Raw genomic sequence first — 72,089 nt, 5'->3', positions numbered from 1 at the left:
AGTAATAGCGTTCACCTCTCTCTCTCTCTCTTTATTACACGCGCGCTTGAAAACGCGTTTGAAAACACATGGGTCGTAGGTGGTTATAGCAGTTTCAGCCCTCCGGGACGGTCGCACTGGAGGACGCCGGTGGTGCGAGCAGCCCAGACGAGTTTTCGTAAGCGTTTGTCATATTTGTGTTTTTTTTTTTCTTTCTGTGGAAACCAACAGTATTCAACATTGCATGCTGATTTCGGCAAACGCTTTTGTTTTTTGTGTCATACATAATCGACGGCTTTCACTTACCAAAACAACACGAGGAACGCGGTGCGAACATTTACTACCCTGGGTTCGTTAACGTACACCCGTATCCATGGATACCAGCGCTCATGCATCATTGCGACCCTGTCTGTGCGCAGCGGCCGCGGCCAGTCATCGAGCCCACCACTTTCGTGCTTAGCAGCAGAACGCCGTAATTACGCAGGCACTACAGAGCGTTCTTCCTTTTTTTTTAGGATTTAAAGCGAATAGCTTTTCTTTTTTTTTTTGGCAATCAGGCCAGTTTGTTGGTTATGCGGCTGCCCGGTTTTCCGCCTGAGAGTGAGAGTAGCGCCGGAGGTCGGAGGAGGAGAGACCGCTCCTCGTGCTATGGCACGAGAGCTATCTAACCGATGATTGGCGCGTGAGCTTTTCGTCGCAGAACGCCGACTGGCTCTTTTCGGCGTGCGACTGTTTTAAATGCTGTGTTCGGTAGTGGTGGCGGCTGTATCGCTTTTCTCCGTCGCTTCGTCTGGCGTTTGCGAGGACGCTTTCCTCGCCGAACACCGCGCTGCGCGCCTCTGGTTGAGCCGCTCCACTTCGTCTTGTCGGCCCGGCCTCGTTCGACCGACTCGCCTCAGTGCGTGGGACCTGTGCGATACCAACGAGAGCGATCGGACGAGTATGTGTGACCTCTCTGGAGTGAAGGAGCGGAGAGGGAAAACGCAGGTGGCGCAGCCGTTGTCACTTCGTCGTCGTTCCCGCTGTGTGGTCACTGCCGCCGTCGCCGCGCGGTCACGCTGTCGTGATTCCCTTGTCGCCGTGCGGTCTTCGCCGCGCTGCGGCTGTCGTTGCGGCGTCATCGTCTCCACGTCGTCGTGCCGTCATCGTCCCACCGTTGCCGTAGTGCCGCCGTCATCGCGCTGTCCACCAACAGGTGCGCACAATACTTTGTGCCACCATAATCAAACGCCTTTATCGACGTCAGCAGAATACTTGACAAATATTGCTAGTCCGTCCATCCTATTTTCACGCTCCAACGTAGCTGATCGCTTGCTTTGACGAGCACCTTCGTTGGCGTGCGCACCATTTTTCTTTTCTCGGAAGGCTAATGCATAGATACGCGCTCACAAGATATTCCCTCTTCTTCCAGGTCAGCGGCTGTGACTTCCGACCAGAAGCTCAGGATGGAAATGGCCGAGTGAGTGCAACTTTCAGAACGCTACGCGGGTAGAAAATGAACTTCGCTATCGCTAGTATTGTGAACCAGTCGGCTTTGAATTGTGCTGGACGCCTGCGAAAGCGCGAGAAGGCGAGGGGCAAATCTGCAGCGCGGTTTTGTTTGATTAAAATAGATTCGCGCGACGGGAAGGTTTGCTGATTCAGTCTGCGAGCGTGCGTGACGTCACATGCTGCCGCCCATTCACGGCGCGCCTACCAGTGCTGGTAACATTTCCCCATGTCGCGTCCCAAAACATGCCATTTATATAGCGAAAACTTGCTAATCGATGATGCTAAATGATAATGACGACGACTTCATCGGAATTGTCTTATGTTTTCATTGTTCCTAGGCGTCCTTCGTATTGTTTTTACAACTATAACTTTAAATTAGACTATCTCCCGCGGTGGTACGTGAATCAACAGTTGTTATGTGAAAAGGGAACACAAAGCTCGATATTTTAAGACCGTTACGTCAACATTTTGCTTTGTCTAGAAAAGCATCATTGCATGATGACACTTAGGTCGCTGACTAATAAGCTCTTCAGTACTTATATTTAGAAGTATACTGACAGATGGACGCACGTACATTTTCTTTGCAAAATTTGTGAAATTTATGAAAATTTGTAAAAGAAATATAATAACAGGCACGACGCGCTGAACTTAGCTAAAATCCCTTGAGAAATTTTACCAGAATAATCTACTGACTACATATACGTGACTAGAAGGTCACTAATATGGTAGGACTCCCAAAAAAGGCGTCGTTGCCGTTACGGCGAGTAAAACCTCGCTAAATTTAGCGACTTTCTCGCTGAGTCAACAAAACTGCCGGCACAGAGGGACGCCTTCAACGAAGTGCTAGCACTGCGATTCTTTGAACCTCACCCGAGTCACGCTAGCCTGCTGACTGAATGAGCGATCCGATGTCGTTTGCATCCTGATTTATGCGTGGATCGGGTCATAGAGAAATCACCATTTAGCTGGGACCTGGGAAAGACATGCATGCACGCCATATTTGAATTAATGTCCCGGCCCACGTATCAATGCTAGGGCCACGAATGACTTAAGCATACATTTCTTTAGCGAATTGCACTTCAATAAGAGAGCCGGAAAAAAGCGTTCCACCCAACCGTCCGCTTCGTTTTTTGCACAGTATTTTTTTTTCGTTTAGTGTAGCGTCAAAAGCTTTGACTCGGAACAAAGTGCTAGATTCTGAGCTTTCTGTTTCTTCTTTTGGCTAAGGAAGGCATTATGTTCTTTCTTGACATTAATTTCAGGCACCAATTAATTGTACATCTTTAGAATAATTAAAAGCGTGCCGCCGTGGAACGGATTAAGCATTTTCAATTCTTCAGCGACTTTTCTCAACGTTACAGAATGTGGACTCCACACGAGAATAGCGCGAAGTGTGACACGGACGTGACAGACCACGCAGGTGGTACTCGCCCACGTTTTACTTTGCGTTATTCTTAAGCACGAATCACGGACCAACTAGCCCAGCAGCACGCGTTCGTCCATTCGATATCTGTCTTCTGGAACGTCAGAAACGAGAACGTAAACCACTTCATGTCTAGCGTACTTGTATCGGACCTATCCGACCACTTGCAACAATATGCCTGATATGAGACATGGCCAAAAATATTCGCACTTTCACCCGAAGGCTGAGCATACAAAGCCAGTAGCAAGGTTTATCCTTGCGTCTAAGGCGTCTCGGAAAGCTAGCGTGATTAGAAGCACCGCCAACAGCGTGCAGGCGTCGATGGTGCACGAGGCAAGAGCGAACGAAAACCATCGGCGTTTGTAAGCACCCTGAGAAAAGATTGGATGCATTCACCTTGACGTTTACTATCCGCTGTCCGTTCCCGCTCATACAAGTGTATGCGTCGCAGTCTACTTGCGCACAGCAGTTCATCGCCATCGCCATCATCATCATCATCATCATCATCATCATCATCATCATCATCATCATCATCATCATCATTCTATTTTTATGTCCATTGCCAGGACAAAGGCCTCCCATAGCGACCTCCAATTACCCCTGTATAGCGCTAGCTTAGACCAATTTGCACCTTCAAATTTCCTATTTCTGCACCTCACCTGCTAAGGTGGCACGCTAATGTGCGTTCGCACAAAGTTCCTGCCTGCAAAGGAACCCCGAATACTGAACCGGCCCCGCTAGAGTCCAGTGAGCGCAGTGTGGCGGTGCGGTCACTTGGCTTCGTCGCTTTTGCAGCCAAACGCACCGCCCGTCCCCTGAAGACCTTCTGACGCTCCACGCGTGGGCCGCGCTTGCGCGCCGATCTCTACTGTGACAGCGCGACAACGCTGACGTCGGAGACGCAAACGCGCATCGAGCATCCGTGTAATTGCGATATCGCAATGGAAACGGTCGTCGTCGCACCCGCTGCGTGACGCCATACTGTGACACCCAGAGCAAACACCCAGCCCTCAACTGTCCAACTTCCAACTCGATTTACTAAAACACTTTGCACGTATCGTTCACACTTGCTAGTTCAATCATAAACGTTTCGAGATGTAACATGTGACGTGTTTCAAGTACCGCAGTTTTCGTCAGTACATGCTTTTGCTTTTGATGCACTACCTTGGAGTGTTCATTTGTGCACGTAGTGCCAGAATAGGCTAAAGGATGAACTGCGAGAACTACACACCCTTGCGGTAATGTTAGGGGTGCGTGCGGAAGTCCGGATTTAGGTGCTAAACCGATTTTTTCTTGTTTCCCTCTGCAGGAAATACAGAGTAATGCGTCTGTAAGTAAACAGTGTTAATTTTCTACCTAGATGATGAGTGTATAGCCGAATGGCAACGCTTCTGTCTTTGTCACATTTACTAAGAAACTCGTTAGGTTTACGCTTACGTGTGCTATGTGCTCTTGTTTTCACCAGTTCACCCGACAACACGTGGTTAAGCATGCCTGTGTATCCCGCGTCAACCGTTCCTCTGTATTTACACTGTGTTTTTACGGTGCAAAAATTATCACAGATTAAAAGAAAAACAACTTATAGAACCAGTTCGAGAACTTGTGAACAGACATGTAAAAAATGACATATTAGAATAAGCTTAGTGAAGACGAGTGCTGTAGATTGGTACAATGGGGGCTCCCTTGCCCACTGCTTAAAAAAAGAAAAAGAAAAAGATGAACGTTTTATAAGTTAGCTTCAAAGAGCCCGCTGCCGCCATTAGATTGTCTCAAGTGATTTCACTTTCTGTCGGCTTATCCAAAAGCAATAATCGTTCTTCCTGGACTGCAGGAAAAGGATGTCAAGAGAACCCGACGCTGTTTTGAAAGAGTGAGTACGTTTTAAGCGCTCCTAAAAGGTCACGCATCTCGTTACAGAATACTTACTTCGGTAAAAGCGCGCTTTTCTGGGGCGTCTATGAGCAACTAGCCGCTCCATTAAAGTTAAAGCGCGGATACGTTTGAATAATGTTTTTGTTTAAGCAACTAAGTCAGCGTAATGCAACACTTATTCCAGTGCTAAAAAAAAAAAGTTGCTCGAAAAAAACAGGGCAGTCAAGAAAAACGCTGCAGGCAGTTTTTTTTTCTTTTTTCATTCTCTCTTCTTTCTTTTGTTAGCTTCTTTTACATCCAGAAAACATTGCGCATTATGCGGTATAACAAACAGCCCACGTACCTGTCAGCTTTAAGCAAGACAGAATATTAACAATTTATTTGTTGCTTCTGAGCCCAGTATCAATCTCTGGAGATGTTCCTGTGGGTGGGCAGCGCAACCCGGACGAAGGACGAGAGGAAGTACACAACACGAGCTCAGACACATGTGATCAATTCAAGGCTGCGACTGGGTTACTATCGTTAGCAAGCAGTCAATGTAAAACAGTGCGACTTTGTCTCATATAGAAAGCAAAAAGAAATAATAAAACTGGATTTTTTTTTTTACATTTCGTATCCGTGAGTACCAATCCGGGGGATTATTTTCTTTGTGAGAAAAGCAGCACAGCAAAGGGAAAGATGAAAGACGAAACAACACAGGTGTGCAGCGGAGTTAACACTCTTGGCAGATTCGTGTAACGCTTCTGGTAAGTCCTGGCCTTTTTCTTGTTGTAATGTTCATACTCTTCTTGCTACGCACTTTTGTAGATTATACTCCTCTCACTATTCGGTGTGTGAACTAAGAACAACAATTCTCAGTACCGCGGGCACACCCCTTCCTGTGTTTTCGCCACAAGACTATTAAAACAAAATTGTCAATTTTCGAACCGTCATTTACTCAAAATATGCCAATGCGGGTCGAAGGTTGCTCTCGCACCAGTTATCATAGCTTCTGTTGTCACGCTCTCAAGGCGAACTTGAATTAATTAAATTATGGGGTTTTACGTGCCAAAACCACTTTCTGATTATGAGGCACGCCGTAGTGGAGGACTCCGGAAATTTCGACCACCTGGGGTTCTTTAACGTGCACCTAAATCTAAGTACACGGATGTTTTCGCATTTCGCCCCCATCGATAAGCGGCCGCCGTGGCCGGGATTCGATCCCGCGACCTCGTGCTCAGCAGCCTAACACCATAGCCACTGAGCAACCACGGCGGGTGCGAACTTGAATGAACCCCTAACAACAAGCGCATGTCATTATCAAAATACTGGCATATTTTTTTCAAAACACCATACAGATGGGTAAAGTAGAGATCGATTTATATTTTTATGCAAATATTTATTCCCACCTTCTTAAAGGACCGGCACCCTAGACTTTTTCATTGCATTAAGAAATTTAGCGGAATCACTGAACAGGTTAGAGATGTATGCTCGTATAGAAAGTATGCCCATCCGCATATTCTCTTGGCACGATTTCGAACAGCAGGGGACTACGTTGGGCTAGTTGGTGTTTGAGTTAGTTGTGTTAGGTTATCTAACGCAACGAGAACACCCAATTGCGAAGAAAACAATAAACGGTTGGCGCAGTTTGTCTCAATACGATCCTGAATAACGGAAAGCGGCCCAGTATCCCGTCCACGCGATGTCATGATGCGTGTGCCAACACCGCCAAGCGTCAGATGGCTAAGTATTGTCTCCTGCGCTGGCGGTTTCCCCCTGCTTACCGCGGTAGTACAGAGCAGACGACAAAACACACGCGAAACGTAGAAGTCGATGCAGCATCCGTTCTGTCGTATGCTCCTTGCGTCACGTTTTCGAGGTGGCAGTTGAAGGAGTGAAATAAATTTTAAAAACTTCGTTAACGTGACGTTTGTCGGGGTATTCGAGTTGTAGCTGACTTTCTTTCTTTCTTTCCTTCTTTCTTTCTTTCTTTCTTTCCTTCCTTCCTGCGCGCGCAGCATCAGCCCCACTATGATGCAGTCTCCGCTGTCCACGAGCGAGACGCAGCCGACCAGCGTTCCCAGAGACAGGTCCTCCTCCATGCAGCCCGGTTTTCAGCCGGGCCCGGCTCCTGCGGTAATGCAGTTTAGCCAAGCCAAGCCGACGGCCGCGAGACCGTTTGCACTGCGAGCGCACAGCGACGAGCTGGCGCCCGAGTTCCGATAGACGCCCCACCGCCGAACATAAACGCGGCGTCGTTTCTCAATAACCGCCGCGTAGGCTTCTCTCTGTTTACTTTCTTACCGCGCAACTTTACTATTTGTTCTCGATATTTCACGTTCAATTTCGGTTAGTATTAATTGTGTGGTCTTTTCCGGAATTCTCGCTTTTCTTTCGTAGAGACCCGTGACGCCTCTGACTGACTTAAGTGAAGTTACTTTGCTAAAAATGACCGTGTGAGCTACCTCTTCCTTTTTTTCTTCTAATAAAGAGTGTTTTGCCGTACGTATTCAGTCTTGTGTATTTTCTGGTATATCCGACGTTCTCTGTCAACAGAGTTTCCACAAAAATAAAAGTAAATGGATTTATGTGCACGGTGAGGCGCAAGAAAGAATTTGTGAAGTGAAGGTTGTCCATTGTATACTGTTTGTCCATATATTGTGGAAAAGCATACATGTCCAAACGGGCCGGGGTGAACACAAGACTTTTGGAACACAAAAGGTCACTGGGGGAAACATTCATTCCCACATTAAAGGACATTGCTCACAACATGGATGCTAGCCGCTTTAGAATGACACTACAGTTCTACCGCACCATAACCAGCTGACCAGGAAAATAGTGGAAGCTTTTCACATTTACTAGGGAAGAAGGGGTTGTATCAGTCAACCGTCTGTTATTCTGAGCCGTCGTGAAGTCGTCTTTTTTGCGGACACACAAAAAAACTTGTTATAAGAATTTGTTAGGGGTGCAACAAATCGGATAGGATTGCACACCGTGAAACGTTGCCTATATTTTACGCGCAAGTATGCGCGTGGAAGTGAATTTGAAGGTGCTTTTAATATTATCTTGCTTATATTTGACGTCTGAGGGCGCGCAGACACGTAAATACGAAGTGTTTGTTTTGAAACAAACTATTTGCAAGCGCAGAGACTGTCTTGTATTCTTGTGTCTCTCCGCTCTGTCCTGGTCGGTGCTCACTGCTTCACGAACACGGTATGATGATTTTCATCCGTTGTTCCGTGAATGTTTCACGAATAAACTTCATTAGCATTTCAGTTTGCCTGTGGTGCAAATCATTCTCGCTGCGACTTCAAGGAGTACTGACATCACGTTTTTCTACTTTATTGACTATTATTTTGTTCTTTTTTAGGTTAAACGAATGCCTCTGACCTCGACACACTAAATAACTTACTAAATAGATTTTATAGAAACCTCTATCGCTTCGTTGTAAACTCTATCACTTCCCCTTTCCTTATGTGTCGTGACATTACGACAATGAAGGTGGTCGCGTGGGAGCAAGGCATCACAAGGTGTTTGAAACAAAACAGTTTCTTCGAACATCTGTTGTAGTAAATTCCTAAGGCGCTCGACGGGTGCCAGAAGCTTCATTCAACGCAAAATCTAGAAAATGTCACACCGGTCCTTCAAAGCAGCGTGTCTATTCACAGCGTTGCTACAGAACAAGCTCTGAATATTTTTAAACAGCCAACATATTTATTATTATAGGAATCATTCGTATCTTTTTCATTCAAGCTTTACTATTTTTCGGCTTCGACCGGACTATTTTTCAACTGCTAAGGTTGCCAGGTTGGGAATGTGTGGCACATTAGGAACCGAATCCACAGAGCTTTTCATTCATTAGTGCTTTTTCTTTTCTTTTTTTTTTTTGCCATTGGCTGGTTGCCTTCGCTAATAATACGTATGTCCCACATTACGGTCGGCTGACATTTTCTCTTAGGAAGAACTACAGCGTATTATCGTTCTTTTTTTTTTTTTGGTGTGTGTGTGTGAATACAGGCCTAGACTTCTGCGATGAGCAAACTGGACGGCGGCTGGCTGAGCGTATACAACGATCGCTATCAGCCGTGGACCGGAACTCCGCATTTGCATCATCCTCCGAGATTCGAGTGTGGGGGGGGGGGGAGGATCTTCGCGAAACGGACCCGCCATTAAATGCGAAGCCATGCACGTTGCCTCCTCCTTCCCCGGCGCGGCGGCCCGCTCGGCATTCTAAAGGAGGGCCACGATTCGGCGAAGGCGGTGTGTGTTTGCGTGTGTGCTCTTTTCGGGTGCGCATGCCGTGATTGCCTTCCTCCGCCGAACGGGGAGCGGCACTTGGAGGAACTGTGGTGGCAGCAGCAAGTGCGACGCGACGCGACGTGAAGCGCGCGCGCGGCGTACACACTGCAGGGTGACTAGAACGGGGAGCTCTGAGTCAACACAAACAGCTATGCGGGATAGTGCGCGGCAAGCACAAACTTGATGCGCAAACAGGCGCCGAATCCGGCTCGGACAGAATGGAGCCCCCGTTTAGGTCCCAGGACATTCGCGAAATAGCGAAGGAGGAGTAGGGGGGGGGGGGGGGGGGGTTAAGTGCGCCTGCCTTTGAGGATTGCCGGCGCTCGACGCTGTTTGTCCCTTGTTGCCGCCGAAAATGATCTCGGTGACGATCCAAAACCTCTGCGAATCCGCTTACTGGCGTGTGTGTAGACTTGGCATGTCGACCTCCGATTGCAATATTTATTTGTATTCTTAATAACTGCATAGAGCTAGCAGACACTTTGAGAGTCCAAGTATGGGGTGAACGCGCTAAAGCAAAAGAAAATATTTGTACAAGTCTATATACGTTGAAGATATATATTCCAGAACTTTGATAAGTTGCACTGTGTTGCAGTCTTCGATTTAGGAAGGCCCTACGTTTCGCCAGTTCGACGAAAACACGATGTCAGCAACGGCGTCTTTTTATTTTTTTAGGTTTCGGCCATGTCTATAGTCGTTGTAGAGACAAATATTATTCAGAATTAATCGGTAGTGTGATGCTGCGAAATAGGGAACGGAAGAACTCAAACTTTCGTTTGTCCGCATTTTGCGAGGGGCTCAGTTCCATCAGGTCCGATTAGTTGGTCATACAGAATAATATTTATGCGTGAAGTTTTGAAATATATCTAATCTTGATCAGTTCTGAAACGCATCATCTAGTCTTTCCCAGAACTTTAATTTCCTGCATAATTCCGGAGCTTTTAGATCTTAAAAGATCCGTAGATGGCGCAACGGTCGGGCGTGCTGTGCGACACCATTTGGAGAATAGAACCTGCTGTGGCTCCATTCGTGAATGAGGATTTCTCAGTTGATTGTTCTGTGCGGGACACTTGTTATGCCGCCCGGCGGTCCGTGAAGCATTTCTTTTTTTGTCATTAAACCAAGTTCGTGAAATCTTTCTGAAATTTTGTACATTTAGTTTTCGAGCCAGCGGGCGCGCACAAGTGCAAAGAGCTTCAGTTGCGTGCAAAGGAAAGGCGCGTTGACATCGCGACCTTGGTTTCTCTGTCGCTATATAACGTTTTCGTTAACTATAGCGGCGGCTTCAGTGTATTAGTTCTCGCGGGTATCAATGTAGACCGTGTAAACGGTCGTGGGCTCCTACGCCTAAGGCAGACACGTGCAGACACCGCAGTGCGCGATTGTCATGGCGCACGAGAACGCTTTTCCTCTTCAAGGGAACCCCTTCGCCCTCTCTTTCGAAGAGCAGACGGCAGCAGAAACCACGAAGTGGAGGCCGTATTTAGCTGGAAGAAGAGTTTCGGACTTCGTTGCGTTCAGAAACAAACAAAAAGGAGAAACGAGCGAGACATGGCGCGCGCGATGCGAATTCACGACAATGCCGAAGGAGCTCGACAAGCGGGAATTTCCGGCAGAAAACGGAAACAAACGGCGGCAGGAGCGGCGTGAGCTCGGGGCTCGAGCCCGACAAAGCTTCGCCCGAACGAATAACCGAGAGAGAACGGAAGAGTGCTGGAGACGGTGGGGAGGAATGGGGAAGGGGAGGAAAGGCAGTGACTGGGGCCGTGGTTTGGATTCGCAGCATGCTTTGCGGCTCTTTGATCGTTGCCGCTGCGTTGTCGTCGCGTCCGCGGGCGAAGCCAGAGAGCCGCTTTTCGGCTACGTTTGCGGCGTGCAGCTCTCGCCGCCGCCGCGCTTCTAATTTGTTCCGCGAGCGCGCGTGCGGAAGAACGGCTCCTCACTCGCGATTCTTTTTCTTTCTTTCTTTCTTTCTTTCTTTCTTTCTTTCTTTCTTTCTTTCTTTCTTTCAATAAAGGACGCCTTTTCCTTTTGTATCTCTTATTCACGGTGGGGAAAGCAAGCGACGGAAAGCCGCTAGCTTCAGACGTCTGCGTTTACGCCCACGTACGGTGAACCGTCATTATTCAAAAAGGCCACGTGTTCTTGTACTGTTGCCGATGCCGCTGTTTTAGGAGGTTATGGCATTCTACCGGCGGCGCAAGATAGCTTTGCTCGAGCCCTCGCTGGAGATGTGGCGGACTTGAGACGACGATATATGGGCGCATTTGCAATCCTGCAGTGTGGGGCAGGGCAAACGCCGTTCTGAGTCTATCGCCCTCATTGGGTAGATCTGCGCAACTTCCAGTAGCTGTAAGTCATAGACGGCAAGAAAGAAAGAAAAAAGAAAGAAAAACTATTTTTCACTCTTGTTGGACATTTGCGACTGTCTTGTGTACTGTCATTATGCGGAGTTAGCGGAGGTTCTACACTTTTCTTTTTGTTACTTCGAGAAAAGAAGGCAAGGCGTCTTTGATATGGAAGACGGGAGGGTGGAGGAGGGGCGGAGGGTGCTTGTTCATTTTCCCGAACGCGTACAACGTGCACGTTACTCATCGCCGGAATTTCGGCGTGATTGACATATAGAGCCTTTATCAATTGCAGCGCTCCATCGACACAACAACGACGTTCACGTGAATGCGATATAAGCTCAGCGTACTATCGTTTTGGTACATTGCATTGACGGTTGACGCCTCACTATATATAGTAACAATAAAATATAATGGCGAGAGTGCGAGAGCAGCACCCTTCCCTCCACTCACAAAGGAGGCGCGATCGGAAAAAAAAAGAAAGAAAGAAAAGTGCGTGGACTTGTCGCGGACGCCGTCACACATAAATTTATGCGCCGACTCGTTTCATTGTGATGGCGCGTTATGGGGACTATGATGTCCTAACGACTAGCAAAGTGGGCCTTCTTCCAAACCCGGTGCAGTTGCACAAACGTTTCGCGCCGTTCGCGTTTAATTTACACCCAACTGTCGCAAAACTTTCGCGATCACCGTAGCGTTGTCACAGAGTTCCCGCTAAAGCACGGAACTCGTCCAACGAGGGCAGCGCATGCCATGAACTTAATATGCATGCGCGCATAAATTAACGCCTGGCTTATTACTTGAGGCGCTACTGCTGGATAGCAGCAGAAATAGTCCTGAAGACAGAGCTCATTCGGGCAAAATATAAGTTACCAAGCCTGTTAAGCAGCCCGATTGTGTCAACGTAGCCGTTTTAATTTCAGATGAAGACAAAGTCATCGTAGTTTTCTTCGCGCACGCTAATGGGGTCACGACGCTTTTATAACCCGGGCTGTGTACAGCGAGTTGTAAACCGACTATCGTTTAGCTCGAAGTTGTTAGGATATCATGACCGAGATAATGAGCTTTAACGCATCCTGGCTGCCCCAAGCGCGCGCACCTACAGCAGGGAAATATTTCTCGACGCTATCGCGACTATAGCCTTCAGCAACCCGTACGTTCCCGCCGCACGCACTTGTATCGCTGGTAAGGTTTGGTGTATGAGATTTGGCTGCTTCATCTAATCCTATATACAGCGACCGAGCCTGATCCAACATGATAGAGGTTCCGCGCTACGCGAGGTAACCAAATGAGGAGGACCAACCCGCCAAATACAGAACTTGAGTCCGTTAAATCCGATTTCCACATATACACAATGTTTAGACGTGGTGTAGTGAAACAGACGGTGAGCGATTAGGTGCCGACAATCAAAGTATTTTCGTCCCGGGAGTGTAGTAAGAAAACTACGGCGGAATAAATGCCAAGATCTGGCAACGATTAGCACGCACGCCATTAAAGAAAGAGCGACATAGACGCACAGAAAGAGAAATTTAATGCAGGAAACACGAGCGCATATTTGAATTCGTTCGAGCGGAAGTGTAATTACTGCCTAATGTTGCGAGCGGGCGAACGACCTTCGGATAGATTTGTTCCCCGTGAAAGATTAAGAATGCAAATGGTTTTCCGCTGCCGAGAACAACTGGGGTGTGGACTGTAGGCGCGGGCTATGATAAAAAAAATGACGATGTCGGAAACATTGCAAGCAGAGAGCAGCGAATAAGAAATGCCCGGCGGACTGTGTTCGCCGGAGGGAGCATTTCGCGTTTCTAGTATTTCTAGTAGGATATTTGTTTTTTTTTTTAGTAGTTCCCGCTGAGACCATCTGAGCGTTGCACTTTGATATTGTGCCTAGCGAAGCGTCCTGGATACGAGTGCGCTGTTTCTGTCATCTCCAGCGTCTCGCCTTAATGCTGGCGAAAAAAAAAAAAGAAACACTCACGCATGTATATGTGCAGGCAGAATTCGCCTTCTCAGAAAATGCGTAGCGCTGGCTATATATTAGTACAGCGAGCCGGCATATAGTATACACAGGACCGCAATAGCGACTCTGAAAGATTCAACAAACGAGCTCGCCAGATGTGAAGGATATATATCCGCGACGGTCGTCGTCTCACGCATTACGCATATACGTATAGACGCCGAGCGCAGCGGAAACGGGGTATATGGCGCTGCGAACCGAAATGCAGGGGTGAAAACGAAGTTTAAACTCCGTCGTGCGCTCGGGGGGCCTACTTTTATACGGCGGCGCGGTTTTCTTGTTTTTTTGCACTGTAGGCTTTATGACCTCGTTCATTGCTGCTTTTGACTCGCGCGTATTGTTTGCTGCAATACCGCTTTCGTGGGCCCGGGCCATGATCATTTCGTGCCAGGGACGCTGGTATGGGTCGAAGTGGACTGCTACTGATTCTGGCGATATGGCTTTATTTTTTTTCAGGATGCGCTTCCATTCTTTACCGAAATATTATTTCCCATTTCTTAACAGAACGACTACGATCTCTGGCGCATCGTTAAGTTAAAAAAAAAAAGAAGGTCACTTACAGTGAATGAAAAGCCGTACAGCCAGATCAAAGTAGGAAGTTTCTCAAGGGAACTAAACACGCATGTAGGCAGCTCTCGATATTACTCCCTACATAACGACTCTCGTGTGACTAATTAAGAGGGGCTGCTGGGACGCCGGTTGATAGTTCACGCGGGCGGGCCTTGCGCTCTTTATCAGCGCACCGGGATTACACTGACCTTTTGCATTACTCTTCGTTGTGATCTGCACGAAATTTTGCGAATTTGGCGTATAATTAGCGTCGCATAAACGGTAGCCACCGGTTCAATCTCGTGGTCAATCTCGTTCTCGTGATTTAGCGGACGACATTCGTACTCAGTTGCGTTGGCGCGCTCCTGAGGGGCTTACACATGCTGCACCTTCGACTTCAGTGCAATGTTGCGAAACAAAGTATAGGAGATTACCAACGCCTCTCTTTTTTTTCTCCGGCCGAACGTTCACGACGTTTCAAACGGAAAACACAAAATAAAAAAAGTCTGCTTTCTTTCTTTCTTTCTTTCTTTCTTTCTTTCTTTCTTTCTTTCTTTCTTTCTTTTACTTCGGGCAGACTTTAAAAGAGAATCATCTGTGACAAATAGCGCTGGGCCACTGTTTCAACGGAATTTGTGAAAGAGCTGAAAATTACTTGCGTAAGAAAACGCAATGTCCAGGGGGATAAATAAAAATGTTCGCTATTAAAGGTATAACTATACAATTTAAGGGCCATCTCGAAATTGCGCAATTGGGAGTAGTGAGGTCACGTTCGCTTAGCAGAAAGCTTAGGGAAGTATCACCACTTTCAGAATATCCGGCCTTAAAATGTGCTACAATATACATTGGCGTTCCAGTAAACAGCTTACTAAAAGCGTGAGTTGAGTAGTTCAGGTCGATCGCTACTCTAACACAAAATGTACTTTTCTGAAGATTTTGGGAATGGATATCGTGATAGTAGCACCACTCTTGTAATTTCTGCAAGCCAGACATATCTTCACTAGTTCTCTGCTTCAACTTTGCAATTGAATAGCTTATATATATATATATATATATATATATATATATATATATGGTTACGAAGAGTTTCGAAGAAATGGTTTTATTTACAGGCGATGGATGATGATCGTCGCGTGATAGTAGCGCAGCTCGGCCTCTCCAACGCTTCGTCCTCTTCGTCTTCCCTTCTTTTCTCTTGTCCGTGCCTTTTGTATCTGTTACATTTCCCCGCAAGCAGACGAAGCCCGTGGGGCGAGTCAGGATGCGCAAGCAGGGTAGAAAGGCTTCAGGCGAGCAATGTGAGTGAGCTGAGTTCTGCTTGATCGCCGACCATTGCACAGTAGGCGAGCTATGACGTAAGTGAGTTCGCTCAGGCGGTCCACAACTACAAATGGGCCTGAATATTTTGACAATAACTTTTGGCACAATCCACGCTTGCGTTGCGGTGTCCAAAGAAGGACCAAGTCACCTTTTTCCAACGATACTTGTACGTGACGGTTGTCGTATCGCTCTTTCGAACGACTTTGCGAGGCCAGAGTACGAAGACGAGCTATTCGACGCGCTTCTTCGGCGAGACACAAAGTCTTCGATACAGAATCGTCACTGTGCAGAACGAACGGTAAGAAAGTGTCCAGAGGGCTTCGCGGTAACCTGGCATAGAGGAGATAAAATGGGCTATAGTTCGTGGTTTCGTGTTTCGCCGTGTTGTATGCGTAAGTGATGAAGGGCAGCACGTCGTCCCAGTTCTTATGATTGGAGGAGACGTACATGGCAAGCATGTTGGTCAGCGTTCTGTTCGTCCTTTCAACGAGGCCATTGGTCTGTGGATGGTACGGCGTGGAATGACGGAACTGGGAAGTGCACAAACGAAGTAGCTCTTCAATGGCATCAGCAGTGAACTGGCGACCACGGTCGCTGATGATGACACGTGGTGGGCCATGACGAAGGACCACGGAACGCAACAGGAAGACCGCCACGCAAGCGGCGGTGGAAGACGGTATGGCTGCAGTTTCTGCATACCGTGTAAGATGGTCTACGCAGACAATTATCCAACGGTTCTTGTTGCTAGATAACGGGAATGGACCCAAAAGGTCAATGCCTACTTGCTCGAATGGCGTGTTGGGTGGTGTCAATGGCCGAAGGGGACCCGGGGCTGCGGTGGTCGGTCGCTTGTGACGTTGGCACGTTTCACAACTAGCGACATAGCGCTTGGTTGTTTCGTACATCTTGGGCCAGTAAAAGCGCTCCTGCGTGCGGTGTAGCGTTCGTACGAAACCGAAATGGCCGGATGTCACATCATCATGCATGGCGCGTAGAACGTCGGAGCGAAGGCTCTCCGGGACAACAAGCAGAAAACGCGCTCCATGCCCGGAATAATTAGTTTTGTAGAGTAATTTATCACGGACGGTAAAGCGACCACTGCGTTGTGAAGTACGGGCGGCAACAAAAAGCGGATCGAGGGTAACATCACTCCGTTGTTCTCGCTGAAAGTCTGCCGCGTCAGGGAACGTAGAAGTAACAGCAGCGAGACAGTCGTCAAAATTCTCAGCATCGCAGTCGGTAGCCGCAAGAGGAATCCGAGAGAGGCAGTCTGCGTCAGCGTGACGACGGCCACTCTTGTACGACACCACAAAGTCGTATTCCTGGAGGCGCAGTGCCCAACGTGCGAGGCGACCAGAGGGATCACGCAAACCGACCAGCCAGCATAAAGAATGATGGTCGGTGATAATCTTGAATGGTCTACCGTAAAGATAACACCGAAACTTCTGTATGGCGAAAACAGCTGCCAGGCATTCCTGTTCCGTAACCGTATAATTCCGTTCAGATTTGCTCAGGCAACGGCTGGCATATGCGACTACATGTTCTGCGCCACTGTGACGTTGTACAAGCACCGCTCCTATCCCAATTCCACTAGCATCAGTGTGAACTTCAGTTGGGCAAGACGGATCGAAGTGACGCAAGAGCGGTGCTGACGTTAGTATAAATTTCAGTTGAGAAAATGATGCGTCACACTCTGGTGTCCAATTGAAGGATGCATTTTGTCGCAAAATACTTGTCAACGGGTAAACGATGTCGGCAAACCTGGGAACAAAACGACGAAAATATGAACATAGGCCAATGAATGAGCGAAGTTCTCGTGCTGATTGTGGTGGCTTGAAGGAGCTCACCGCTTCAATCTTACGAGGATCGGGTCTGACGCCATCCTTGTCAACTAAGTGTCCCAGGACCAGTGTTTGACGTTCGCCAAAGCGGCATTTCTTTGAGTTTAGAACCAGCCCAGCTTTCTCGATGCAGTCGAGAACAAGGCTGAGGCGTTGATTATGTTCTTCAAACGTGCGGCCAAAGATTACAACATCATCGAGGTAACACATGCATATCTCCCACTTCAGACCACGTAGTACTGTGTCCATGAATCTTTCGAAGGTGGCAGGAGCATTGCAAAGGCCAAAAGGCATAACATTAAATTCGAATAGGCCATCTGGAGTCACGAAAGCGGTCTTTTCCTTGTCGGCAGGGTCCATAGGTATTTGCCAATACCCCGATCGCAAATCAAGTGTTGAGAAGTAAGAAGCAGCGTGTAAGCAATCAATGACGTCATCTATTCGCGGTAGTGGATAGACATCCTTCTTCGTCACTGCGTTTAGATGTCTGTAATCCACGCAGAATCTCCAGGAGCCATCTTTTTTTTCTGACCAGGATTACTGGGGCTGCCCAAGGACTAGACGACTCTTGAACGACACCTTTGTCCATCATCTCCTTGACTTGTTGTGCAATAACCTTTCGCTCGGAGGATGACACTCGGTAGGGCTTCTGGCGGATGGGGTGTGCGGAGCCGGTATCTATTCTGTGACGAGCGCGGGACGACGGCAAATGAAGGGGTGCATCTCCATGCGTGAAGTCGAATGCAGCCTCATGCCTGGCAAGGACATGTACCAGTGCTTGCCGTTCCGACGTACCGAGAGCCTTGCTGATCATGCCAAGCATTAGCTCTTCAAAATGGCTATTATCGCAAGGAGAGCAAGCTGTAGAGACGTCCGTAGTTAGGGCCGCCATTGAGTTACATGCGGCTTCATCGAAGAGAGCGATTTTCATACCGCGAGGAAGGACAACCGGCGTGGCGGAACAGTTCAGCGCCCACAATGTGGCGACTCCTTTCGTCATGCACACGACAGAGCAGGGCACAAGTATATTTTTTTTAGCACAGTTTATGCGGAGAGGCCTAACTACAATATCAACACAATCAGCGTCAACAGTAGTTGCAGAAACACGAACGGGCGTCAGGCACCACGATGGTGCAATCACTTCATCAAGAACACTGAGTGTGTCTGTGTCCCTGTGTTCGCCACGCGAGCTTTGTTCGGAATCTGTTGATATAATTAACTTGTTCAATGATATTTCGCCACAACCACAGTCCACGGAAGCGCCGCACTGTTCAAGAAAATCAATACCAAGAATAACATCGTGCGAACAACGAACAAGAACAACGAATTCCGACACAAAAACTTTCCCAGCCAACAAAACACTCACAGCACAAACACCAAGGGGATGAAGCCACTCGCCGCCCACTCCACGAAAAGTAATACCGTCGTTCCAAGAAAACATAACTTTGTGGCCTAGACGGTTCTTGAAAGCGAGGCTCATCACAGACACAGTCGCCCCAGTATCAACTAACGCCATGGTCGGTATTCCGTCAATCGAGACATTCACTTTGTTTTTGAGCATCACAACAGGCAGAGGAATTTCTGGCAAAGACCGTCCGGCGACCTCACCTCCATTGGCCGCGGATGCTAGTTTCCCGGCGGCGGTGACGAAGAACGGCGCCGAGGGGACGGAGAGCGATGGGGACGATTATTTGGTGGCGTCAAACTCCGCTCAGAAGTTGGCGAATCGCTGCGTCTGGTCTCGTGTGGGAAGTGGTCCATTGGAAGGGAATCGGTCGTCCGCAAGTCATATGAAGTACGGGTTCTGGGTGGCGATAGCATTGTTGGTGTCCTTCGTGATTGACGGCCTTGGCGACAATACCGTGCTATATGGCCTGTGGCACCGCAGTTGTAGCACACGGGAGGGTCGTGGTGCACAGCATCTTCCTCGAAACGGATGCTAGGCTGCTGCGGGCGGCGAGAAAGTTCGTTGTCATGTGGATAACGTGTCTCTGCGCCTCGCTGAAATCCGTCATATCGTTCATAAGTCACGTCGTGGTAGTAGGGTCGGTGCCCTTCTTGTCGCGGCCTGACAGAAGTCACAGGACCTCGGGGGTAAAACCGCGGCTGCTCTCGTTGTGGCCGAGCGTCATAAGTAGCGCCTCTGTCGTAGAGACGTGGCTGCTGTCGGGGCGCGAGTTCATAATCCTCGGTGCCCCTCGCCGCAGGATACGGGGCGATGGATGCCACGTTTGACTGGAAATCTGGTGATAAGCGGAAGCTGTGAGTGCCTGAATGTGTCGCTTGTGCGTGCAGGCTGAGCTCTTCCCGAACTATTTGTCTGATCGTTGATGCAAGATCGAGGGGCTGGTTGCTGTCCACGCTTGCAACTGTTGTCACATTGGCTAGCCTGCCAAACTTCGGCGTGATGCGCCTCGTTTTCAGCTGCTCGAAAGTACGACAATGCCGAATGATGTCAGTGACGGAAGCCAGGTTGTCCTTTGCGATGAGGAAATTATAGACGTCTTCGGCAATTCCTTTCAGGATGTGCCTGACTTTATCTTCCTCAGACATTCCAGAGTCCACCATCCTACACAGTTTTATTACCGCCTCAATATAGGTCGTGCAGGTTTCACCTGGCACTTGCGCACGTTGCAGTAGCGTCTGTTCCGCCCTTTTCTTTTTCGTCGCGGAGTCGCCGAATCTCTCTTTGATTTCGGAAACAAATCTTCCCCATGTTGTGAACGTTTCCTCGTTATTGTCGAACCACAGCAACGCAGTATCCGTTAGGAAGAACACGACGTTCGAAAGCTGAGAAGCGCTGTTCCACTTGTTGGCGGCACTCACCCGGTGATAATGGACGAGCCATTCCTCGACGTCTTCGTCCGATCTTCCGGCGAAGGGACGCGCATCTCTCAGTTGCAGAACGGAACTTGTCGGCGCAGCTGTTGGAATGGGCCGTTGTTCGTCTGCGTCGTGGGACATATTCAGCTCCGGTAGATACGGTGGGAGTCCAGCAATGCGACGGCTCCGTCGAAGAATTTCTGGTTCAGCCTCCGTCTTCGGGTGTCGATTACCCCGCACCTCCCACCACAACTGTTACGAAGAGTTTCGAAGAAATGGTTTTATTTACAGGCGATGGATGATGATCGTCGCGTGATAGTAGCGCAGCTCGGCCTCTCCAACGCTTCGTCCTCTTCGTCTTCCCTTCTTTTCTCTTGTCCGTGCCTTTTGTATCTGTTACAATATATATATATATATATATATATATATATATATATATATATATATATATATATATATATATATATATATATATATATATATAGTACACGTTTAAACACCGTTTCTGAGTAATGCCATTGCCTACTAAGGGTTCTCACCATAGTTCTTAGCCCCAACACCACACATTGCAAACGTCGTCACTAGTGGAAATAACAAATAGGTTGGCGTCCACCTGAAGACAACAACCTATCCTTAAATAGAGTTAACAAAAAAAAAAGGAGGTAGGAAAGGGGTCACTGCTCCTGGTTGCTCGCTCTAATGATCTTTGGCGCCGCACAATAAACGGGCAATTAATAGCTGGCCTGATCGCGCCTGCGCTCTCCGTCGCTCGCTTCCCGCTGTTGATCAATCTTAATAGTAACAGCCTGGCATCGCCGCGGGGTTTGGTAAATGCCTCGTGACGGAGGCGCTAACGACCCCGCGGTAGATGTGAGTTACGGCCAGGCTAACGGTTTACTCGGAGGTTAGTATAGAGCGCCAGCCAAATACAAATACGGCTGCGCGGCGATTTTAGAAGTCGAAGGCCGCGCAGGGAGCTAACAGGCGGGTAATATAAGGGGCAGACGGTGTAGGGAGGAGAGGGAAGCGGGTTTTCGGCTGCCCTTTCGCCGCTGCCGCCGCTGCCACCGCCACAGCCTGTCCCGGCTGGGGCCGGCGCGATCGAAATCCCGCAGGCGAGCGAGCGAACGGGCAAGCAAGCATTCGCGTTCGCTGAGCGATTTATCTGGATCAACTTGACACCTCGCGATTTCTCACGGGAAATGGCGTTATTCCGCCGCCGACGACGCCCCGCGCCCTCTGGCGACAACAGCGTAGTTCTTTTTTTTTTTCTTTTTTTTTTCTTAAGGAGGAGGGGTAGGAGGCAGAGCATAGGGCTTTCTTTTCTCGTACTTGCGTGCTTTTGTGGACTCGTGTTTGGTGTAGAAGCGTGGGAGAGCATGTTTCCATCATCACCAGTGTTCGTGCTTCTTGTGCGAGGGAAAGGCCGCATTTTCCCTGCCTGGCGGCAAATGAAGAGAGAGAGAAAGACCGTTGGGAGCCCTGATGGAAGGGAAATGTGCGGCACTATTTGCAATATAGAGAGGACAACGGTTGCCTGACGCTGTGTTAAGTTATGAGTCATATGTGCAACAAAGGTTACAGTTGATAAGCACGGTATATATATATTTTTTTGTTCGTGCTCTCCCTGGAGATTGCTATAATTTAGCCTGCTGAAGAAAAGGAAAATATTACCATCCATTTGTAAGTAGCACTAATATCTATACTATGAGCAAATCGTCAACAAAGTGAAAGCAGCAGGCTCCTAGGCGAAAGCAGGAGATTCCTAGCTGCTTTCACCTTGTTCCAGTTTTGCCCATCGTCTCGAATTTCCATCTCCCGCATTCTCCGTGTTTTCCGACTAATCTAAATGAGAAAGTAACCTATACAGATTTCGCCAAACCAAGGCTTCGCTCTTGAAAAAGAAATTGGCGGCGCATCCATTCTTTAGAGATGACTGACAATTTTAATTATATTAGTAATCAGTTTGACTGTTAGTGTGTAATTTCCGATGATTTGTTTGAGATAATAATCATTAAGAAAGGCGGCACATACTCAGTGAACAGTGCAAGTGAAATAAGTACAATCGAAACTTTCGGTTATTCAGCCGGTTTGACGACCTAGTGCACCCCATGTCATGACTGTTTCAATTTGAAACAGCTGCAATAGTTGGAATTGGTAATGTATTTCAATCCATTTGTTGAAGCAGCTACTGTATTGAATAATTCGTGATACTTTACATAATCTTGGTTGATACTGTGGGCCCGCTCCGCCTTCTCATACCCTCGTTCGCCTGCCTGTTGTGTCTTCTCGCCTTTTTTTATTTTTTTAAATGCGTATAGCTGTGGAAGCTGCACCCGCCATGCTGAGATGTTAGATTAAGATTAAGCGGAACGTTGCGTAACAGTTGTCATTTTATCTGAACAGCAGTTGGAGTAGGAAGCTCAGATTATCATTCGAACTTTGAAGCGCCGGACAATGGCAGACGTCAGACCACAGTAACTATTAGAGTGGCGGGGCTCAAGGGCAAAATTTAACTACGAGAAGCGCGTTGTATTGGCTATGCGTCTAATGACACTGGGACGAGGACTCTCTTAACCTGCCTCGGCACGTAGGCTGCAGACAAAAATAGGAAATTACAGAAGAGAATAAAAAATATGCCAAAGAAGCAACGGCAAGGCCTCTCAAAGCCAAGTCTCAGTACGCAGTGGGTAACCGGCAGGACGAAATTTATGAAAAAAGAAAACTTAAGGAGCAGCGACACCATGTGACAATGACCACCTAATACCATCCCGCAAGGTGAGGGACACACACACAGCCCTCTTACATGTTACGTCCCTCGTTTTACGCGTTTGTTTAATATATAGATGATACTGAACGACCAATTAGGCCCCGATTCCTGCTGTAGTTTGAAAAGTGCTCCGAGCTCGCGGAACGGTACAACGTTTAATTCGCTATATACAACCACTGTTAATTTGTTTTCACTTTCTCTACCTTAGCAAAGCTGGAAATGTGGTTTGTTAAATTAAAGGGATCTGACATCCCTAAACAGATTGCGGCATGTACGGGAAACGCCACAGTGGGCGGAGACTCAAGATTACTTCCGACCCACTCGGGGTTCCTCCACCCTTCCACCACGTGATCGTGGTGCTGCAACAAGTGTGGCCAAACCCGCACTCAAGAGTCGGTGCTCCATCACGCGTGTGCAGCATTGCGTTCGTATTGCAGCGAGGACAGTTTCCCTCGGGGGAAACTGTGGATGGCCATTGAGGACTTGTGCCATGGCGAGATGAAAGCTATACATGGTTGCCCGTGTGTTTTGCACATTTGCCCGAACGTTGTTCCGAGTTCATATGATTTCAAAGCTGATTGACTAAATGTCGTTTCGTTGTGGCTATAGACATTTTAATGCTTGCTATCGCGGCTGCCAAAGTATACGGCTCCGGGAACCCGGTCGGAAGCGAGGACGCTTCAAGCTTCTCGGAGGAATTGAACCCGCGACCTCGTGCTCAACAGTGTAACGCTACGGATTTCCACCGCGGCGGGTGCGGTGTCTCTGGATCCAAGCATGCTCTGCTATTCATTGTAGGAACGAAACATGTTAAGATGCCACGGAGCCATATTAGCATGTATTCTGTATTTTTATGTAATGACTCGCCATTCAGTGTAAACAGGGGCGCGAGACTCGGATGCAGAAGCTCCAGAAGCACTAATAACCGCATTTCTACGTTTATCGTATGTTTCCGACAATCTCGCTGAATTGATCCACCCCCCCCCCCCCTCCCGCTTGACTGTCAGGCAGAAGCGCGCACCGCTTATCGCACGTGCGTTCAAACACGCGAAAAAAAAAATAAAAGGAACGTGAGACGTGTTTACCTGTCACTATCTCTCTCTATCCCTAAATTAAGAAAGAAGGTTATTTCCCGATTTCTTGTCGTACAAGAAGGGGCTTGTCATCATCTTCGGGAAGAAAATTTATGGCGTTTGCATGCGATTCGGCACGGCTGCTTACCTCATCAGCGCTGTCTTTGTCAGCGTGTCATCCGCTCAGGTGGATTCGATTCGGGCAGCGAGGGGCCGAAATCTGGGTCACACTCCGGCTGCGTCGTCTCCCGACGACGAGGCGACCCGCACACGCGCGCTCGAGTTTACCTTCCCAGCTGGGAGCAGCTCTCCCTCTACGTCCCTGAAAATGGCGCCTGTAGAGTTGGCGGCGCCGGCCGTGGCGCCATCTAGCCCATGCAGATGGAAACGCTCCCGTTTACCCGCGGGCAAATCCAGCGCTGTCGCACCCGCCTACTCGTCGCCCTACCCGAAGTTATTTTCATTATAGTGAGTTGTCGGGCGTACCTCGCTGAAATTGTCGTCTTCGTGCGACTACCCTGGCATCCTTCCCTATGTTCCCATTTTGTGTTGGTGCTTACACGATTGGTCAGTTTATTCTTCTTCTATCACCTTTTCTTGTGTTACAGAAAAAAAAATAGAAATGCCGTTTCACAGGCACAGAATGAAATGTTACATTCGGAGACATCCTTTCTCTGCGAGCCACCACTCATGCACACTTTCATTGGCATGTTTGACATTGCTACATTTTTGACATTGCCGCGTGTTTGACATTGAGACATGTTTGACATTGACAAAGTAATTGGCAAGTGGTGGAACGCTACGTCGAAAGGGGATCAGCTGGGAGGCCACGACTGATACTTGAATATGACAGTGCTTTCTTGTGGCCGACGCGCTCTGATATTCCATCTAAAAGCGCGAAGCGCATTTTTAGGGCACGCTTGACTTAGGTATACGCACTGGTGTGGAAGACGACTTTAACGCTGTCTGAGCTGGGAAGGTCGTTACAGTTACAGCTGGTGCTTAGTGTTCTGCAAGATATGTTTTCCACGTTTGAGATATACTAGTGCATGTATTATTGGTGATCGCGGAGATGCAGCGAGGTGTCGTAGTTGCTAGAAAAGTGGTGTTCTTCCATGACGATCACCAAAGCTGGTCATTGACTTGACCTGTTGTCTGCACCTCTAGCTCTGTTACACGTTCGCAGTAAGCTTTCCCACGCTTATAGGTTCTGCATTAGTTTTAAGCACTTCTCAAGCTAAGCTTTTCGATGGAAAGATGAAGGAGCGACAGCAGGCTGAGCGTCTCAAATTACCAAAATTTGTTGCTGTTGTTGATTTCCTGGCGTATTGTAAGCTATTACTCCGTCTGTGCGTTGCAAAATTCATTTGCAAAGTCATCATATAGATGTCCGCAGTTTGTCGCGTTGTTTAAGGAGTGGAAACCTACATGCATGCGGACGGGTAACAATGTTATCCAAAATGCGGAGCAGGATATCACTGTGGTGGCACACGAAAAGGGAAAATGCGAACAGTATCGTCTACGAGTGATTGTGTGATCGATGCAAGATAGCCTGAGTTGTCTTTCATTGATTCTGCGCCGGAAAAAACTAACTAACTAACTAACTAACTAACTAACTAACTAACTAACTAACTAACTAACTAACTAACTAACTAACTAACTAACTAACTAACTAACTAACTAAACTATTGATGCAGTTAGGGCACGGATTTCTCGCAAGCACGGAACGGTGCGGTAGACCGAACCACTGCACCAACCGTCCCACAGCCAATCGTTTGGATAGAGTAGGCATATACTTTTGTGCGAAAAACAACTTGCGAGTGGACAGCATCTGTCAAGTTAATTTATGCTACTTGCTGCTGTGATGCATGCCGTCATGCACGTTTTATTGCAGGCTGGGAAACATCATAAAGCAGCCCTTGAGGATCCAATTCGGAGAGCATGGCTTGACCGTGAATGTGCATCGTTTGGAACCAGTATCGAATGAATAAATCATCCACCGGAAAAAGAAAACAGACCAGTGGGGCGAGACCTGAATATCCGGCGCTTATCCCGGCATATGAATGACCAGTATTGATCATCTGTATAACTATCGCCATCGGTTTGACGTGCAATGTGAGTATGCCGTTTGCACAGCCTTAGCAGACAGCACATGCAGGATGACCGCCAGCGCCGTTTATTGATTGGCTAAAGACGCTTGCTCTCAATCTCAGGTTGACTTGAGGCGTGATAAGAATGACGTGACTCACGTCTTTCAGTCTGTTTAACCGATATGCCTGTCATTTTTTCCTCCTGTCACTTCATAAAACGTTTGTAGATGTTGTAAATATGACCCAAGAGTCTTTTTTTTTTAAATAAACGTCTTTATTTCTGCGTTTAATAGGCGAAGCCTTGCGGCAGAAAAGGGGTGCTTTATGGGGGAGGGGTATTGGTGCTCTCTTCTTCCTCGAGGTGGAGTGGTCCCGAGGTCGGCTCTGCAAAGAGGCGGCCAGGCCCTTCCTTATCCCTGAAAAAGTCCAAAAAAGCACGCCAAAGCTGGACTGAGTCCTTGGGTCCGATGTGCGATGGCGGGTCGAGCCACTCCTGCAGGGTGCCAGGTCGGTTCCCGCCCAGGGAGTGTAGTGTCCTTTCTCGGATTGTGTCAAAGGCAGAAAAGCTCCACGGAAGATGTTCCGCCGTACCTCTGGCCGGGCATGCCGGGCACTTAGGGATCGGGTATGAGTGCGGGTTGATGAGGTGTAGCCTTGCTGGTGACAGAAGCTGGCCGGTCTGGGCTCGGCGAAGAAGAACCGCCTCTATCCTGCGAAATGTGCTCGGTGGGCGGCGCCCAAGAGTTTTATTTTATTTCGCTATGGAAAATCGTATACGGCGCTCCATGGCCGCTCCGCAGTAGACAGGCCAGGCCGAACACGGCGGCGTTCGTCGGCCGTGAATTCCGGCCTGGAATTTAAGTTCATTTTTCCTTTTTTTTTCACGTTGCGAAGCATGTAGAACGCTGTGCGCACTAAAGTTTGTCGTGTCAGCAAGATCGAAGCGTTGTTGTTGCTTGAAATGCACACCGTCGACAACGCAAAGGTCAAAAACTTAGTTCAATGTGTTTCGACGAAGCTGCGACATCTAAGCTTACTTAGCTGAACAGGTGCAGACCCTGTTTCATCCTACAAATATCTTGGTATCCATATTACTAGCAACCTCTCGCGGTCCATGCATGCTTCTTACGTAATTAAAAACGCTAACCGCATGCTGGAACACCTTAAACGCAATTTCACTGAGGCGTCGTCTTCCCTAAAATTAATGCTATACAAGTCACTAGTCCGCTCAAAGCTTGAGTACGCCGGAGCAGTTTGGGATCCCTTTCAGAAAAACCTAATTCACTCATTAGAAATGGTACAAAGAACTCTGCTCGTTTCGCTTTTTCTAATTATAACCGATCTGCCAGCACTTCTGTAATGAAATTAAACCTTGATTTGCCATCTTTAGCCTCTCGCCGTAAAGGCCTTAGACTTTCACTTTTTCATAAGATATTTCATTATCCTTCCCTTCGCGATGAACTTATCTCCCCTCCTCAATACATTTAATCAAGGTTAGATCACAATAACAAAGTTGGAGTTTCATTATGCCAAACCAATGTCATGCCTCATTCATTCCTTCCGCGTACATCTGCTGAGTGGAATCGCCTACCCGCCTCAACCGCTACTATTGTTGACTATCGGCACTTCATGGCAGTATTATATAACATTGTATAAACAGGAGCATTTCATTCATGTTTTTGCATTACCCGAACACTGTGTTACTGCACCGCATGCACCGTATTTCAGTTTATTAACCAGCACTCCAAGAACACTCAGATAACATTGTATAACCGAGAGCCATCTATTTCTGTACTATTAACCATTTTGATGCACTGTACTTTTTTTCTGTATTTGATGTAACCACTCCCCTCTTTAATGCCCCTGCCCCTGAGGGTACACGAAATAAATAAATAAATAAATAAATAAATAAATAAATAAATAAATAAATAAATAAATAAATACCGCTTAGATTGAACACACTTTACACAGGAGCCGCGGTGTTAGTTGCGTTGGGAGGACAACTCAACAACTGTTTTCTTTATCTTCTTGTACTGCCATGTTTACGTTCAGCCACAAGACGATTCATTGGACTAGTTCCTGCGATTCTTTGGTGCTAGTCTCGCACAGCTTCTACGTTTTGAAGTAAGTATTGCGAATGGACGCAACATTAGAGATCGCACATCGTTCGTGCTTCTATAGTTACCAGAGTGATTTTTATGCCTGCTTACCTACAAGAGCCGGTCGCCAGCAAATTAGAGCAGGGAAAAGTTAAATGGTGACTTAGAGGTGAATGTGAGTTGAAAAGTGTTACGCAGGAACTCGCACGACACACGTCCTGCCTCTGCGAACAAGCGAAGGGCAACTGAAGGTGGTCCGGCGCTGACAGCCAGCTGATCTCATCTCATATATATATATATATATATATATATATATATATATATATATATATATATATATATATATATATATATATATATATATATATATATATATATATAGTGTCCCACACACTTCACACACATGCACTGTTTTCGATTTCGGCACTCCTAATACTAGCGCATTGAAAAAACAGCGAGTGTTTATTCAGTGTAATGCACCAAACTTAGGGCGAGAACACGCTGCAAAAACGAACCTGACTCATTGGAGCACCAGGTTGATTTGACCCAGAAAAGCTTCATTTGGGTAGAAATTATACGGCTATATATATATATATAGCGCAACTGACGCCGAGCTCCGTCAGTTGTACTGGTTGCATTGGCTGAAACTTGGTCTTACGAACAATTCTAGCTTGTAAGAGCCCAAAATCTGTAACTCGAATAGACCACCGGTTTTATGTCCTACGCATTACATGGCTTCTCCAACTGCATTTTTTCCTCATAATTTCAATTAGAATATCGGCTACCCCGTTAGCTATTTACTCAACACCGCTGTCTTCCCATTTTTTGAAGGTATACGCCTAGCATTTCTCGTTCCATCGCTCGTTGCGCGGTTCTTAGCTTCTTCTGAAGCTCCTTCGTTCCCTTCCAAGTTTCAGTCTCTGATGTTAGCACTGTTAGAATGCGATGATCGTATACTTCTTTTTTTTTTCTAGTTTTTTTTTTCACGGGTAACAAAGCTGCCGGTCACGATTTCGTAATGCTTTTCCCTCGCTCTCTAACCCAACTTTATTCGTTTGTAGATTTTAAATCTCATGTTCCGGTGTCTTGTGTGACTAATTGACCTAATTGACTAATTGAATTATAGGGGATGACTGGCCGTTTATGTATGTTCGGTTTCCATTAAAACCTCTCAAGTGTTCGGGTGACGTTGAACATAGTCACGTGGTAGGAGAAGGAGAAGTATTAATCTTGCGCCATTTGACGTTCCACGGAGCGAGCGCTCTCTACTTCGTACATCGTGCGCGGTCGTAAAAGACTACGCCGTGTCTTGGGGTTTCCACGCAACCCTCTCCGAGGAAGTTCTGCGCCGTTCTTCTATCGAGTTTTCGTCGGGCGCTGTACAGTACTTACTTGACGGCCGTGCATAATTCATGGCTGCCGCCCGGCTGGTGTCACGTTTGGGCGCCAGCTGCTCGATTTTGATTTGCTCGGCTGACTTAATGCCGACGCTGTCGCTTTTCCTTCCTAACGCGCCACTTTTGGCGTTCGTGTTGTGATTTTTTTTTTTTTTTGGCTTCGAGAGGAAACTCCTTGGGAAGTTGCCTGGCACCATAAAGAGCGGTTCCACGACACTTGTCGTGAAAGGGCATGAACTTAATGGCCCGTAAAGGTTGCCTTCGCTCAAAGTTGAAGTTCAGTGCGCTTTGAAGTGGAAGGCAGTGAAAATGCTGGCGCCGCAGTTTCAGCTGTTTTTTTTTCTTAGTTTATACAAGGCCAAGAAGGGGTGTGAGAATGTTGCATATTGGGAATATCCGCGCCATTAAACCAGAAATAAACCTCAATGATCATTTTCTTCTGTTTGGTTATTTTTTTTTTTTTTTTGGTATCAGACGAATCGAATTTTTCCCTGCCTTCGAAACAACGCAACAGATCACTGCAGCTTCAAGAAAGATAAATTGCTGACATCGATATTGCAGTCATAACCAATCATCTTACCTTTTTGCTTCGATTATATGCATGTAGCGTCGGGTTTATTTTGCCGTCTTCATTCAGAGCTGATTGACGGCCGGAGAAGGGTATACAAGGTGGTTGCAGGCACTTATATTCTCAGTCATTCTGATAGCTCGTGAAAGAAATTGAGTGTACTGAGCTGAACTCCCAAGGTAATTTATTCACAAATTAAATTGTACACCGCGCGAAATGACTCAAAAGGTGTCCTGGACAGATTTGTGAGAGGCAATGACGCTTTGTAAGCATCCTGGTTAACTGACACAAACACTGATAAAACGACGACGCTGTTACTTTTTTTTATCACACAATCATGTTTAAGCGCCAGTGTGAAACATCGCGCAAAAGCAACTCCGCAGCAGAGGACACTACTTTTCTGCTTAACCAGCTGGATGGCCCAATAACCCCCCTCCCTCCCCCCCCTCCAAAAGAAAAAGAAACTTGGCAACAATTTCTCTGACCCAGATTTACAACCTAAATTCACATGAATGAACAAAAAAAAAGCTGAAAAATAAATGCTCAGAACGAGTGCAGGTACAGCTGGGGCACATGAACAGCATATACATGTTCAGAGTCAACCACAAATATATTAGTACATAGCTTATTTTGTCGATACATTCAACAACGTGTGTGTAATAGAGAAAGGGCAGAACCACTCGCGCATCAAATGCATCTTCAACGCCATCACCCCTGCTTACGTTTGGTGAAGGCTTTGTTTCCATCCATCCAAAGGCGTTTCGATGAATACCACAACTATAGTATGTAGAGATGGATAAAACGAACATTAACACCTGTGCAGAAGTCCTTATTTTGGTCCAACCTTTCTTATAACTCATTCAAAAGGGAAAATTGATAGATGTGATCAAGGTTTGCTCAGGGTGTGTTATATTTTTAAACATTAGTACGCCAGGGTGTTGCCAGTCACTGTGCTCTACATTTTCCCCTTCCTTTGCCACGACGGGGCTAGTTAGCCGCTTCCATGCGTGACAGCAATTTGATAACCAAGAAAGCTTTGCTTTGCGTATATTTAGCGCGTGCGTCTAAACTGCATTATAAGAAGCGGGCGGAAGCGAAAGGCAAGGCGGCGAGTGGACAATCCCTAAAATAGAGGATGGAATAAATGCATTACATCTCATTTTCTTGCAAAAATACTTTGGTAGGCCAAGAAACTAAGTGGCTGGTCGATTTGTACAAGCTTGGCGCAGCATCTAAGCTAAAAACAGTAAGACTTCGGCGGCCCCTGATCATCGTCACGAAGGTAACGTTTCTTTTTTTTTCAGGCACACAGATCAGCGTTTTCATCTACGAGCGAGTTCGTCTTCACTTTGAATATCAACTGCGATGTTCTTGAAGGGGTCCCGCGACAATCTCGTTCGTAATTTCCTGCGGTTCAATCGCTCATGGTCTCTTTTGCGGATGAGATTTGGAATAAGTCGAAGGAACCGCGAGTGTAGACACGCGTGTTTCTGCACGTTGCTGACGGCTCTCACTCATCACCTTCCTCTGCTGCTTCTACAAAGAAGCTTTCATTCATTCAGTCACAAAACTTTATTAGTGTCCTGAAGCCCGGTCTTTTCAGACCGAGGCGGGCCGCGTCCACGTCGGCACCGCCAGGCCGCGCCTTACGGCGTCATCGTGGACCCTCTGGACAGCCCGTAGCTGATCTTTATATGAAGAGCTTGTTATCAACTTGTGCCAGTAAAGCCATCTTTCTTCGGGGTCGGCGAGAGTCGCGGGACAGCTCGCCAGCATGTGTCTGACGTCAATGATGCCATCGCACACGTTACATTCTTTCAAGGTCATTCTTCTTATAGCGAAGCTGTTTATGCAGAAAAGTTCGCTAAAACTATCATCAGCACCAATGGCTCGAGCGTCGTCGTCTTCTTCCACAACTGGCTCCGTTGCCTCTCGTCATCCCAGCGTAGAATTTCACTTCTGTCGTCGTGATGGGCAGGCCGCGTTTACTGTGGTATGAACCATTGCTGAAGGGGGTACGAGCCATTCATTGTCTTACGTGATGGGCAGATTTAATTTTGAAGCGCAAGGCTTTGATTATGAAATGTAAACGCCGTCATCTGCCGTCAACTAAAGAGCGAGCAATACAAGATTCAACGTCTCCAGACATATCACTGCAAGCGGAGGGGCACACCGAGCAGTGCAGAAACTAGAGACGACAATTCAAAGTCAAGCGGTAGAAAGTACAACACAAGACCAAGCAAGTACACAAAATAAATTAAAAGAACAATCAGATGGTTTTCATTCTGCGCGAAACATTGCTCTCATTACTGGCGCACAGAAAAGGGGCGGAGCAACTCGCACGCGCAAAAAAAAAAAAAAGAACGCTGGGAGAATTGCGAAAAAAGAAAGCACTTCTAAGGAATGCTCACCACGCGATGCACACAAACCGAAAATGAGGTGAAAGAATCGTGAAACAAAATAGACTGCTTGCGAAGTTTGGCTTGCATGGTGTAGCATTCGGTGTAACTAACACAACTTCACTGTTCGGCCATCTTCACGGACTGGAAGGGGTGGTGATGTTTTTTTTTCTTCTTCCATGCCAAACAGGCGCACATGCTAACAGACTCGTCGGTGAATAGGAAGGTGGAAAAGCTGCCGTATAGTTGTATATGACTAGATGAGCATCACTGCGGGAATCGCCCGTCCTGATCCAACTTCCCTCCATATAATGAGCAGCTGTGTCGGCGAAAAGTGTAGCATAGCCTCTTGAAGCCTTTAACGTATAGGAGCTTAGCGGTGCATGCTCAAATAACTTTACCCTCGCAGCAAAAAGGAAGATTAAGCCCCGTCTCAGAACGATTCCGTGTCACAAGACAAATAAGCATTTGTAGAAATAATGGTAAAGCTGTTCATTCATTGTCTTTCACCTGCGCTCGTTGCTCAAGATTGCGAGGGCACCGCAAGTATTGCACAACTTGTTGATTCACGCATTACTCCGATTTATTACCAGCGGGAACCAGCTCACCGAAAATGTTTTTAGACGTGGAGTAGATCATTTTTACCGCTGGCCAACATATCTGTTTCCTAAATATTTTTTTTACGTATCCCGCACGTTCGTCCTCAAGCACAGAGTAGTCGGTTTCGTGCACTGATAAGAAGTGTTCTTTCTTGGTCACTATAGATCAGCAGCGCGCACCTTGTAACTTCGGCTCGGAAAGCTCGGAAAACTCGAACATTCTTTTCAATCTTTCAAGAAGGGAATTGCTGCGCCTTTCAAGTACCGAGTGTGACGAAGATTAAGCTTCGCAAGCGGAGAAAACGTCACTGCAAGATTCCTAGCGCGCGCACGACATTTTGCCAGCGCATCGACGGCACACATTAAACAATATATATATTTTTTAATTTAAGCTGGCGCGTTTGAAGGTGTGGAAGATGTCAGTGGTTTACCTGGAGCTGCACGGCGTGGTATACAGTGTATAACCGAAATGCGTTCGAATCAACATTGAACGACTAAGAAAAGACTAAAGCGGGTTTCAACATTTCGGCAAAGGCACTGACGATGACCAGGCCCGTTGTCAAAATGTTGCCTACAAGCTTAGGGATTCCGTTGTGTGCCATACTGTAGACGTATTGTTGTTGTTGTTGTTGTTGTTGTCCTGAGTGGCCGTGGCACATACCCACAGTGGGGGATTGGCCAAGAATCGGGCGGTTTAATTAGGTGCCTAAAAATAATAATGATAACAAGGGAGTTAACAATTTGGGCGTGTGAGTTTAAAAATAAATGTTTTGTGGTTGGAGAAAAAAGGAAATAATCAGATGAAAACCGGGTATAAGATAATAATAATAATAATATTATTCCTGTAACCCTTTCAGCACGCGTACAGCTTCTTCTTCGTCTTCACTTCAGCGTTTGCCGGTTCCGCCATTGGCTGGACGAAAGCACAACGCGGCGAAGACAGCTTTACAGGGAAGGAAGACCGTAAATTAACCGAATCACAACAATAGGGCAGGCTCGATGACGGCAATGCTTAGAGGAGCACCTCGCAATGATTATAACGTTCGTTTCCAATCGCAGAATCCGACAGTTTGTTCGCGCGCACTGATGCTACCGTTAGCGAGGTTGGAGCAGATCTCACCACTTCAAAGTCAAATTTTATGCTCTAAGGGCGCATTTCCATTCGCGCTAGCTTGCAACCTAAGCAGATATTTCGATTGCATTTGGTAAGCCTTCTGACTGGCATTGGACTCATAACGCAGCTTTGGCACTCTACGTTTGATTTTGAAGTAGGTTCATGAAAGCTTATCTAAACATTCAGATATCGCTGGCTTCTTGTAACTAAATCGCTCATTCGCTTTGCCATCGTTAGAAACTGGACGTGGGCTTGTACACAATAGATCAATAGCCGAGTGCTTAAGGAGACATGGGCCTCTTGCTTGTGAGAATTTGTGCGTACAGAGCTAGGAACGAAGCGCACTTATCTAAGCTCAACAGCTGGCTAGCTAATTATGTAGGACAATGTAGCGGTGATGTCGTGAGTAAATGAGGTAAGCTTGCGGCAGTGGATTGCTACCTGGACTTCGCCCTCAGATAGGAGAAAATGCACCTCCTCAACTTCGATATCATAGCCCCTTTGAATCATGATTAAACATTGGTGCTGGAATAGATTACATGTTGTTATCATCAGCTATAGTGTCACGGTCATGCACGTAGATGTGTGAACCTGTAAGCTGGAAGTAACACGAACTAAATTATGTAAAAAGAACGGGAGAGGGAGAGAGGTTGTGAAGGAATGTGACAGATCTCATTCGCTGGCTGACTTTTGTCTGGTGCAACAAAGACTCACTGAGAAAGGTCTCGAAAGGCAATATGGGAGGTTGATCATAACAGCTGTTTATCACGGTTAACGGTTTATGTCTCAGGCTTACAATTTATACTAGGAGTTTCTGATTTGGGAGCGCTCGTGAAGGTATACGGCAGCGGCTTTTGTTACACACTTTGGTAACCAGCGGACAGTAGCCAATTGGGAAGTTACTCTGCTTAACCTCTCTGCTTTTCATATCGTATTTTCTCCCTTTCTTTTAGCGCGTCTTCCGTAAATAACGATTTCATTGTCATTTAAGGGCAAAAGGTGTAAACATGAACAGATATCAACTAGTTATTTTAATATACCGCACGTCTTTTTATGCGAATGAGAGATAGCAATACCGGATGTACCTTTTTCTAGATTTCCTCAGGCAAACAGACAAACTATCTAACAGAAATAAATTTTTGGGGCACGTCAGAGGCGATGGCCTTGTTTGGCAACACACTGTTAGTGGCGGCTGGCTGACATAAGCTAAAGTGTGAGACTCGTTAACGCCTTAAACAATACGTTTTCACGAATTAATTTCTCATACAATTGCTCTACGGTAAATGCCTTTGGATTTTTCTATGAAAGTCGGTTAATGCTCAAGACATGGCCACTTAATTGGAATTTTACTAACAGTTTTGTGATTTTCGACCCTGAAATCGGTTGCAAAGTACGTTAACATTCCACGTTGATTTGTACCTCAATGCGGAAGGAAGGGAGGTCTTGTGATAGAATAATGCACTGGGTGCCAATAGCCTTTTCTCTACATACTTAGGGCGCCGAGCCCAACAGTAAGGCTATGTGATGCGCTTTTGCGAAAACTTCATCGCTCAAAAATTAAGCACGTTCGCCTATGCCCCGTGTTTCAAAAGTATGCTACGCTAGCTCCTCGGATGCCCGAAGATTGTATTTGACTGCACTTTGCGTTTCGTTTCAGAAACTCCATTGCAAGGCAGAGTTACCAGCGTGGCGTAACTATAAATAAGTTAATAAATTGGTGCATATATGACAACATATTCTACTGCTGAAAATACAGAAACCGAGAGCTTCTAAGGGAAGCGCATAATATAAATTAAGCTTCGGGCATGTTCATTAATCTAGCCTTCTCGAACTCCGAGGGCGGCTACGCAGGTGGATTAGCCGACTCTAAAAAATATCTCAGGTTTCTTTTACGCCATATAGATCTTGCGTTGTTACAACCCTGTATTTAGAGACGCCACTGAGAAATCGACATATACTCCTAATCCGCATGAATATAATGCTAGGTCTTCTTGGTCCCGGAAGATTAAACTCAGTCGGCTTTCTATTTTGTTCTAACAATACGCGGGCCGTACGACCTCCCGTTCAGACTCTATTCAGGAATGAAACACAGGAACTCAATGTCGTGTGACTTAGGTTGGCTCGGCGTTCTCGAGTCAGGATATTTCCTAGTCTTTCACATGCAGTTGGCAGGTGTTAAGAGGCAGAAGGCGTTTCATGGCATCGTTTTCTTTTTTTTTATTTCTGCTTTCGTGCGTTAAACTTCGAAATAAAACTTCGTTCTCATCGGTTTTCTCATTAATACGGACACCTGATGTTTCATGCAGAAAAAATAAATAAATAAACGAAGCCTTCGAATTACGCAGGAACACTAGAAAATTCAGAAGTTGAATGAAGAGATAATTGTGTTTGCTTCAACTTATTGGATGCACATTTCAAGAAAGGGGTCGTGTTATGATGAAGAACCGGCATCTGTTGTTTGTGCATTAGAGCAGGTCATTATATATGGCACTCTCTGCACATTGTTACTTCTCTAGGGTTACGACCTGGACAAATGTGTTTTATCGCGCAAAAGCTACTTGTTATCAATATAAGTGTAATATTCCGCATGAAAATGGTTATATTATATTTATAAAAAGACGGACTTGTATTTCAGGGCAATGAACTCTGAGCTTCAGTATCTTTAATTGCCTGATTTCTGCGTACCAGTGCTATCCTCAAATAGGATGGCGCTAAGGAAACGGTCCAATGGAACTTTATGTTCTGTTCCTTTCACCCAAGCACAGACCCACATCATTTATTTTCAAAGGAGAACACCTGGACACACTGATTCACACATTATAAGTGTTTAAATTGCTGGGGATAAAACGCAAAAGCACCAATTTTGCCTTTACTCTGTCGTATTAGACTGCCTCTAGAAGCCATACCTGAAAATTAGAACGACGGATTCCTCGAACAACATTGGACGCACCGAACAATACCCAAAAGTGCAGTTGCAGACGTTGTTTTTTAATGCGATTAGCATTTGCCCAATTCCCCCCCACTTTGCGGTTTGTATGATGTGTCCTGGAATTTTACTCCGGCGGTCTTTCTAACATATCAATCATAATTTTAAACCTTATGCTGCATCCCATAGAAAGGTAAATAATAAAATTATTATAATAAACATAATAAAAAGAAAGACTTGGAAAACTTTGGTACTGGTGGGTATTTAACCTGGATCCTCGAACACAGCGGCCCGATGCTGTCTTGACTACGGGCACTGCAACGAGAGATTAATCCTCAGCGTCAGCGCGCACCGGTGCCAATCACGGAGGCCGCTCAAAAGGAGGGGGAGTTCGCTCGCGCGCTCCTAGATGGCGCAGCTTGTCCAGGGGGAAGCGCAAGAGCGGAGCCTGGCTGCAGTACATGGTTCATACATGACGCGTTTCGGCGGTGGCTCTTTCAGTTGTATATATATATTCACCTTCAAGCGGGATCACGCGACAAGAAAACAACGGTGCTATCACCTGACGATGTGCACCACTATTTGAATGTTTATCGCGTTAACGACGATAAACATACCGAAAATGGTGGGTTCTGCCTGAATATTTTTCGCACTTGCCTTCAGACCCCCGCATCCCCTCCTCCTCATGTCGTACTTGTATGACATATTGAGAACATGTAGGAACATTATTCGCCTTTGATCATACAGTATGTGCATGGAAATGACTAAGTGAGCTCCAAGGAACCCAAGTATGGTATTCAAACAATATTGTACGTGAAGCACAGCAGAGCACATCACTTTTTTTTTTTGCAAGCGGAAGCAAGAATTGGACATACATCGAGATTTTAACATCTTGGAGACAATGCTACACAGGGCGTACAAAAGAATTTTGAGAATTTGTCTCAGAACCTTAAGAGGTGACTCCTTGAGACTGGGTTCCCGCCAACACAAAAGGCAGTCCACTTTTAAAGGAAACGATTCACTAGCGCTCAAGTGCAAAAGGTTAGGTTAAATTAGCTTAAATTTGGAGTGAATACCTGCAGAAATATCTGCAATTCATAGTTATCTACGTTAGGAGTTGTATTAGCTGATCTATTTCCATAACGTTTAACAAACCTTGAAGTTATAACGATTTGAATAGGGAATAAGACAAAAATACCAAAATTAATATGTCCTTATCGACAGTTGTTTGAATTGTCAGTTTACTGACTCCCAGTGGCGTTGTCCTAACTCTCATTTGGCAGCTGCCTATTACCGACCTTCTGCCAAAGCCAGTGAAATGTTTTTCTTAAAGGTGACGTATCCCGTATGTCTTTCTTCCACAAAGCGCTGGACAAGTGTTCATTTTTTTTAGCTCAAGAAGCACTTTGTGACAACAAAACACAACTAGCCTAAACGTAAGTGTTTTCACAGCTACGGGCCACCTGTTAGTGAAGCGAAACTACTTGCACTTTATGAATCGCGGCAACCTGATGGCAAGAATAGCGAACTTTCCGGACAACAGGGCAGTGGTCAAGGCATCCACACGGTCGCGTTATTCACATCTCGCCGGTGAGAGGCCAATGGTCGATTGATTTTTCCGGAAGGAACGCCCACGTCGCCTCGTGGTCATCCGGGCCGAGTCCGAGCACCTTCGCACAGAGGACTGCAGTTTAGGGGGAAAGAAAAACGCACCACCAAAGAGTTGAAATTGCTTATTTTCTTGTGGCTAACTATTGAGTTGTGTGAACTAAGCTGAATTTTATATCCTCATTCTTTAATTACCCTACAAGTAAATTGCATTAAAATTTGCACTACATTACATTTGGGGTCGAACTCTTGTCGCGTCTGATCTCCAGATCCAGACTGCCAAAAATCACGTGCACAAAAATTCAGCACAATAACTATATTTGGCAAAGCATTTAAAAGCACAAACTGGGAATGCACAATGTATTTGTAGGCATAGTCGAGATCAATACCGAATAATACTGATGTGTGGATTGGAATCTTACATGCTAAATAAATGTAACAAATAGGTTTTTCATTGAACATGTCTCACTGAAGACTCCACTACGGCTTCTTGAAATCAGTTTACGGGTTTCCCTTTCATATCGCTCGATGCGGTACTTACGTGTGCACCAAAAGATCACGCTACTCAAGCTGAACAATTTCTGATGGTGATGGTTACACTGCTGTGGCACCTGAAAAAGAAGTTAGCGTATTAGGTGTAGTTTGTGGCTACTGCATCAAGTAGCTATAGTGCAATTTCAATTTTCTTTATATTTCTTTTAATCTACAAGCAACTTTCAGAACTGAGCTTTAATAAGATCCACAATAAAAACTATACTCTCGACCGCATTACGAAGCGATGGCAGGGATAACCACTGAGTTATTCCACGCCGTAAGACTCACAGTATTTCGCGTAGTATCACTTGTACAAAAACATTCGCAGCTGTTATCCTTTTCGTGAGTTCCTTAGTCGGACGCGTGTGTTTACATCATGCCTTCATTTCAAGTTGAAATCAGTGAAATGAACTCTGCATGTCGCATCCATCGCTCATTAAGATAATGTCGACTGCATTTCTTTTTCTTTTTTTTTGCAATAAGGTGGCTAGCCATTATCATAATTCGCATGTCCTTCTTGGGACACTGTTTGCCGCTTAGGTCTGGGGCTACACCAGACGAGCCTGTACCGTTGCTCGTCTAATGTCAGAGCGTTCAATGATCGCCTGATGTCCCTTCAGCAACACTTGTACTATAACCTAAAATGTACAAAAAACTAATACTGCTTCTCACTGTAACTCGTTCAACCGCGCGTAATTAGCGACCCACCTTCTATGACGAAGCTGTTTACCCATTATTGCCGTAGGCCGGCGTGACGACACGGCATGGGGCCAAGTCAGGACTTTACGATGATCCCTCAATATACTGACTAAATAGGCATGGCTATCGGTGTCAAAAGTCGTACGATAACTGCGGATTTCCTTAGAACCTCAGTTTGCGAACGTTCACTACCATTATTCGAGCCAGGCCCGAATTTAGTTGCATTTAAGTTCGCGTGGTTAGAAGCGGCTTAGTAATGAGCTTTTTCATGCTTGCTTCATTAATTTTCTTTTTGACGCATGTCATGCACTCGAAGCTGCCCTTCCAAGATCTTGCGCGCATGATTGTAGTGTGTCTGAATAAACAGATAGCATTTCGTGCGTCACTGCTTTAGTAATTAAGGACGAGGAATTGGCATACCTTTGGAATGGGAATCCAAAATGGGGCTGCCGTTCATCGAGGCCAAGGGCGCATATTTCTTCTTGTTCGCCGGAGAATCCACAGGCACCGTCTCCATGACGAGATCCTCAGATTTGTCTGCGGTGAGTGCGAAGTTTGAAGATAAATGCGTCATATTTAGAGCAGTGTAAAATGTTTAAGTGTACGCGTGCGATATAAAAAATTATGCGAGGGAACAAAGCGAAGCATAACAAAAGAAACAAGAAACAATGAGATTATCCACAAGATTAAGGCTAAATCTGGAGCCAAGTTGACAGAGCTTTGGGTTCCTAAGGAATGTTTGCTATTGCCCTGCTGCTGTGGCAAAAAAAAAAATTGATATCATGATTGGCCAGTGCCAAAGATTACGGATACTTTTGCGACCGGTAGCCTTGCTTAGCACCGAAAACTGGCACCTTTGAGACGGACTTTGCGCGTATAGCCAACCTGCTGCATTTTTTGCGGGCTGCGTGCGCTCTCAAAACCAGCTGCTGATCTGAAATTATAGGTGTACAACCTGTTTTCAAGCGAACATTCATGCACTGATCACCGAACTTTGCATGGTCGCGTATGTATACATTCCAGAATGTTCATTCGATGTAGGGAATTTTCTACCGCGCGCAGCAAGCTGTAAACACTGAAAAGCGGATGCTCCAACCCGGCGCGAAAACAAAACACGACAATTCAGTTAAAGGGGCCCCGTACAAGAGACAAATACATTACCCAGCAATATTATTAGCGATGCTTTCGAACTTACGATTTGGAATGTCGTGGTTGTAGCGAGATCTGCACGCATTGTACAGCGGGCACCGCGACCAGAAGCAGCAGACGATCACCAGTATGGTGAGCGCGAAGCAGGTGAGTGTCACCGACACTGCGATGGCCGTCGCCAAGCTGAAACGAGAATACAAGCGTGCTGAAAGTCGGACTGTTGAACTCGTGTGGTAGGAAATTGAGATGGCTACATCACACAGGTAAGTCGGTCAGCTTTTGGACATATCTGCTGATTGTGTAACCCGTAAGACTGGAACCAGAAGAGGGATGTGGAATGTCGGCAAACCTGAGGACACACACGCACCGTTGCGTTTTAAATAATTAATTGGTGTGTTCACTGAAACACCGGAGTATCGCGCGCCACTCACGTGTTGTCGATCTCATAGAACCACTTGTCTGGCGGGCAACACTTCGAGGCTTCCGGACCGCAGCACTCGGTGTAGTCCTCCGGAAAGTAGATGCCCGGGCAGTGGTAGTAGTAACGCTTCCAGGTGCCGTTGCGCACGCCAGTGCTGTCGGTGACCGTCTCCTGCTCCAGGTGGCTCACGCATGTCCTGGCAGCTGCGCGGTCAGACGACGCTTTGGACTCAACTGAACGGCAGTGGTTGTCGCAAGCTCGCACTTGGTTTCATTCCTAATGAACAACGGCAGCGGAAGAGCAAGGAACACTTAATCTTTGTTATCAGGGCTTGACTACAGTATCTTAACTTACTAATAATAAATTGAAAGTTGCCCATCATAGGAGTTTGTACAGTGCTTTCGCAGTCGAAGCGCGACTACTGTGGTACGTATACGCAGTTTTGTTGTTGTTGTTGTTGCTGCTGCTGCTGCTTTTTTTTTGCATTATAAAGCTCTGTTCTCAGAGATGCTTCGAACAGTCTCAAGAATTAACTTGTCAGCCTGACTAGTTGGGCGAGTTGGTTGAGCATAATGCGACATTTGGTGCACTTATATAGTAAACGTGGACACAAGGTTAAAATGATGGGGCGCACATAACGCTGTGGGAGCCCCGTCGTTACGATCTTCTGTCTACATTTAGTTAGGACATACTACGTCTCTAATCTGTCACGTTTACTTAGGTTATCTATTCGCTCGCATCGTTCCTTTAAAGAAGAACCAAATGTGGCATGATGTTTGAACGGATTCTCAGCCTTTCGATACAGCGAGCACCAAGGTACACTAGTGCCTCCACTGACGGAATTTCACGATCCTGTTTCAATTTAATTTTTACCACACCGGTACGCGGCTACATTGCACATGAGTGGCAATGATAGTGAGGAAAAGCTGCATTACGGCAGCTTGACTTGGCCCGACCCTCCTCTAAAGTACAAATGTTGCAAAAAACAGTGGTGTAGGAGTTCACAAGTAATTTTTTTTCAGGAAACATAATCAAAGAAAAAAAGCTACAACGCTTGCAAGTGTCCATTACAAGCGACCATTTTTCTCCAAAAGAATTACTAGAAAGTCGGAGGATCGTACACTCAGCACAATATCTTCAAGCGCATCTTAATGCCGCCCGTGTATGTCGTTTGTGTCTCATTTTATCCTCGCCTGCTTAACGCCGTAACATGTGTATTTAAGTCAATAACCAACCAGCTCAGCAACAAGTTTTGTGAAAGCGATTATTTTTTTCTTGCCTTGTCTCCGCATTCATTTCTTTAATGTAGTGTTTTTTGATATAGTATGTAAATTGTTGCTTGTCAGTTTAAGCTTGTTTAGTACACTGGGCAGGGAATATTTCAACAACTGGAAACCGTAATTCGTACATGGACGCAGAACGTAGCATTCTCAGTGTGTCTTGTTGAATGAAAAGGTAGGATGCGATTTTAAAGTAGCTGAACTTCGTATGTGCATGGCCTTTTGTGTGATTTCACAGCTAAAATCTGTTTAAGGCTACTATAAAAAATAGGGAGCTGTAATTTTTTAATCTTTTAGCTTTGAGTGACAACATGAATGTGTGTGCATAATACGGCAAACCAGAAAAGATACACAAGACGTTCCTTTGCAAGATTTTTTAAATTTCTCAGCGATCCCCTAGTACAAGTATCCGGAACCAGAAAACAGTACCGTAAATGGAAAAAAAGAATAATGGCAATATACACTGACACGTTTCTAGTAAGGCCAACAATTCACAAAGTTTGTTTGTAATAGCTTCAATTCCATGTACGCTGGCAAATGTGAGCCTAAAGCGCAGCGTGCTACTTACTACTAAAAGTTGGTGTACTGGGATGACTCAGTCGCTGGGGGCGTTAGGCTGTTGAGCACGTTAGTGTTATCCAATACTGACCGTTTGGACAACAATCCGCCAACGAAAAAATAAACTGGTTTATTTATATTTAGGTGGCATGGTAATGGACCGCTGGAACTCAAATTTATTCGGAAGCCTCAGGCAAGATATCGCTTATAGCCCACGGAGAACGTCTATAATATCGCGCACTGTTATCAGTTTTTTAGCGAAGGCTTCGCCGCTTAATTACTAACTTAAAGGAGATGCACGCTTTACAGGAAAAAAAATCAATTGCAGGCCGAAGCGAGCACGTTTACGAGTACTCGTGATAACGATGCCGAATTTCTTTCCCAGACTTCTAGTGATGAACGCATGGCTTTAGTACACACTTGCTTCAAGACGGTCTAATCTAAAAAAACATTAGAGCACAAATGCGACAGCTAGATAAACTTAATCGACTCTTACTGTTATCCATACAATCTGACAGCCCAAAAATATATTACGCCGGCAAGCAAAAACACGGATGTCGGGTAGCAGCAAATGTCTTTGTTTCTTTTTTTATGATTTAAATACTTGTCGCAATGGTCCGGTACAAGTTTAAATTAGGTGTAGAGGGTTGAAGGGTGACTGAACGGAACGATTTGCAAGGAGTGCTATTAACCTAGACTCAGCTGCTTATGCTTCACATGTTAATCTATTTTGAAAGAACATCAAGTATGAACATTGCTTCACCAGAAGACTCGTTGCTATCAACTCTTGCAACGTCTGTTATTTTAAGTATCGTAACGCTTTTGTGAAAGGCAGGAGCGTCGCAGACCCGTAACAAACGAAATCAACTAAATGCTCGAAGGATAACATCTCGCGACGAACACAAAACTACGACTCCGTTTCGTCTGAGACATTCGCGCTCCAGTTATCTGCAAATATATATGTGTAAAAACACAAACAAAATGGTGCTATTCTTTCTGGTCTTTATTATTATTTTTTTCTCTGTGAAGGGAGGGGGATCTCGCGTCGACCGCGGCTGTCCATTCTTGTCGTTGCGTGAGCGACTGAAGCGCAAACGAAAACATTTGGCCGATACTCCCTATTCAGTGGAGCGTCACGGACGCTATTGACCGAAAGCGACACAGTGAAGGGGCGACCTCACTCCGGAGAACGACGATGGAAACAGAAAACGGGACGTTGCCAAGAGGAAAATAAGTATATGGTATTTCTCGCTCTCCCTCTTGGTCTAGCTAGCTACGTTTCTCTCTTTGTCCCCCATTTCTCTTTCTTTCTCTTTTCTTGCGCGTTGATGGCACTGATGCACGCAAAGATTGAGAGAAGAAAAAAAGAAATGAAAGCTGAAAGGTCCGCTTTCAAGCGAGTTAGCCCGGCGTCCACCAGTTGGCGCCACGGCACGCAACCGGCGCGCCCTCTGGAGATTGCTTGCTTAGTTAGACGCGGCCGATGCAAGGGATTCCGCTCGAGTTGCTTTCATTTGTAGCGATGCGCATTTTTCTCCTAGCAGTCCGTGCAAAAAAAAAAAAGAAAGAGAGAGAGAGAGAGAGAAACTGATTTGGTCACGCATGTGTCTTTCCGGGTGGGATTTAGCGATGAATTGGGAAGAAGAGGAGATGTTATTCGGGCGATATTCTTTCTTCTTTAGTTTCAGGCGGAAGTGGAACATGGAGGGCATTGGAGCTTCGAAGCGAAACAAAACGTTATAGAAACATTTAGCGCAGGATACCATCCGCATTTTGTGCAGACGACCAGTGGAACCACTAACTGTCCTATACCATACTCCATGTGTACGGTTCCTGGTAGCGAACATTAAAAGTTAAAGTTTACTCGCGTTACTGCAGGAAATTTGTTGTTGGAGAGTGTATTACTGAAACACTGTTTGCCCATCACGCGACATGCATTATCCCGTCTCCTGCAGTTGTGGTGATACGTTCATTCGGGTTAGTTTGAGTGTGGCGTTCTTCTCTATTTCTTTCTCACTGTCATTTTCGATACTATTGGTCGTTTTATACTCCTTGTAAGATAGATACCAGAAAATATGTTATACATTCTTCTCTGTCTCTTAATAATTGGACGTTAAGAGTTTCGCAGGTGCTTTGTTTTTTCTCTCAAGTGCGAAGCAAGGGAGTGTGGCCGACGTTGCCTGTCAGCATTTGTGGCATGCTGTTAATAACTTAATCGACACAGTAAATTCTCGCATCCGCTCAAAGTATAACATAAACACTTTCCTTTCCCGTATAGCTAGCTCGTATTCCTACCGATTCGCTATATGTGTACAGAAACTCTAAACTTGAGTGGCTTGGCCTGTTTAAGATCTTTGAAAGCATGAGTGTCATGCCAGAGCCCCTGGTGTTCGCACTGAACTGCGGTTATTTATAGTATCTGTGGATAATGCTTGTTTGCGCTCCGAAACAACAAGCCCGTAACGTCGCTCTGTTTTGGTACTGTCGAGACAGGCGCCTTATCGTCACATGCCGATTGCAAAAAAAAAAAGAAAAAAAAAATCAATTCTACTGGTCCTTGATCTGGCAGCGTCAAAGTCTGTCAGCTATAAGTTTCGTCGGAGACTGAGAAATGCTAAGAGACAGGGAGGGGTGATCTGCCTGCGACAGCATTACCATATCAGAGTGGCTAGATAGCAAAAAAAAAAAAATGACGTTTCGCTCTTCAAACCATGTCAGTATTTCTGTCAACGCTCTAAATAAGTTTGGATTATGGCAACAAAGCTAGACTGTCTTTGATATGTAGACTGATATGTAGACAAAAAAAAATAATAAGGGAGCACGGAACGCCATTCTAACATCTCCATTTAACTTTACCGGTTTGTCGGTTAAAAGACGTTTTCAACTAAGACGTCTTGCCCGGGGAAGCTACTCTTAGCAAAAACACACTGGCGAAATCCCAGTCGGCACTCCATGAACCGTCAGAAAAGCGCTCTTTGAAGTTGTGTAGAATGTCGGGAGCCCAAACACCCCATGCGACAAAAAGAATCTCCGCTCCTACCGATAGGAGGCTATAGGACCGAGCAAAATTTTTGTGTTACACGTGCTTAACCCATATACACACGCGCGCGCGCTTAAAGCTCTTAAGACACTTGCTTCTCGCCCTTTGCTTCAAAGCAATCACTCGATAGTTTTCCGCAGTTCGCAGCGCGGCCTTAAACCGAGTCAGCAGCGGCTTTCTTCTTCCCCTCCTCTCTCCTCTCTCTCTTTCATGCCCTTTCCCGTCGTCGTCGAGCCGGGCTTGTCTGCCCTTCTCATGAATCAATAAATCGTCGCACGCGGGTTGACCCCGCGGTGACGAGTGGCGAGACATCGACAGCGCAACGAAACGGCAGCGAGAGAAAATAAGCAAGTAAAATTGAAGGAAAAGAAAGCGTCCCGCGTACGGAGCGCGTCCCGTCGCAGTTGTGTCGACAGAGTGCGGCCGGTCCCGTCCCACGCGCGGCGCCGCGCAAGACCACGCCCCTGACAGAGCGGCCCACAGCGGCCCCCAGCGACAGTGCCTCCGCCGCAGCGACGCGTCGATGCGGCTGGCGCCGGCCCGGCGCCAGGTGAACCACAGAAGGCCAGCCATCGATTCTTATGGTTGCAGCCCCCTTCCCACTCCCCACGAGTCCACTACACGCTTGCTTATTTCCCTCTGTGTCTTTCTCTCTCTCCCTCTTACTATGTGTTCTATTCTATTCTGGGCCTGGTCCGCCTCTCTACAAACTTCCTGAAGGAAGTTACGTGCAGTGTCGTGCGAGACATTCCTCTGGGTTTTCGCAGAGTAGGAGAGGAAGCGGTTGACTGCCGGAATCACCGCGCAACTTTTTCCCTGAATGGCAGCATGCGTCAGTTTTGATGTGGAGACTGCTTGTTTCCTGGCGATGTTTCGAAAAATATGTTACGGGGTTTTACGTGCCACAACCACGATTTGAATGTAAGGAATGCCGTAGTGGGGGGACTCCGGCATAATTTGGTCCACCTAGGGTTCTTTAATGTGCACCTAAATCTAAGTACACGGGTGTTTTCGCATTCGTGTATTTAGGTTTAGGTGCATGTGAAAACTCGCATCTGTGTAGTGGCGGTAGAGAAAAACTAACCAGCTAACTAACTAACTAACTAACTAACTAACTAACTAACTAACTAACTAACTAACTAACTAACTAACTAACTAACTAACTAACTAACTAACGAACGAACGAATGAACGAACGAACGAACGAAATAATGTTTGTTTGTTTGTTTGCTTGCTTGCTTGCTTGCTTGCTTGCTTGCTTGCTTGCTTGCTTGCTTATTTGTTCGCTCGCTCGCTCGCTCGCTCGCTCGCTTGAAGGGATGTCTCACTGGTGCAAATCAGAGAAAGGGAGCAGTGTTTTGAAATTTATAATGTAAAATAAGCCATGGTCACACAGGAGCAGAGCGTCATGTTCGCCATTGTACTCTCGAAAAAAGGAAAGAAAAAAAAAACGGAGAGCGCAGTGTAAGAGGAGTAGACAGAAAGAAAAAAAAACTATACTAACCCGAACACTTGGAACTAATCGCTCTACACAATGGCGGTCGCACAGGTCAATCGAACGCCAAAAGATTTAGGATGTAATCAGCGCTGGGAATAGCTCCTCTCTTTTCTGCCCAATCAATGCCAGCAATTGTGCGAAGAATGGGTGGGGTAGAGTCGGCGAACCTCTGTTTTTTTCTTCTTCCTCTTCCTCTTTCCTCTTCAGGCTTACACCAACTTCCGGGCCTCTCTGTGACCTGGCGTGACGTCGTTTACGGCGCCGCAGGCAGCCGTCGGAAATTATTGCTTGCAATGCAAGCTTCTCTGGTGACCCACTTTGAATGCACGCGCTGTCGGCCTTCCCCGATGACTCATGTCACGTGACACGCGGGCCTGAAGCTTACGCAGAGATCACTAGATGATTGCCTGGCGGTTATGGACTACGGGCGCCGTCGCTATGGATATTAAGCTAACGTGGGAGTTATTGGCGGTGCCTAGGGTCTGTCTAACCTCCATCTTCCCAGCTTTGAGCGTTTCCTCTGTCTTCTCACAATAACCTTCTTATAGGGCAACGAATAAATTCGTTTAACTTAAATAAACTGTTATTCGACTGCTTTCAGAAAAATCGAGGAGAGGAGTGGATTGTTTTCAATATTAAAAAGAATTCGTCCCTACTCACTGTTACTCCGCGAATATGCTTTAATTTCAGCAAAAGGTACGCTCTGAAGCGTATAAGATTGACTCATGCGCCGATAGTTACGCGATAAAATCAATTGTTCACTATTGGCCCACGACTGCTGTGATAAATTTTTTCATGGAAAGCGCAAAACACAGTAGGACAAGTTCTTATTCCTCAATAAGGAAAGAATAAACGATAAACATAGCGCCATGATGGTATCTGAAAGAATATGTGACAGATCACATGGAAAGGTCGCGACAAGCGTGTGACTTCTATGGCGTTTGAAAGTTTTTTCTTAATCGTAAAGGGAAGAGAATGTATATGTATACAAAGGAATTTATGGAGCAACGAACAATTTTTGTTTATTGAGAAGAGCAGGTCCTTGATAGTGAATGAGGTGCCCACGTCTGATGAGTATTCATGACGCTGGTTTATGGTAGTATGTCAGCGTCGTGTCATTTAACACAGCTCGCTGCGCCGTTCCACGATACATCGTGTAGTTTACGGATTACGGGATAACAACATGCTTCTTTCCTTCAATGCAGCGCGTTATTTTCAGTCTGCGCCATGTGGTCATCACCATGCAGTTGTCGGCGTATTGTGATTTTTCTGGTTTGGTTGACGACGCTTCTAGGTTTTTAAGTTCCAGAAAGAAAAGAAAAGCAGACAAAGGAACTGGTTCCGTCACCTCTACAGTTCCGTATTAGCTACCCACGACCTCATTGATTCTGACATGTCATAGAGTGCAGCTAATTAATTTATAATTATAGAAATATCATTACTGTGCATAAAAAAATAAACGAATAGTCAACTTTCCAGCTTTCGTGAACTTGACGGCGAAAAAAAAGTGCCAAAATGTGCAACAACGTGAAAATTGTGACGTCAGGGGAGGGGCTAAACGTCTGAAGTGAAATTCAAGACCGTACTCCTTTTTGATGAAACTTTGCGCAGATAACGCGATACACCAGTGGTACACCATCCCAATTCAATCTTTCTTCTTTACCGTACTCTTAAAGTCAATTTATCTCGCTCCGTTCTCTAAGTACGTTGGCCCGAGACGTATAAAATGGGGGCGAAAAAAAGAATTTCAAAAGGTGGCCCGTCGCACAGGATGCCGTGGGCGTCATTCATAAATGAAAACTGAGTACTCTGCTTTCTTTTGTTCCGCGCGCTCGATTTTAAGAATTCGCGCTTTCTGACCTCCCTCCCTCTCCACCTACCATCCCGTTCTTGCTGTCTACGTTTTAATTATTCCAATGGTGCAAGCATGTAATTAACGCATAAATATTATGTGCCAGGCTACTCGCTCATTTCAGCGCTCCGTCCTGATTTCAGGTCGTGGACTTGTTCGCGATATGGAAGTAAGCAGAGCCTTAGAAAGTCCTGTAGCTGGTGTAGCTTCGTTATAGTACTACTTTTCTGCGAACTTCGTGTCTCACCGTGCCTGCCACAGCACGCACACACACACAAAAAAGATGATGTTCAAGATGTTCACTAATTCATTGTGTGCAGAATCATTCACAACGTTAAAATCAAACTAAGGTAAGTCAGAGCGGACTTCTGCTGACGACACAGACGGACGAGGTATCCGCGACTGTTATAGTTTTTTAACTGTGCAACTGCACTCAGCCGAATTTCGATTGATTGATTGATTGATTGATTGATTGATTGATTGATTGATTGATTGATTGATTGATTGATTGATTGATTGATCGATCGATTGATTGATTGATTCGTGAATTTTAACTTCCGAAAGCAACATTAATACTGAGAGACACTGTAGGGGAGGTATCCGGGTTAATGACCACCTGTAGATCTTTAACGTGCACTAAAATCGAAGTACAGGAGCCTTTGTTGCATTTAATCTTCATCTAAATTGGGCTGCTGCGGCCTGGGATCGAACCCACGCCATAGCCAGAACGCCATAGCCAGTGTGCTCTGGCTGTGGGCGCTGGATTTTCTCGTTCATTTAAAGATCGAAATGGAAATGCGATCTGGCGTTAGGGATGATTCCGAAGAATGAAAATGGAGAAAAGTGAAATGCATAAAAAGAAAAAGAAAAATGCATCAAAGCAAGTCAGAACCATTTTCTGTACAATCATTGCTTCCGAAACAGCAGACGATTAAGGTATCACAACGAAGGAAATCAGGTTAGTCGTTTTCAAGAACTTTTCGTTATAGAACTTATATTTCCTCGAGCTGAGCAAGCCTTTTATTAGTGGCTTTATATTAGCTCAGTCTTCTTTTTGTTTTGAACTGAAGTTCACAAATGGAAAAAAATTATTAGTTTTTTTAGCTGAACTTCCTGCTTTCGTATATTGATACGAAGGCCCTAGGTTTTCAATTTCCGAGCTGTCAATATCGAAGCTTTTTTTTCTTTTTGCCTTTCCGAACTTTGGTAACCTAGTATGGGTGGAGATGTTCTGAGCTCGCTCTTTGGCCAAAATGTCAGTGCTTTTGTTAACACTTTCATTTTTTAACAGTGTTTTGCAGTGATGGTCGCAGTGCGTGCTGTGTGTGGTCGTCTAAACATATATATAGACATTCCTGGTGGAGCAAAATGAACGCTCCGCTGCATTCGCTTCCATCGTGACACCAGTCTTCCGCGTCAGCGCTTATAAAGGGCAAATTTTAGATGGTGATTAGGCCGTGACACCGCGCAAGAGGCGCAGACAAGCAATTTCGACTATGCTGTTGTAGATAAGGGGCCGGTATATTCCCAAACCTTTTCTCACGTACGAGCATTTATACATTGGCCTGCTGCCTCTGGTTTGATACCCTACACTGGGAGATGGGGAAGCAGAAGGAAATAAGAATAGGATAAGAAAAAAAAAACGATACACGTGCACACAGAACAGGGTTCACCGCGCATTCGAAGGTTATTGTGGAGCCCACTCGTTGTCATAACGTGCAGCGGAGACGTGGTTGCTCGTTTTGCGTTTGTCGGTCGAGTCCACGGTCCAAGTCACTTTCCTATGGCGAACACTTTGCCGTCCAGTCGGCTTAAAGCGGCACGCGGACTGCTTTTCGCCATCGAACGAAGAGCTGCGGATGAGGAGGTGTACCGCGTTATAACGTCGAAGTTCAATGCAATGCGCCAACTTGCGACTCCGCTCTCTTGATTTTTTCTTCAGCCTTCACGCAAGTTGCGTCTTGCAGCATTTAACTACTGGTTTGGACACGCTTATGGCTAAAACAGCAGTGCGAGTATAATACAGGTTGCAAAGAAACGGCTGACTGCTCTTCACTAGCGTAATGCATTGCTAGGGCACTTCGTTGTCGTGCATTTGTTTCATAATCTTCACCTTTCTTCCTTCATCCACATTTCTTTCGTCCCTATCTTTCCCACTTCCTTCTTCCCTCCGAGTGGAGTAGTAAGTCAGAAGCATGTCCTTCACTTTGACCACTCAACCTTTCTAACATTAAAGGAATCTCTCTCTGTCTTCGACTACCGCTTAGTTTCTTTCCATGCGACGGCCACTCTACTGTGCCGCTTGTGGCTGGCAGTCGCTTTTACAAACGCCTGATGTTCCCGCACTGGCATGGTGAACAGTGCTTCTTGCAACTTTTGCGACTGCGACGGGACCGCATAGTACAAATTCTGCAGGAGATTTCGATAGACAGGAGAAGGTGGTGGTTGCCTCGATTTTTTTTTATTATTATTTAATGGAGCACCTTCCCGGGAAGTTGCGTGTTTATTCTAGCAATTTAACTAAGCTGCTTCGCGGAAAAAGGGGGCGCCTCGACCCAAACGTGTCGGCAGTGCAGCTAGCTGTCCGTGGCTCCCAGGTGCGTCGTGTGGGGGAATGTCAGCAATTTGTTTATATACGTACGTCACGTTATTTGAGCAGCTCATCGTCAGCGGTGCCCTGTTTCTCGCTCTGCGCTAACCTGTGTTGACACTTCGTATATATGCGGCGCGACTTGCGGCCGCCGATGGGCTGCCGTTCCCCTGCCGGCGATCGGTCAGTTTTCCGCGGAAGCTTTGTTGACACAGTGCGCCTCACCGTCATTGCGTCGTTTGCCATCGGATGCGGCGTAGGCCCGGAGGACAGGCTTTGCCGTCGAAGGCTTGATCGATGTGAAAACAAACGACTGCCAGGCAAGAAACAAGCAAGCATAAGAAGACGCGATAAAGGTGTAACAAAGAAATGGACGCGAGAGGATGAGAGACGGAGAACGGTGGCGCCAGAATTATATCGGAAGGGCGCCCCGACAAGGCTAGAAAGTTAAACAATGTACTAAAAGCAAATTCGTGTTGAAGGGAGGGAACGAAAATTCGGCAAAGACACTTAAGACTGCTTAAGTGTGGGGAACGTGATAGCATTATAGTCGCTTCGGTGAAAATGTCTTTTTTTTTTTTTTGCGCGTTCCTTGTCCGCGCAAGCTCTTGCCTGCGTTTTAACTGCGCCTCGGTAAGGCCACATGAAAACGCGCCAAGCGTCTCAACGCGCTCGCTTGCCAGCGAAGAGTTCATAACTCGAAGGACCGCATTCAATTGGGCATTGCGTTAATGCTTTTCATTTTATGCACTCATTTTATACACTCATGACGTGGCGCCACCTCTTACCCATTGGCTGCGCCGTCGCGTGCCCATGCAACGACGCGCGCACTACACCGCGCGTTTAGTCAGCCGGCCTGCCGCGACGTGACGTGAGCAATGACGTACGCCCTAGACCACACCTTTCGACGTGACGTGAGCAATGACGTAAGCACTAGCTATAGGCTCACATTTAGTCAACCAGAACCGTGGAGCCGCCGTGGCATTGGGTAAGCGTGCTCGTATCGCACCCCGGAGGCCCTGGTTTGATTCCAACCCACGCCGGAATTTATCTGTTATTTTTTTCAAAGGCATTAGTTTACTTTGTTTGCAGGAACTTCCCTGAGAAATTTGACGTCAATCGGAGTATCTTTTTATGTGGTTCTACCCTTTGCCGTCCGCCATTTTCGCTACCATCATTCGGTCACGCCGCCGACTACAACGCCGAATTTTCGCGTAATGGGGCATATAATGTTTTCGCATTCAAAATTGTGGGCTGCACACCTATGTGCACTTCGTGAGAGCGCGCCGATACTACACGTAACATGATGGTAACAGAGCGCGAAGCCAAGGAAACCATAATGAAAGTTAACTGTCGTATTAATTCGTGTTGTAATTAACAAATAACATAAAGGACACGCGCTGTCGGTGTTTTTTTCATTACATTTGTTTGTGGGCTACCGTTATCAAAATTCCGAGGAATAACATTGTAAAGAATGAAAGACAAGGTATGCGCAACTTTGGTGGTGGAGAAGTGGTTGGGTATGCGTGGTTCGGAATTTGGTCAAAAATTCTAAAATTGCGTTGTCGATGCCGGTGCGGGACGCCGACGGCGGATTTTCTGCGACACGGGTTTCTGAACGCTGTCGCGCTAAACTCGAGCCACTTGTTTCCCCCTCATTTGTCTCGCTCTACACGCAGCATCAGGTAGTTTTGTGTGTTGTGCGAGCCTTGTCTGACATCCTTTTCTCTGCACAAGCTCATACTCTTCATCTCATGCGTGGACTTGCAAGTCCACAGCTGGGCCTCACGGCGTTTTTTTTAAGGTCGTATCAGTGCTTGCTTCTTTGAAGTACCCTTGTGTGTTGGACATATTCCATTCTTGTGTACTGTGAACACGGGGTTACATAAGTTGAAATTTCCATGCTGTAAACTGTTGATCTTAACGCACTGTGGTGCCTGCGTCTTCTACTTGTCCTTGTCTGCCTAAGGTAAAAATGTTTTCCATGTGTCAGCGAAGCTGTTACGAGTCTCTTTATTTCTTGTGAACTTGAACTGGCGCCATGGACGAGACGCATAGGTAGATGAAGACAGGACGAACGCAGACTAACAAATGGTTGATTGAAATCACGCAATACTGCCTCTTCGAACTATGCGCACGCCCAAGCCAGATCATCAGCGCGTGACCATGGAACACTCCCTCGGCAAGCCCCCATCTACACCAAAAAAATCAAGCTCACTTTTGAAAAGGTACACTGACAGTTCGCTGGCCCACCTATCTGGGCCATGTCTTGCTATTAAGGATGCTTCCAAGATTTCACGTGCCCTTTGGTCATTTGCTCGCCTTAGCACCTTCGTGTTCTCTAACATCGGCTTGCACTTCTTCGCACATGACCTACATTGAACTGGCAGAGGTGCTATCCGCTGCCATCTTTTAATAAGTTAAATTGCTCCATTAAACGATTGTTAATACATCTTCAGGTTTTCCCCGCATAGAACATTCCACAGGTCAGCGAAAGCTCGTATACCACCTCTGTTCTACATGGTATATACGTGCGTCTGTGTTTTATGCCACAACCATCACTCTTTGAGTTTTTTTTTACGTTAGAAAGGGCGCATAAACGCTACAACTGCATTGAACGCTCGGGAGTGGTAGCGTTCCAAGACGCGAGTAGTGTCTTCGTAGGGAGGTTCCTAGTGTTGGAATTGTACCTTCCCTCAACCATCGTGAGGTTTCACGATAACTTTTATGTACAAAAACGAGGTATATGTATTGGATCAAGTGTTGCACCGGTACTCACTGAGATCTTTTTAGCCGAATTAGATTGCTTGTTGTCGCTTGTGCTTACTGACGACCGCATAATTCGTGTCTTAGATACGTGAACGACTTTTTATTCCTGTTAAATACTAACTCCAACAATGACCTTGAAGACGTAGCAAAACACATTCTTAAGTCTTTCAAATACACAGCCCCCAAATTGAATTTTACCGTAGAATTGCCCGAAAATACTTCTTTGCAGTTTTTAGACTTAAGGCTGTTCTTTGATGATGAGGATAACCTATGTTGGAGGTACACACCTCTTTCAAATAAGGCACTTCTGCCGTTCGATTCATGTCACTCTGAGCTGGTCAAGAGGGGCATTGCGGTGTCATGCTTGAGGTCATCTCTTGTTAAGTCATGTCACCATAAGGTCAAAGCTAGTTTTTCCTGTCAGGTGAAACGTCTCCGTAATGCAGGTTTTCTGCAGGTCCTACTCTAGGCCATAGCTGAGTCGCTGTTGAAGGCCATATGCCACCATACCACCGCCACTGCGGTTGAGTTAGGAGAAAAGAGGGAGCGGCGAAGGTTTGAGGTAATGGTCATATGGTCCATAAGGTTTCACATGGGATGAAGAGGGCGGCCGGAAAATTCGGTGCTGATGTGATTTTTTCAGCGCCCTGCAAGTTGTCGCGTTTATGCGCCCTTTCTAACGTCGAAAAACCCCAAAGTGATGGCTGTGGCATAAAACATAGGCGCACGTATGTACCATGTAGAACAGAGGTGGTGTACGAATTTCCGCTGACCTGTGGAATGTTGTATGTGGGGCAAATCGGAAGATGTATTAACAGTCGTTTAATGGCGCACTCTAACTCATTAAAAGATGACAGCGGAAAGCACCTGCCAGTTCATTGTAGGTCATGTGCGGAGAAGTGCATGCCGATGTTCGACAGAACTAAGGTGCTAGAGTGAGCAAAGGACCAAAAGGCACGTGAAATCTTTGAAGCTTCCTTGATAGCAATACATGGCCCAGATAGGTGCGTCAGCGAGCTGTCAGTGTATCTTTTCAAGGAAGAGCTTGATATTTTGGTGTAGATAGGGGCTTGCCGACGGAGTGTTTCATGGTAACGCGGTTATGATCTGACTTGGGCATTGGCATAGTTCGAAGAGGCAGTATTGTGGGGTTTAAATAAACCAGTTGTAAGCCTGTGTTCATCCTGTCTCCACCTACCTCGGTGTCTAGTCCCTAGCGCAGCTTAAGTTCACAAGAAAATGTCTTGCCAACTAGCGTCCCAACACATTCTCCTGTTACGAGTCTTCTTATTATTTTTCCCTCTATACCTCGGATCAAATTGCCAACTTATATGCTGTGTTGAACTCTATAAATATTACTGCTTCTCCACTCAGTTCGGTACATTGCGGCCCGTGCCACGTCATTATTGGCTTCCCTCATTCACTCAGCGAGAATGAGAAAGACTGCGATAAATAATAACTGTATTGCCGAAGTTTTAGGTTGCGCTATCAACGCGATCGATCACATTTAGAATTTCTGTTCATCGCGTTAGATTCAAGATGTGTGAAACCAATCAACGTGTAATAATTGAGTTAGCCCGCAGCGACAGAATAATAAACGCTGACATTGTTTTTAATCCGGAACAGTCTTGAAGAGAATTCATCTCTTATACGAAAATGGGCGACGCGCTGCCCGTTGAACTGCCGCGCGCTGTCCCGACTTGCTGTTTATTCAGCCATTCAGTGGAGGTTTACATTTCACGTTACCATAGAGACTGCAATATATTATTTTGTAAGTTTTCCACCGACCTCACGCATATGCGATCGTATTGACACAGCAAAAAAGAGAAAAAATGATTAAAGTAAAAGAAGGAGACGACAACACATGTCACTCGGCGTCAATTGTTTTCGATCGAGCTAAAGTTCAACGCTCTGTGTCGTCTTTTCTTCTCTTTCTTTTTTGTCCTTTTTCGTCGCCCTGCTACATCCAGTTAAGAAGATTTCATTTACAGGGATGTAAAGCAACCCCTAATTCCATTGCCGGAAAAATGTGCATTCGTCCACGCTTTATTAAATGTCCTGCTTTTGGAGCTCTTGAAAAACTAACTCTCAAATTGGGAATGAGAGAGCGTAAACAGAAAGAAAGAAAGAAAGAAAGAAAGAAAGAAAGAAAGAAAGAAAGAAAGAAAGAAAGAAAGAAAGAAAGAAAGAAAGGTTTGACATAGGTTGTAGCGCTGACAGAGATACGAAATGAGTTATACCAAGAAAGCACTGGAGTGGATGGCGTTGGGAATAAGTTGACATGGCGGAAGAAAGACAGGTAAAAAGATTGAACTTTCCGTTGCACAACACAAAAATTAAGCAAATAATGATAGGGCACCCTGATCTTTGACTTAGGTGCCTCTTAGTGGCACTCGCACCTCGGCGTTGGTGTTCTTAAGGTTAACTCTAGGCGAACGCAACACACGAACCGAACTCGGAGGCAACCGTTTTCCATTAATTCTCCAGTTAAATGTCATGCCACCTTGTAATGTGTGACGTCGTTAGTGACGTCATTACTTTCGCTTTATGCTTCAGGGTTTCCAGGAATTTCGCCAAAGTCGTGCTCACGTGGCGGATCTCTAACGTCTGCGAGTGTATGCTTTGGTGTGTGGCAATCAGTTATTTCTAATTAGTTCTGATTAGTTCAGACACTTCAGTAACTGAACTTGCAACTAAACTTGTGCTCTGATATCATATCTATAATGAAAGCCAGGAATATTGTGCGGTAAAATTTTTCTTCTATTTTTTTTTCTTTCTGATCTATTTTGAATTTCCTCCCCGGTCGTCTCAAGAGGCGAACCAGGAAGTGCTGCGAGTTTCACTCGATGCCCATGCCACTACAAAACAAGAAAGGAACGAGGCAGCACGAATACTGCGAGGAGCGATAAAAAAGTAAAGAAACAAGCTGTATGCTTGTTCGTTCGTTCGCGGAAGCAGATCTCGCCGCCAGAGCGCGCCTCGCACGCCGGTCACGTCGAGAAGCGAGCGGCACATATCCACTACTCCGGCGCGGGTTCGTTCCTCTTTTCGATGCAAATGACGGACGTGTTCCCGTCTCCGATGTGTCCGACGAGCCACCCCCACCCACGCCCCTCCTATCAGAGCGTGCTCGCTCGGTCGTGTGGCCTGTCCCTCGCAGGCTTCCGCCCTCGTTATCAGCGAGCGCCACGCTTGGCCTGCCAACGCGAAAGCCGCCTATATATACGGGCTCGATCGTAACCCGAACGGAGACAGAGCCAACCGTAATAACAATTACGCGGCTGTCATCCGCGTTTGGAGGTGGTCTCGCGTGCATTATGGCTGTCTTACCACTCAGACTGACCACAAACCCGTAGGTTGTTGCATGGTGGGGAAGGTAATAGGAATAAAGGGTGTGTGTATACGTGATAAGAAGGGGAAGGAGCGATCAGGAGTGTTTTCTGGAAACAATAAAAGAAAAGCTTGTTAGAAACAGCTAACCCCGTAACACATGATAATAGCTTTTTAAGAGAAAGAAAAATGCGTACTTCAGTACATGTAGGTATCGCAGGATCTGAATGTGCGCGTTTTTTTCATCGCACTGTGATATTCGACTCGCTTTTGTTGTCCTTGTGCGACGAAGAAATCTGTGCTCGCACCGGGCATCCTTCGCCCGTAGACGATAGAATACGTTTGTGAATTGTGCGATATTTTCTCGGATACTCTACCCAAAATACTGACTGAAACATTCAATCCGTCAGCCGGTCTGGCGCTTCTAGCATATTAAGCGCGGATGTCGCTGCTTTGAACTGTTGTTGATGTTTGTCAATGCCTGTGTGGGCGTTTCTTGAAAGTGTTAAAGCGTGACAATACATCTGTCCGGCTAGAATTAAATATGGCTATCGACCAGCAAGCTTCTCTTCAACAGAAAACTAATGGCTTCTTCCGTGCTATTCAGTTAGCTTGCTCAAAGCACCCACCCTGCACATCTTGCTTGTTGATGTGTAGGGCACCAGAGCAAAACCCGTACAGCTGTCACAGGAAAGCGTAAACGCCTGGCTTGCTATTGATTTCGCGGTAAGGTCACTTTGAATGGCGAAAATAGGCGACAAGATCACCTGCATCCGGCGCGTTGATTATGTGCAGCTGGGCGTGGAACACTAGGTATGTGAACATTCTTGTCTAACCCTCAATAATTGGTATATGCCACTGAGTTGGGTCTTCGCATAGACAAGCAGAAGAAGAGGTAGGAAGTGAATTCGGTAACAGATAATTGAACAAGTCATTTACAGAGAAGTGACAAAAGTGCCACCAAAAGCAGCCGAGCATGGAGAAAGAAGTCAAGTGAACAGACTGGTGCCAGAGCGTGTATGGAGCGAGGAGCGTTAAGCTACAAAGAAGTATAGGAGACGCCTGTTGCAGGAAATTGAAGAGAGTCCACTAAGCAGTAGTGAACAATTTGGCTACATTGCTTCAGTGCTGTTCGCATCAACGTCGACATTCGTCGTGAGGTGAGTCCTGCTCGATTCTTTTTTTCTCGAACATGGGAATCATCGAAAATTATCTTTCGTTTCATTTGTTGCTTTTTTCAGCACCGATTATTTGAGTTTCATTTAGCGTTTGGGCTTTGTATTTCTTTGACCGTGCTAGAGAAATTTTACAAATGAGAAGTATTGCAATGTCGGTCTCCGTTCATAGAACGTCTGGCATGCTGTAGTCTAGAGCAACGCAGCTGACCTACTCAAACAACTTTAAAACTTTATTTTGCCCGTGAAAATAATTGGGCTGTGAGAAGGAAAGAAAAGGCAAAGGAAGGAAAGTCTTTTCCAATGTTTGCACATATGTCTGCTTTTCAAAACGGGCTAATTTAGTTACCTTGTGGCTGAGAATTATCCAGATAAGACGAGGCTCAAGCGCTCACGAAAGAAATGTTCATGATAAAGTGCAAGAATGAATGCATAAATATTTGCGTCTTGATAGGAAAAGCGTGCAGCCAAAGCGGGGGCGGGGTTAAAAAAAAGAAAAGCTCATAATTTAATTTTCGTTCTCAATATTTTAGTGGCCTAGTCGATACTGCTTAATATCTTGGTTTTCGCATCACTTACGTTCAGAAGTCGCCAAGTCACATTAATTTTCAAATCTATACCCGAAAACCTCGCGTCTCTCCACCGCAATAAGTGTGTTTTGATCCACTGAAATGCTTTGAGAAGTAAAGGAAAAAAATCGGCAGCGAGGACGTTATGAGCATTACACATTTCTTTAAACAGCCCGATCACTCAGGCTGGAAGGAAGTTTTCTTCCAGCGACTTCAGCATAGATTATGCATTTAAATGACCATCATATTGACTGAGAGGTCAGCAAAAAGGAAACAGCGCAAATGCGGGAAATCTGTTTGCGCGGACGGGCAGAGTTTTATCCAGAGAATATGCATATTAAACAAACGTAAAGCCCCTTGGCAGAACTTGCTGTTATAGTTCGAAGTGTGCCTATTTATGAAATCCTTAAGCGACTTAACAAACATGACATTACCGTCCTTTTTTTTTTTTTTAGAATAAGTGACATTACATTTCGCGAAATGTGTTTAAAGTCCGACAACAAGAAAGATGTTTATTTATATGTGGAGCGGTTTTCTTGTCCGGGATATTACAGCAGTTCCAAAGGCAACACACATCTTGGAGTAATGGAAACGGAAAAGATAAGAGCAACCGCAATAGATCATGTAAATAAAGTCTTGAGTGTGCATTACGCATTACATATAAGATGTTCACTTATTTATACTTTGTATAGTATCGCGTGCAGGTGAAACGTAAAAATGCAAAAGAAAATATGCATCTTACGCGCGTTCTTGAAACTAAAGTCGGGGCATTACTTCGTCACTTGAAAATCGGCCGCTTTATTATGCAGCATAGCCAAAACGCGGACAACCGGCAATGAATCACGTCACTGTCACGCAAGATGCCCGAACGCGGGTAAACGCTAAGCAGTGTATCCAGACTTAGGATGTTTTTACTGTATGCCAATAATTCTGTACACTGTACAGCCAACAGCTCGTAACTGATATCCGCTATAAGTGAATATTTATGCGTGGCGTACATACGCTACGCCCGGCAAACATGCGCAGTGTTTCTACGAAACACACAGCACCAAACTCGAACGTATACTTAGGAGCGGACCTTTCGACGGCTACATCAAGTTCTCATCGACTTTCCTGGACATTAGAGGACGACGACCCGCGTTGAAGCATAATCCGAGCGATTTCGCTCTCGAAGCCAAACGACCGTTCACGTAGTACGTGTCTCGTTTGTCTCGGTGACACATGACGCCAATGTCCGCGGCAAGGGTTGATGCGTATGTTTCTTTTTCTTTTTTTTTCCTTTGTACGGACGAACTGTGGAAAAATATGAACCCAAGATAAATTATAGGGGGGTCAGAACGGTACGTCGCTGTCTCGACCGCGGATGTACGGTATACGTCGTCCGTCCGTTTGCTTCCCTCGGCGCATCGCCCCTCCCTTATCTCGCCGTCGTGCGGTCGATTGTCCGAAAAGAACATCTCTCGGCGTTTGTCGAAGCCCGCCGCGGGGGTCATAGCGTGATCGCGCAGTCACGGAGAAACACGAAAGGCACCCAAGTCGCGAGCGTTGTCCTTTTCGGTGGCGATGACCCGGGTCCGTGCGCAAGCGTAAAGCGGCTCTTTGTTCGGATCGTTGCGCCCAGTTTTCAATGTACCGGCATCGTAAGACCGTCGACGACGTACGAACAACCTCTCGAAATTCTGCGTCTATGGCATTTCGCGTACGTATCTCCGGCAAACAGAGAGGCAGCTGTGTACTTTGAGAAGCGTGGATGGCATTTATGGCGGTGTCCAAAAAAGCGAATGTGGACATCCACAACTTTGAACCTGCGAGAGACCTGCGCGTTCGCAATGATCGCGACGCATCGCTTGCGAATCGGGGAGGTTGGGCTTAAGGAATTAAGCTCGCAACTGCGTCGTCTCACCTTAATGTGTACACAAACACTGCAAGAAGCAGTAGACGTTGAAACATCAATTTTTAAAGTTAAGGTTTGTTCTGCTACCCGTGACAGCTAGGCTCGCTTGCGTACACTGGTACACGCAAATTATGCAGCTTGCTTGCATTGATTGGATTGGTAGCGTGCTGAGTGGGCGTGTTGTTAAACAGCTATAGCTGCGATTATAAAGGTGCGTCACACCCGCGTCAGGGGAGCCGAGTGCGTATGGCGTTGCGCTGCTGAGCTCAAAGACGAGGGTTCGATCCCGGTCGCCGCGGCCCCATTCTGATGGAGGCTCAACGCAGAAAAACGCTTGTTCACCGTTGCACTGGTTGCGCGTTAAAGAATCCCAGATGGTCAGCATTACTCTTGCTTGCGCTTCATTTCTTGAGAACTCTGCGCTCGCCACTTTCTTGTCAAGAAAGAATGTTAAGTCTTGTTGATAACTCGAATGTCGTCCGTGACCAGGAAGTGCCGACCGTGCAAAGTTAAGAAGAGGGAACGACATGCAAGATAGATGCAGAGTATTGTTTGGGTGGGGAGAAGGTAAGCCCCAAAAGGTGCAAACTGTTCTCAGCGTTGGCTTTTTTTGTTACCCTGCAATTCTCAACGCCTAATCGTTTCTACGCTGCATTTGACAACTCAAAATTCTGAATTAAGCGCAGGACACCTAACACGCAGCCCATAGTAGCGTTTTTAGCTCGCCGGAGTAAAATCTTCCGTTGTGTATAGCTCAGAAAACCAATTGCTAATTACTGTTTAATTGCTGATCAGGTTTCCCTCAGAACACATTTTATATTTCCTTTTCTTTACAAACGTACTCTTTATGGCCAGCAACAAAAGCGAACAAGTCGCTGTATTCTTCCTTGATGCGGAACTGTCTTTGGGCTTTAGAGAAATAAATAACGTTTGCCGGAACTATATATGTCTTTGAAAGCTTAGTACGTGATATTGTCGAGAACACTCAGAACCAAACTGCCTCCAATGGGCAATTATTGATCATTTCTTGCAGTTTCCTATTTGCCAGAAAGTCTGGAGCGCGAATGAAATCGGTCATTTATAGTTCCCGAGCTAGACAAAGTGTGACTACCAGCTAGAAAATCTTAAACATGCATGATATGCCGGTATAATCAAGGTGCAGCTCACGCGAAAGTATTTGGAGGCTTTCGAACCAGTTTTGAGGCACGCGTTTCCAATCTTGCGGCAAGACGAATTGGGTTTGAACGCGTCGTTTAATTCTTAACAAGGCCTTCACTATGCCGTGCTTGACAGAGCTACCAGGCTCACCACCAGTAGATTATGTAATTCCTAGCAGACTTCGGGGCGAATATTGACCGTCTTCAGTACCACAATTGTAAAATGTAGTCTTAAGCAAGAAATTGGGGAAAAATACTTCTCGTGATTCTTAGTTCTTTAACATAAAAATTACGGATTATATCATGATTTTGTTCTTTGTACGACTGTGCGAGTCTAGTTTGTTACCAAAAAAAAAAAAAAAGCTAGCCTCTTAATTTCGCCTGCCCTGTTTCTTAAGGAACAGTTTTACAACGGGAGTTCCCATCTAAGTACAGTCGAACGCCTTTATGATGAAGTGCTGGGAGCCTTCGAAATCATTCCTTATGCACTTTGCTGGAAATGCCGCGCACCACACAGCTCACGGTAGAACTGGGACTGAATTATTCATTCGTTAATTATGCAGGTCGCTTCGTTGCAGAGGCGCTCGACTTTATTGTTTACATAAACAAAAAAATTGAAACCCACCCGAAATTTCGAGCCGAGTTTTTATTTCGACCTTCAGTTTAAGAGGAACTGGTGTAAAATGTAAAGGTTTACGGAACATGGAGCAACAGAAGCGCAAACCTTGAGCATTCGGTAATGAAAAAACTGACCGATCTCAGCATACCGTCAATCGCATAACAATTAGGACATCCAAAGCGGATAAAGTCTTTATGCTGTCGCGAAATTTAACATTAACTTGTGAGCAAGACTTGTTCCAGACTTGTCCAATTTAACGATTTCCATTGTAACAATTAGAGTAACCTGAAAACCAATTCGTCGTGTTTGTCCACTCTAGACACCATGTATAGTCTATACAGCTTACAGATTGCAATATCTATTTTCGGAGCGGTGTTACGGAGTTGTACAATTAAGACCTCATTTTTTTTTACCAATTGTCTAGAACTTTTCGAAGAATGAAGAAATTTCATTGAAATTGGCTCAGTTGTTTTGTAATGAGCGTATTTCTGCACTGCATACGTACAGTCGTGAGCAAAAGTTTAAAGATCAAATGGTGTCGCAAGTTTCTCCCTGCTTTTTTCTTTTTATTTATTTATTATTAGTATTAGTATCCTTTTTTACTTAGCAGGCCCAGGCATGCAGGCTGAAATCAAGTGGTACAACCTACATGCACATCTTAGACCAATGCATCGTATTGAGTCAATTCCACATAGCGGAGCTGTACTGGAAGAGATTCTTTAAATTTGTTACTCGTGCCATGGTGTCAAAACTATTGCCCGCTGCCATACTAGATATCGCAGGTGAACCCATCGGTGTGCAGCTGTCAAACAGCAGCAGAAGCAGGTGAAACCGAGCTAAAGCTATATTTCTCGTAATTGCTTGGCCTTCGCCAAGAACATCTGGCATTTGTGGCACAAGTAGACACAAATGGTCGCAGTGACTCGTCCACGTTCCGTCAGGTCATCGTCTGCAGAAGAGACCGACCCGGCTCTCTTCAGCCTGCGACAGACGTACACCTTATCGGGCGCACGCCGGCCAGTCCTTGTGTGGAGAGCGTGCGAACATAATTGGCTCTCTACGAAGGTGCGCGCGGAATCCGCTTTTGCGGCTGCATATTTGTTCTGGCCGCTTGCTTCCGGCTCCGTCGGCACCCACTCGAGCCCGAGCCCTGCCGCTAGTTCTTACCGCACTAACATATTGCGTTCCGCTCGCATGAGTGAAGACATCTGGCGCCATTCGCGCCGCTTGCTGGAGCGCGTCGGCTCTTCGGTTTTGCGGCAGCAGCTGCCTATGACGCTGTGCCCGCAGGAAAGGAAAGAGAAAAAAACGAAAAGAAGATGCCGTGAACGGTGTTTAGCGCGTGCCGGGATTTGCATATAGTTCGGCAGCTTTCGTACAAGCTTTCTTTATTTGTGGGTGACATACGTTCGTCTCGGCATCTCTGTAGACAGCAATGTTCGTAGAACTTTCTTTTTCTCATAAAATGGGATCCTTCAAGACAATGAGCATTGTGATGTTTCGCGGGTAGGTTCACGATATGCCCCGGAGGAGGGAGATGAAGAGGAAGTCCATAATAAACACGGCGTATCGCCTTAACAAGCGTCTAAGGCTATAGTCTTACAAGCACATGTTTGAGAGGCAAGATCAATGTCTGAACGCGACACCTGGGCTAACAGAGACGGCCGTAGTTGAGGGACTTCGGTTTAGTTTTGATGATACAGAGTTTTTTTTAACCGTGCCCAACAGTGCCAGCTCAGAAGCATTTTTGCATTCGAGCGCACTCCCATAATGTATGTGGTCGGCTCTCGGACCATGTTCTTCCCCCTCAGCAACAGAACGTCATAGTCAGCTAGCCGCCACTACGGATACGAAATCAAGGAAACACTTCACTAATGAACCTATTCACAGACTCGAGCATAGACCCGCATTATACGTAAAAAGACAAGCGAGGTCCTAAGGGCCTTCGCCGTTCGTTTTAGAGTCTCGCCGAAAGTCTTTGGTCTTTTACTCTTCTTGGCCTGGCGTATAGTATGTCTGGCTCGAGCAATTATCATCGGAGCGACATCTGTAATTAAACGAGCTCTCTCGTCGTCTGTGCTCATGTCTGTTACTTCAGGCTCAGCATGAAATGAGAGAAGAGCGGCGAGTCACCAAGTCTAATCAACGCAAACGAAACTCGCTGCTCCTATTAACACTGAAAAATAGGTAAGACAGCCTTATTGATGATTCTTTCCTCGGCTTGCGTCTGATTTTCTGGACACACACACGCACACACACGCACACGCACACACACGCGCACACACGCACACACACACACACACACACACACACACACACACACACACACACACACACACACACACACACACACACACACACACACACACACACACACACACACACACACACACACACACACACACACACACACACACACACACACACGCACACACACGCACACGCACACACGCACAGACACACAGACACACACACACACACGCACACACGCACACACACACACACCACACACAAAAAAGAAACAAATAAACGTAACACTGCTCCTGTAAACCATAGCCGACTCCTGACGGCATAATAAAAAAAGTTGTTGCCAGAAAGCATTTCGAATATTCATTTCTATGTAAACGTCTTTCGCCGAATCAAGGACAGACGGAGATAAAATCACAACTTATGCTTGAATTTTGTTTGAAGATTCTCGTTTTTTTTTCCTGCTCGAGATTGCCAGGATTAAAAGCAGACACAACGTTGACGGAAAGGAATTTCAGATTCAGAAGTATGCTCTCATGGGTCCAAGCTGTGGAAGTCGACATTGGTGTCGAACGCAAGAATAATTGGTTATGACAGGAACTGAAACGCTGACGCACCTCGTTCTGCAGCTGAATCACTTCGTCTACTTACTCGTATTCTTGCATTCATAAAGATATTTTATTCTAGTACTATAGGTAAGATGAAGTGCCAGCCAATCCTCATGCTGAACATATTAGTGAAAGCAGCCAGCCAATGTCGAAGAGTACTTCCGAACTAAAAGCATAGTGACTTCACCCCTAAATTAACACACATGGAACGTTGAGAACGGCGAAATTCATTTCGCAAATGTGCAGAATGTTCCACTGGCGTATTTCTAACCAGCCGCGTGCGGACTTGAATGACTGAATCGACAGCTACTCGCGCTCGACCTCGGAAATCTACCAACCTCACACGTCGGCGTTCATTCATAATTAACCGTGTTTCGCCTACTTGAGGACACGGTGGGCGTGGCGTCGTAATTGTAAAGAGCGCACGCCAATTGCAGCCCTGCTTCACAGAACAACCGCCTTCGGAACGAGCACCTAATCACACTGTGACGTCACTGCGAACGCGAACTCACGATTGGAGAAACGTTTCGAGCTGTCGCGCGCACAGATCGTTCGAAGGTCCGCGCTTTCGCTATATGTGCCCGTTTCGGCCGCTCGTGCCACAGTTAACTCACCTTACCCGGACAAGTTCCTCCCGCGCGTTGGAAGACGGCGTTTCCAACGCGGCCAGCCGCGCGACAGACTAACGGTTTCGTGCGCGAGTGTTACTCACCCACAACTTGCAGGTAGCAGGCGGGAACGACGAGGTGCCTGAGAGCGGCGCTTCCCTGCCGCGCGGTCCAGGCAGACATCTTGAACGCTCTGTCGGGCGGCGCCACTCGGTCGCACATGTTGAGCCATCTGGTGGGGGGAAAGGGAAACTTCCCCTCCCCGCCCACGTCCTTTCTCCCTCTCCACTCTCCCCCTCTCGCAAAGCAGGCCACGCGCTTCCCCCAACTGACCCCCCCGACGAGTCCCCTCCGCCTTTCCCGATTCTTTTCCTCTCTCACGGGATAGCGGCAAGTTTTTTTCTTTGTTCTCCCCTTCCTGACTTACTCCCTGTCTGCCTTCCCATCTCGGTACTGGGGCGAGCATTTGAGATCTGTGGCGGGGATCGGGAGCAACATTTGAGGGGGGCAGCTCCGATTTGCATCGGGAGCTGTCGGCCTGTAAAAATAAACATCTAGGTTAACGTGCGAGGCGGTCTGGCGATGCGGGTGGGGAAACTCTCATCAAGCGGCGGCAAACGGTAGCGAGCGATCGTGCCGGGATTTGGGGGGAACACGGCCGCCACCGCACCGACTGATATCGGTCAAAGTTCACTCGGTGGAAGGAAGTCGTTACTTTGGAATCCCGCGTCGTGTGTTGCTTTGTTGCGTTATTTATCGCTTTCGTTTACGATCTCGCGGACTCTTATTCACTTTACTTCTCGGATTCCTATGGCGGTATTAAAGTTCACGAAGTGCTTGCGCGTCCTTGAAGAAAGCTTTGTATGTTGGAAACGTTAAGTTGTTTATTTATTTATTTATTCTCTTAGCTCTCTTGGGAGGGCACACAATCAAATCGGGAAGAATGGAGGACCAGGAGAAAGGTGGAAAGGGAAAAGAGGAAGGGAAAATAGAAAGCTTTTAAAAATGGGGATCTGTGTAGATCAAACTAACTACGAAGGAAACCTCTTATGTGATTGCCACTTATGCCAAAAAGAGCTGCACAGTGCAAGGTGATATGCCACAATTTATTTATTTATTTCGTCCCGCCGAGTTCAAATGCAAGAGCTATGGCCATCAATATCAGACTCCATTTTCAGAACGCATGCTGTAATGTCTTAAATATTATTGGCGTTATGCTGTCTATGTAATACTTCATACAGTGCAGTGTGCAGTGAGTTTTTTACGCGACGGTGCCTTTCCCGAAAGCTATGTGCTTGACAATGAAAGTTATTTGGCAAATTTTGTAAAATACCGTGTATGTTGATCATAGACAGCTGTAGTAACCATTTTAGTGCGTCACCATTATCTGTGATAAGAACAACAGCAGTCAATGTAGTAGAAGTCAAGCACCTTGTGTGCGCCAGGTAGTGCTTTCCTCTTTCTTATTTTCTTTCTGTTTTCCAAGTCGAACCTATTCACATTTATTCAGTGCCACACCTTAGAGTTATGGGCCCCAATCTTTAAATATTTCCCTTCGCAAGTGGTTTTACCATTGACCGCCTGCCTTCACTGACAATGTGTACAGCATCAGGATTCGGTGGAATTTGTTTGTTCTTACGAACAGTTCCAGTGTAAGAGTAGCAGTAACTTAGCGCGATAAAAACACGGAAACAAGAAAGGTGGACAAGGACAAGCGCTTGTCCTTGTCCGCCTTTCTTGTTTCCGTGTTTTTGTCGCGCTAAGTTACTATTCCAATTATGGACGACCAACTAGCCCAACAATCAACTCTTCCAGTGTAAGAGCTTCCAGTAAGACGCACCATCCAGCAGTTGTTGCGTCTGGGCCGCCATGGGTGTTGCTGAAGTATAGACGCACCACCCAGTATTTCTTGCGTCTATATTTGTCGCGTTGCCTGTGTCCAAGTTAGGCTATCCGAATATATCGTCTCGTTCTCTCGAGGCTGATGTACTCGCATTGTGCCTTGTGCTCCAGCTGGCGCTAGGCGTTCCACTAATCTGTAGTTCCAGTGACGTTATATCAGTCTAGGAAGTCTTTATGCACACGCCTACAGCGTTTGAACGCGTATTTTATGAAGGTTCCTTAGACCAATCGCAGCCTCCGCGCCACGCCCGCAAAACTATAGTCGTAGGCAGGCATTTGAGAGGGACGTCGAGCGTTCTCTCCCCCGTTCTCTCCCTTGTTTTCTCTCGTACACACAGCAATAATGAATGCAGTTCAGCGCCACGTATGACTATAGTGGAGTTTCCTCATTTTCTTTGCGACGAAGTGTCGTGCGTTGCGTGTACTCGAAAAGGTGTTACGCGTTTTACTGTGCATGGCGTTGGGAAGGTTCATGTAAGACTCGTTCTGTATAAGAATGGGTGCTTGGAGGGTATTGTCATGAAGTCCGGAAGGGTGCCCGTTTGGTTGGGCTCAACTTGCAGCGTGTCGACGATCTGTAGTTGGCATTTACCTCTAAAGTGGTCGGTCAGATAGACAAAATCTCGCAGTTGGAGAAGATTAACATACTATTTGCATGTATACAGCCGACAGTTTGAGAAAATCTGAAGAACGGCTGACCTGTAGGCTGACGAATAGCTGTCAGAGCCCACCAGAATGGCTAGGTTGATTGCATGGTGGCCTCTCACCATCTGACAATGGGCTGGTCTGTCCCTAAACGCCTTGACGACGCAGGCTGGCCGGTCCCGTCCGCCTTCATGCATGCATGCGTTGGCGTCACCGCCGTCATAGGTTTCTTCCCCTCACGAAGGAAGTCGCTGGAAGGAGTCGTTGGCGTATATTTGGTGTCTGGATAGTACCGAAACGGCGGCGCTGCCATAAGAGGCACCTATATCAATGGCGGTGGTCGCATGGTTCGGTTGCCTCGCCCTGTGTGGCGCGGTGCAAGCATTTGCGCCGCCGTCAATTCCTGAGTAATGCGGCAAAGCGCTCGTTCCACGTCCTTCCCAACAACGCATCAGAGGTGGTCACGCGCAACAGTACACGCGAGTCTGCTTCTGATGGACCTTTAGCGTTCATACCGTCGGCGCCACCGCTGCCGTTGTGCCGAAGCGCACACTTGACTTGATCGAAATGTCGCCAGTCGCAAACGCGCCGAAAGAAACGTTCTCGCGAGGCATAATTTAGTTGTCCAGTCAAGCACTAGCTTTGAGTTAAGATGCATTCCAGAATACGGGGGTTAACCTCGTTAATCACGTTCAATGCTTTCGCGCGCCAATTTTGTTGCAATACAAATTATACTTGCGCTCGATCCGCGTGTGCGCCGTTGCCGTTGTTGTGCTGTCACGATGACGACGCGCATGCGCGGCTCGGGCAGGGAGAGTTAGTTCTCCAGACACGCACAATGCGTTCGGTCGCAAAAGCGACGAAGGTGGTGGTGGTAACAACTTTATTTCGTGAACAGAAAGGATTTGGTTGACTTTAATGGGCTTCCAGTGTGCGTGAGGTGGCCGTCCGATCAGTTCACATCCACACGACTCAACGCGCCCCAAATGCGACGAAGCCAAATGCACACCCCCGTCGGCTTTTCCAGAGTCACGGCAACGCGTTCTGGCTTCCGCTGCGGGAAATATCTGTGCGCGCATACACGTTAGCATTCTTGCTGATCAGCTGTGTGCAAACCACGCCGTGAAGCATGCACTGGTCTGAGAAGAAGGTACAGTAAACGTCAAGGTAAATCTACCTAATCGTTCCTTTCGTCGCTGACGAACGCCGACGGTCTTGCTTAAGGTATCCTCATCGTGCGCCATTAAAATGCAACGCCTGCCGAGCCGTTTGCTGCGCTTTTCACCATGCCAGCTTTCTGAGACGCCTCCAACGCAACGGTAAACCTTGCTATTGCTTTCACGTTCCGCCTTTGGGTGAGGTTGGCATTTTTACAGCCAAGCTGTTAACGCTTGCGACCCGACTGCTCAACGACCCTGAAGGTCCAACAAGATGAAATGCCCAGTGGTGAGCATTCAGGCTCGTTGGCAATTGCGTAGCAGAACTAGTTTTCAGCAGAACGTTGTGACACGGACAGGAAGAGGGCACGGGCAGAATTATGCTATGTGCTACCAACGAGCTCATGCATGCAAGTACTATTCGGCAATTACGTCTCCGTTGGACATTCCGTCTCGCCGTAATCGGGCAGTATTACCCGTCCCGTTACTGGGCGAATATCGCATTATTTACAACTAGTGCTCCGGGAGAGCACATGTAACCGGCATATGGAAGCCTCAGGAGGGCACCTGAGATCGTAGTGACGCGGGTGGCACCGGATACTGGTTGCCATTTTGTGGTCCAGCACGGCCGCGCTCGAACACAGCAGTGCGCTACGTGTTGTTGCGTTTGAGCGCGACCGCGCCTGAAGACGCCCAAAATGTTTGCTAAATATTGACATGTTGTTTACACTTATGACTTGCCTCGCGGCATAGTAGATGAGACTGTGTGGCTTGCGCTGACAGCTAGATCTTCGCGCGAACGAATGTTGTTGTATTATGGCTACTCCAGAGGAGGCCCTACAAGTCAATATTCTAGAAGACCGAAACAGTTGTTTAGCAGGGAAGAAGTTTGGGCGTGTTGGTGGGATACATTCAGACTGGGATACATAGCGCAAAAAATGACACAGGGACAAGCAGAACACAGCGCTCGTCCTGTGTTCTGCTTGTCCCTGTGTCAATTTTTGCGCTATGTATCCCAGTCCGAAACAGTTGGTTTCGCACTTGGGCAATCCGCCTCGTCGGATATCAAATGGTTGATCTCAAATGTAAGTGCAACACGAGCTCTGCCTGAGCTTCTCCTTGACGTACACCAGTTGCTCAGATTGGCATACATTTGCTAAATATTTTACAGTGTCTAGCTTACTTTGGGAACTAACCAGGATTCC

At 46.4% G+C, this 72,089-nt stretch overlaps 1 pseudogene; it reads right to left on the bottom strand.

Annotated features, from left to right (window-relative positions):
* Positions 1 to 30,409: 30,409 nt before the first annotated feature.
* On the bottom strand, positions 30,410 to 67,412 carry LOC142585511 (uncharacterized; annotated as a pseudogene).
* Between the last annotated feature and the right edge of the window lie 4,677 nt (positions 67,413 to 72,089).

This window comes from Dermacentor variabilis, chromosome 6 (genome assembly GCF_050947875.1).
Source record: "Dermacentor variabilis isolate Ectoservices chromosome 6, ASM5094787v1, whole genome shotgun sequence".
Lineage (NCBI taxonomy): Eukaryota > Metazoa > Arthropoda > Arachnida > Ixodida > Ixodidae > Dermacentor > Dermacentor variabilis.
The sequence above is the reverse complement of the archived record's forward strand: the minus strand, read 5'-3'. Positions and strand labels throughout refer to the sequence as shown.